The following is a 70,410-nucleotide window of genomic DNA, read 5'->3' as shown; positions in this document are numbered from 1 at the left end:
GGGATGCCTATGTCACTCGTAGATGGCCGCCAGATTGACCTCCGGCTCTAGCTCGCTGGAGGAGGAGGAATGGTGGGAAAGGCCGGAAGCGGCAGAGGAGGAAGAAGCCATGGCTGCAAAGAGGGGTTTCTTGCCGATGGCTGGTGCAGAGCAGAGGATGAAGAAGCGAACTGCTCGATGCGGTTAAATAAAAGGGGACAGAGTGGAGATTTAATGCTACGATGATTTCCGAGGACGTGGTGCCAAAACTGTCAAATCGTGCAGAGAAGTTGAGAAGGCAAGGCATCATGATGAAAGGATACTGCGACGGTTCTGCTCTGCCACGACATGACCCTACGAAGAAAAAACAGAGTGGTTTTGAAATTATCATTGCCAAAACCAGGGGGCATGTGTTATCACAAGATTTTGGCCAAATCAGGAGATGGGCCGCGATGGAGATGGGCTTGAAAGATATACACGTGGAAAGTCTCTGAATCGGCCTTGTACGTGAATTTGGGCTAGATTGCCCGTGTATCTGTATATTAGATCACATCTTAGTTTAGAATTAAAGAGACAGAGTTTAGCCCGTACACGATTGTGTGTACTTCCGAATTAGAAAGTCTCCGGACTATAAATATGTATCTAGGGTTATTGAGAAAGGAGGACGATCACGTTCACAACAAACACAAACCAGGCGCATCGCCACCCCTTGTTTCGAGGGTTTCTTCCGGGTAAGCATGATGCTGCCTAGATCGCATCTTGCGATCTAGGCAGTATACGTTTATTCGTTATTTTGTATTGCTCGTACTGAAGCGTTGTTGATGGCGAGTAGTACTGTTTATCTTAGATGTTTTGGGGCTTGCATCGATGCTTTTATGATCTGCTTGCTTAGCTACGCTACCCCTCGATATCTAGCTGCCCTTACACCTATCTTAGATGTAAGGGCAGCGCCTTGCTTTGTCTTTACTTGGTAGATCTGATCTGTTACGGTTGTTCCTTGTTCTTCAAGGATTAGTTTAATATCTGCATAGTTAGGCCTTGCAAACGGGTTGAACGATCCAGTAGCGCGTAGGGTACGGTTTGCTGCTCCTAGAAGGGACGTTCCGGGAATCGACACCATGTTGGTTTTTAGGCCTCTTCTAGGGTTGGTTTTCTGTTATCTTACGTATCTGCCAGGCTCAATCACGCGTAGGATGTTCCGGTTATGCGGTGAAAACCCTAAACTGTCGTAGATCTAATTAGCTTAGTAGTAATGAAGCAAGAAACCCATGTTATCGCATATCTAACATGAACCATGGGTTGATCGGCTCTTTGAGCCGATCTACAGGGTAACCTGAGAGCCGATCGAGGCTCATTTAATGTTTACGTGTCTACCATGCAGGAAACTAATCGAAGCGATCCAACACCTTCCTGACCAGGTATAGGTCAGGTGGCACGCCCTCGCATCCGCTAGGACGTGTGCCAGAGCACTGCGGGCCGTTGATCGAGGTACCAAGGCCCACCAGTAGTCTTGGGAGCCTCCCGGCTCTTCGTGTTGCTTAACCGCTGCCCGCCGGTGGGTTTTGGCAGGCAACAGACGTCCTTAAAGAAGACCATGCAGTTTGCATGGGCTCTTTCAGGGATGTGGACGAGAACCGTTTCTTGATACAGGCAAACTGCCTGGGCGATTGGAAGAAGATAACTGAACAAGGCCCGTGGATCTTTAGGGAACAGGGTCTGCTAGTGGAGAAATTTGATGGGAGATGCAGCGCGGCGGCGGTTGATTTGCATCGCATACACGCGTGGGTGCGTGTCCATGATGTACCGGAGATGTATAGAAAGAAGCTGTTGATCACCAAGTTGGGTGCAAGCATTGGTGAGGTGCTAACGGTGGATATGAACAGCTCGAGATATGAAGGAGGGGATTATGTCCGCATCAGAGTTTGGCTGGACACACGGAAGAGCCTCACTCGCTTTGTGTCGTTTAAACCGGAGGGAGAAGCGCATGTGATCATGAGAGTTAAGTATGAAAAAATCCCTCGCTTATGCGCTGTCTGTAGACACATGAAGCACGGGAAGGAGGAATGTGGTACATGAGAGCATTCACCAGCAAAGGAGGCCTATGGTACTTGGCTCCTAGCTGATACTCCCTGGAATCATGTTCAGCTCAATGAAAATACGACGTACCGTTCGTCTGGTCGAGGGAGACATGACCCTGGGATGAATGGAGGCAGGGGAGCGGGGCGCATGAGCCAGGGTGGTGGTGCACCCACCCAGGGAGGTAGGGGAAGGGGAGCTGGCGCTTTGGCTCAGGATAACCGGAAGAGGACATCGGCAAATGCAAGCCTGACAGAGGTTAGTCCAGTCAAGGTGAGCGTGGATGTGCAGACTACTGAGGGCCCTCTGTTGCTTCAGTGGAAGGAACCGGGGGTGATTGTATGTGAAAAAGAAGATGGAGCAAAGAAGAAACTGGAATTTGGGATGGGAGTGGCAAGAGCTATGCCCTGTGGGAGGGTACTCCGCCACCAGCTCCGTCTGCAAGGGAACAAAAGCGACCAAAGAAACAAAGGACACCAAAGAACAAGACCATGACTGGTTCGGCGGCCTCCGGCACGGAGGGCCGCCTGTCGCAATGAGTGTGTTGAGCGCGAAATGTCGATGTGCATTCTGGCTGCAAAAACGGCCGAAACCTTCGTCCCCAATAATGTGAGAAAGAAATTTCTACATGGGCCTCTCTGATTGGATCACAAGCATATTCATTTATTCGGACCAGACCATTTCTCTTTCGGCCCATAGTCAAAGAGACGCCATATAAAACCTAAACCGGCCGATTTGCTTCCCCTCTTCTGCTTGCTCTCTCCCTCCTCCCCTTAGGCAGCCGCAGATTGCACAAAATCTATTGTTTCCCTAGGCAATTAGAAGAAGAGACTGGCAAAATCGATCTATCGAGAAGAGAGAAGGAAGTCTTGGAACTATGAGCCGGCAATTTCTATATGTGGTAGCCAGGAACAGCAAGAAGAGTACATACACGCTGCACCGCTTCAACCCGTCGCCATTGTTTTACCCCAAGGGCAGGGGCGGAGGTCGACCTGACCGCGCGGCTGCCGCAGTGGAGGCCTGTTCTTTGTTTCCGCCACCAACGATGAGTTTCCACCCTATCCAGTTCAAGCGTACACGTGCGAAAATGGAGTTCATGCTCTTCGGCAGGGACAGGAACAAGATCGTCTGCACCGACGAGACAGGCCGCGCCGTCCTATACGATGACGGCTTGCAGGCCGTCCGCATGCTGCCCAGCCTGAAGAATGCCAAGTGGGTATCGATGCCCCTTTCTCTCGGTGACACCTTGCTCGTCATGGAGGAGGTGCCCATGAACGACGAGGAGATGAGACACCAATCTATCGAGGCGCTCACGTATGGCGGAAGGCCCGGCCTGTTCGAGGGGGAGGATTACTTCTGGCGCTCCATCCCGCCGCCTCCCTACGTCTACACCCCCGGCTATGGCGGCGACAGAGCCGGCGCGATCACCGCGCGCGCTGCGGCCGTCGGCGGCTCCGGCGTCTGGATATCGACGGAGCTCTTCGGCACCTACCGGTTGGACATGACGGAAGGCGGCCAGTGGAGCAAGGCCGGCGACTGGGCGCTGCCGTTCAGAGGGCCTGCCGAGTACGTTCCAGAGTACGGCCTCTGGTTCGGCATCTCGGCCAGCGAGGAGGACTGCCTCCTCTGCGCTTCGGACCTGGCTGCGGCGTCCGCGACCCGGCCGCCGGCGGTGCAGGAGTGGGAGGGATTCGCTGCTCCCGACCCCGAGGGCAGAGAGATGGAATCCTTCCTTCTGCACCTGGCCGGCGATCGGTTCTGTGTCGCCAAGTTATACGCGACGACGAGGAAAGTGACGTACGGCCTGTCGGGCTACAGCCATGAGATTACCGTCAACATGTTTCTGATGTTTACCGGCGTGGAGATTCAGCGCTGCTCCGGCGGATCAGAGCTCCGGGTTATCAAGCACAAATCCATCAGCTACAGTATGGGGGCAAGCTACATGCCCATAATACTTTGTTAGTTTAATATAAGCTGGCATCGATTTCTGATGTTTGGGGAAATTTCTGGAAACTCTCTTACTCTCTATTCCTTCTCTGTATCTGATAAGTACAAGGCAAGGTTTTCGTTTAGTCCTTACATAGTTCTAGATTTACAAACAAGGACAAACAAGGACTCCAACACTCCCCCTCAAGATGGGGCAAAAATATCTATAAGCCCCATCTTGCTACAAATTCTCATAAAACTAACATTACAAACTCCTTTTGTTAATACATCAGCAACTTGATCTCCAGATTTAACAAAACACACTTGAATTACTCCTTCATCCATTTTTTCCTTAATGAAGTGCCGGTCTATCTCGATGTGCTTAGTTCTATCATGATGAACAGGATTGTTCACAATGTTGATTGTGGCTTGATTGTCACAATATAACCGAAGAGGAGAATTATTAAATAATTTAAGCTCCATCAACAATATCTTCAGCCACATCAACTCACATAAACCGGATGCCATGGACCTAAATTCTGCCTCCGCAGTGGATCTTGACACGACGCTTTGTTTCTTACTCCTCCAGCTAACAAGATTGCCACCCACAAACATGCAGTATCCTGATGTAGATCTTCGGTCGTCTAAACAACCAGCCCAGTCTGCATCAGTATACCCTTCTATATTCAAATGTCCATTTCTAGAGAAAAGAATTCCCTTTCCAGGGCAACTCTTAAGATATCTAAGGATCCGATTCACAGCATCCAGATGGCTGGTACGAGGATCATGCATATATCGGCTCACAACACTTACAGCATATGCAATGTCCGGTCTAGTGTGTGAAAGGTATATCAGACGTCCCACAAGTCTTTGATATTTATATTTGTCGACCGGGTCACCGGATTCCGCTATAGTGCGATGATTTTGTTCTATGGGTGTGGATGCAGGTCTACAATCTAGCATTCCCGTTTCTGCAAGTAAATCAAGCACATACTTTCGTTGCGATAGATAAATACCTTGGGCACCGTAGGCAACTTCAATTCCAAGAAAGTAGTGAAGGTTTCCGAGATCCTTGACCTCAAAAGATCTTGACATCATCTTTTTAAGGCGTAGCATCTCCTCCTCATCATTGCCTGTAATGACTATATCATCAACATAGACAACTAGTAGAGAAATTTTACCATGACAATGTTTAAAGAAAAGAGTATGGTCAGCATTGCTCTGTCGGTAACCCATTGAACAAATCTCCTTTCGGAATCTTCCAAACCAAGCCCTTGGTGACTGCTTGAGTCCATAAAGTGACTTTCTTAGTTTGCATACCTTCCCCTCCGTTTCTTTACAATTAAAACCTGGTGGGATTTCCATATATACCTCCTCCTGAAGGTCTCCAAGAAGAAATGCATTTTTAACATCTAACTGGAACAATTTCCAGTTATAATTAGCAGCTATTGAGATTAGGGTTCTAATTGTATTCATTTTTGCCACGGGTGCGAAAGTCTCATCATAATCCACCCCATAAGTTTGACAGTATCCTTTGGCCACTAACCTGGCCTTGTACCTCTCTATCTTACCGTTTGAACTTTGTTTCACTGTAAATACCCATTTGCACCCTACCACTTTCTTATTCGGGGGAAGAGAAGTAAGTACCCATGTATTGTTTTTATCAAGTGCCTCCATCTCCTCTAGCATAGCTGCTCTCCAGACCGGATGTTGTTTCGCCATTTGCCAGTCATGAGGAACAGGGACCGCAGAATCAAGAGCAGCTATAAAAGATTTATACTCTGAGCCAATTGAAGTATACGAAACATAGTTTGAAACATCATATAGAGAAAGCTTAGATGGCAATTTTCCAGCATTGGACCGGGTAGGTTTCCTCTGAGCAATTGGGAGATCAAGATCATCATAAATTGGTGAATGTAAATTATTACTTGAAGAGGATGGACTTGATGTTTGTTGTTGAGCTGGAGAACCTGAAACTGCATCAGGTGCAACTTCGGCTTCTTGCACATTATCTAATACTTGTCTCTCTTGGGCTTCAGTGACATGCCCATGTGAATTGATTTCCTCCCCCTGCACTTGTTCCTTATGGACTCTATGTCTCCTTGTATATACTTGTAATTGATGTTCCTCATTAGGTCTTGTCCACCGTAATGGTTCATATGGTTCACCATCAGACTCCCTCTGCTCTCGTTCTATTTCTGGCATACCACCATTTCCATGATCATGAGTTCCACTGCTGGAATTGCTCCTACTATCATGTCTGTCGATGCTCCACCATTATCCTCTTGTACTTTATCTCCCCCTGTCTCAAAATCTGTATCCGAAATGTCGCCATTAAACAATTCAGGAAACACATCAGCAAGGTCAGTGGGCTCACCATAAAATGATTCATGTTCCTTGAATACCACATCCATACTCACAAACATCCTCTTTTCAGTAGGGCACCAGCATTTGTATCCCTTTTGCTTCCCTGAGTATCCAACAAATATGCATTTCAAAGCTCTAGGATCTAACTTTCCCACGGATGGCCTGTAGTCTTTCACGAAACACACACACCCAAAAACCTTTGGTGGAACTATATAAGAATTTGTCCCAGTCAAACATTCTATGGGTGTTTTACTATCCAGCATCCTTGATGGCATTCACGTTGATTAGATAAGCAGCTGTCATTACTGCCTCACTCCATAGAAACTTAGGTACATTCATAGCTATCATCAGGCAGCGAGTTACCTCTAAAAGATGCCTATTCTTCCTTTCAGCTAAGCCATTCTGCTCTGAAGTACCTGGGCAAGTTGTCTGATGAATAATCCCAAAACTGGACAGGTACTTGTCAAATTCCTTGTTCACATACTCTGTGCCATTGTCAGTCCGGAATATTTTCATACATGCTTTATATTGCGTCCTGATCATGTTATGAAAATCAACAAAGCATTCAAACACATCATTTTTATTCCTCAACACATAAACCCAAGTGACTCTAGTACAACAGTCAATAAATGTCACAAATGAGCGATAACCATTTAGAGATGAAACTCCGCTAGGACCCCACACATCCGAGTGAATAGTCTCAAGGGGCACACTGCTCCGATTATTGGACAGCACATACGAACTCCGAGTTTGTTTGCCATATTGGCAAGCATCACACACCAACTTCTCCTTATTAATCTTATTAAAGAGGCTAGGATAAAGTTGATCCATAGTACTGAAGGGCATGTGTCCTAGTCGATGATGTAGGAGCATAACTTCTCCTGGTGGAGAATAGGATAGAGCAGCTGCCACCATAGGAGGTATATCATTGTCTAGATAATATAGTCCATCATGCATGCTCCCCCTCCCAAGTTCTCTTCCAGTCCCAATCTCTAGAAATAAGCACCATGTTGGGTAAAAAATAGCAGCACAGTTGAGCTCTTTCGTAATGCAGCTAATAGACAATAGGTTTACCGGGAATGATGGAACATGCAAAACAGATGATAAAGACATATCAGATCCACACACAACCACCCCTGTCCCCGTGACAGCTCGGGTAGAACCATCTGCTAACTTCACACCCTGACCTTTCACATTTGGAGCATATCTTGTGAATTCTTTGCAAGACCCTACCATATGTCTTGACGCACCAGAATCAATTAACCATGGTACAGAACTCTGGTCGTTACTCACAGCTTTAGAAAGATTACTCCAAAAAACAGTAGAGGCCGCACAAGCTGATGTGGTGGGTGCCTCCACTGAAGATTTCTTATTCAAGCTCATCCTCTTGAATTTTTTCCACTTCACAAAGTCTTCTACAGTCATCTCCACATTTACCAGCTGTATGGCTTCCCTAGCAGCTGTGACATTCACCCTTTCATCCATCTGAATGCCTCTGTTGTCTTCTCACCTCTGTCCTATAGCAGGTCTGCAACTAAATTTTCCTAGGCAAATCAGGTCCTCTTTATGCCACACACCCACAACTCTTTTTCTCTGAATCTCTGCTTCAGCACAAGCAGTTACACAACTTTCTTTCCTCTGTACTTGCCAGACTCCTCAATTACTGCCACAACCTACACAATTCGGTGCGCGCTGCCGGCCACTGCCACCGAAATCTCCGAGTTTGCCTCCTCCTGCTGCTTCCAGCCAATACGAAGCCTCACTTCAGATCAGCTACTTGCACAGTTGCTCCGCTAGCTGCTGGTTGACTCCACACACCAATCCTGCCCTTGTGTCCTCCTCCTGGCTGCACACGAGCTGCTCCCGAGCTGCTCCCGAGCAGTACCACCAGGTTGCCTCCTGCTGCCCCTATGCTTCCGCTCAACACCACCAGGACCAAGTTCCTCAGCCAAGAACACGCGCAGCAGTTGGCTCTGTACTCGCGCACGCTGCCGGCACCGGCTCCGCACCACCAAAACACCTCCGCCTGAGCCTGGGCCTTACCTGTAGGTTGTCCCCGCCTTCACTGACTCCCCTGGGCAGCCGGAGCTCCGCCACAGGCAACCGATTCACCTTTGGTGAGGGACGTCCGCCGAACCTGGCTCTGATACCATGATGTTTGGGGAAATTTCTGGAAACTCTCTTACTCTCTATTCCTTCTCTGTATCTGATAAGTACAAGGCAAGGTTTTCGTTTAGTCCTTACATAGTTCTAGATTTACAAACAAGGACAAACAAGGACTCCAACAATTTCTCCAGTTTGATCTGAAATGGTTGATAAGGCAGAGTCTCTCTAGTACTTTCTCTCTCGTTCAACATATACTGGATGAACCTATCGTGCTTTGCCGCGCCAAAACATACTAAATGCAGTTGCAAAGACAATTCAGAACAACGGCTGATGTGATGCGGTGACAATTGTGGTATAGAGAACATAAGTTTAAGCTCCCTTTTTAGGTGGGAAAACTCCTTGTTACCTCTCTTTTCTCACTAGTCGTTGCACTGCAAAAAGATAGACTGTCTATGAGTTGACACTACAAATTCAGTCGGTTCTGTTCTTGTAGGTTAGATGTTGGTAGGTACCTTTTTTTTCATTGCCGTAGTGGTTTACTTCTGGCTTTTCCTTTTTTTTGCCCTCTGTTGTGGAGCCTATGTCCTATCATAAAAAAGTGAGAGGGTTCAGTGTAAGATTGGTTCCACGAATTGAAACAATTTATTCTCTGCTGCATTTACTACCCCTTCTAAGTCAGAATAGGTGGCTTCTATGATGTTCTTGCAGGTGTTGCCTCTGAGTTTTTTTGCTTCCTGTTGATGGGCTTATCATGTTTTCAAACAAATTAAGCTATGCAGATTTTTGAGTAGTTGTTGGCAGTTTGGAGTCACTGCTGGAGGCTGTTTCTGGATTAATAGTGCTGATCAATTCAGAACTCGAAACGTGGAACTTTATGTTGTCAAGATCGAGGGCATCTGGTGATACCTCGGCGACAACTACACATTTTCTACTATACCGCTTATAGCAAGGCGGCACATAATCTGTTCGACCTCTTGTTGTTGCGACGACCAACACTCATCATGGCCTGTAAGTGTGTATTAGCATGGTCGCCGAAAAGCATAAATGGCCCTATCACCTCCTTATTCTTCTTCATTAGGCTGGATATCTGTTGCACTGACAGAGAGCTTGTACCTGTGAACATTGACAGTGTTACTTACAATTTGCATATGAAATTATAGAGCCTGCTCTACCTTTAGAAGCTAGTTCGTGAGACTATACAGTTGTGTGGGTGATCTTGGATATATACTGTAATGAGAGTTAGATTTTGCAGGGAATAACAATTATATACTACCATCACATTAATTACACTATGTTACCTACCCTGTATGTTACATATTTCTGGAATCGGTATATTGACATGACAGCGAGTTATCGGGTATGGTCGATATTTCTGGAATCGGTATATTAACATGACATCGAGTTAGGGATGTGCTCTTAAAGGCCAACATTCCTGTGATAGTATTTGTGCTGTATTAGCTGGTTAAATATGGATTTAGTTGATAAACACATACTCGTACGAAGCAACGTACCTGAATGTTCGGAAACGGCGATACCAACAAACAGTATGATAATACTGTCTTTAAAAGATGCTTCGTAGAGAAAGGCAGTAACAAAAACTTCTGCATATTCTCAGTAATTACATAATGTTAGTCTGGGTAACTTTACAACAGGTTTAACAATTGCTGGCATAGGTACTGAATTTATACCTTGCATCGTTAGGGTAAATATTTCTCTTTGAGTCTTGGTTTGTCTTCAGTAGAATAATATCTGTTAATATTGTCACTAACCCGACAACATCTTATACCACGGGAAAAAGATGTATGTCAGTACAGTATACATAGATATTATGGAAGATGGAAAGTAGGGAAAAGAAAAATACAATGAGGTGTAGCAAATGTAATACCAACAGTAGAGTTTATGCGCAATAAGGTAAGCACCTGATCAGAGTATTGTTCTGTTAGCGTTTGCAAGATCTCAGATAGTTTCGCCTTGTATGCGAATAAAGGGAATTTTTCAGGTTGTGGAATAATCTTCTCTATCTTTGTGAGCTGAGTAATCTTGATTTTGTACGGATGATCAGTTTGTTTTTTTACTTCATCTGTGCGTCAGCAACGATGAATGTTTCGAAGGTGTAAACTGACGCATTCTTCCACTGTGTTTCCTAAGATTAAAGAAAAGCTTCAATATTTCTTGTAATGAAATAGCAACCAGAATCGCAAGCATATATACACAAAGAAAAAAAATGAGTTTGCTCCCGAAGATTAGTATTGGCTTTCTGAATATACGAATATCTGAAAACATAGATACCTTGGTACTAGTAATCAGTGGGAGGTGTAATCAATCTGTTGGCCATAAAAATGGAAACATTGTTAAATTAACATGGATGATTTTCATTTTTTTGGTAGTGCCTGAAGCTAGATTAACTCATACTGAAAGGAGAATAAGAATTCGAACATTGTCGTGTGTATAATAATTATTTTCAATGAGGTTGTAGCCTGAAATAACATAAGTGAAAGGGGAAATAATGTTTCAAGCAATCTGTTTTTTTTTCTGTTGCATAAGGCTTCTAGGAAGTCTTACAGGGGGGTGCAATCTTGGGTCGAGAGATTTCGCTAGATCCTCTGGTTTCTTTTTCTTTGGGCTTATGGCCTCTTAGCTAGCTTTTTGTTGCTTCCCTCAAGCAACTTGTTTTTGCACATAACTTATTTGAAAATTAATAAAAATCATTGTGGGAAAACCCACAGGTCAGCTTCACAAAAAAACAATCTGTTTTTTTAGAAAGCTAGAAACATTACTGGATGGGCACCTGCCACAGCCAACAATGGAAGTTAAAGCAGTTTGCATGTTGCTAAGAACTGAAACATCACCTCACAGTCTATGACAATGAAGCGTGCAAGAGTCTGAAAAGATCATCTCGTAGATGTTTTTTCGAGTCTGTTGGTTTCTCTTCTCCCAGATACGGCCGACGCGTGCAAGAATTTGCCATTTGCAAGATCTGGGTGACACATCCTTCACCAACGAAGCTTTGCATGTTTCTGCCTTCTTGATATGCGCATAAGCAGGACAATGTAGTATAAAGTCATGAGTGCAGTACCAAAGACAAACAATTAGACAGTGGAATCAAAGCAAATATTCGATCTGTTGTGCAAAATGCATGGATAAAAAAGATGAAACTAAGTTTGCCTAATTATGTGGTGATAGACTGTCTTGTTTGTTCTCATCCTAATTTGAGCTAGTCGGTGGGCGGCAAGTCACCTGGACGTTGCGATTGACCCCATATTTTTACAGTATCTCCAGCCGGAATATCGAGTTCAGACAGTGGCCGTGCGATGAAACGAGTCTCCTGCAACCATCCGACGGCAGAGCGAAGGTATTCCCGCATAGGACTTTCTGTTTCCGAGCTACTTAAGGCCTCTCATACTTGACATGCTTTTGCGTGGCCAGTTTCTTGAAGACCGCAGCCTGAAAGTTCATCTAAGATACCAACTGAGTTTTTTTTAGATGATACTTATGTGACAAGGCATTCAAGGAACCTGTAGTTTGTATTGCTAGTTGGATATGTCAAAGTGGACACCGGAAAGATTTATACAAAAAATTGCACTTGATGCATAGGCCAGGCGTAATCAGAAGTTGAAAGGTGTTGTTCTTTTGTTGTGCTGGTGGTCCAAGAGAAACAAAGCAAATCGAGGAGAACGCTGAGTGTCGAAGAATTCCAGTTCCAAACTGGAAGACACACAGCGGAATGGAAAGAACTTCCCAAACACAATCCATGGACATCCTAATGAAGATATAAATTTGCACAAACAAGATATAAGTTTGCACAAAAAATACAGATCTACTGTGCCACACCAAATATGAACTACTCCCTCCAGTCAGAAAAAATCGACCCAATGGGAATGCATAAGTAGCATAATGGCAGGCACACTCCCGCGTCGATTAAAGTCGACCGGAGGTAGTAGAACCTAACAGCAAATGAAATATCTGTAACAAATTAACGATGCCCATAGTGAGGACACTTGCACAAGGAAAATTGTATGTCACGAGTGGTGCAAAGTGCAGACTGCATTCAGTTACAACTTGCAGATCTTCGAATAATGGGCAATGAGACAACCATAATACCATACCATTTCCCAAGCATCGCTACACCTACTAATCACCATTGACACGCAGTAACACGCAGCATGTAAAACAGATCGACACCGCCAGCAATAACTTTACTGATGTTACTATCGTATAAAAGCAAGCAATGCTGCTAACAAGAGAAACATTGCTCCATAGTAATACACAGTCGACTCACATGGACAACTGAATAAAATGCAACAGGAACCCACAGACTCGACTCACTTCCAAGAAATGGCAAACCTCTGCCACTATACGGACTTGACAACTACATATGATCTTATGTAACCTTGTTTCATTCTGCAACACAACAGGACATATATTCATGTGGCGCACTTCTGCAAACAATGCATTTGGCAGGACAAAAATAGTTGCTCCCGGAACCATCAACGGTTGCTGAAATGGGACAGATGACCACAGAGAGGACCATCGGCTTAACTGGAGCAGCTTTCCATCATGATGCCATCACGCGGGAGATCACACCTTGGACCCAAGATGCAGTCTCCCTGAGCTGCTTGTCATCAGACTGGGAACACCAGCCCAGGAGCTCAGAGTGGAAGTCGGAATACTGGAGCATCAGCTTAACAGAAGGTCCTAGCGCATCGATGAGGTCCCCGATCAGGGCGACTCCAGCTTTGGTCAAATCCTCATCCCTGCAAGGAATTTGAACAATATATCACCACATGATACACTCCATTGACAAAGTATCAGACTTCTTTTATACAAGTGCCCGTAAAACAAGTTGAATGCATATATGTTGAAGATGAAAAAATATCTTCATATCCTCAATATGATGTCCATGTTTCCTACTATTTGCTCTAGTTTTCTATTTGAGAATGTGTCAGAATGAAAGATGATTGATAGATTGAACTGCAAACCGTATCAAAGGACAGATCATGAACTCACCTTGATGATTTATCTCGTAAGACCAGTTCAGCAAAATGGAAAATACTGGCACCATAAGGCACCATTAGCTCTGATTTTGAAATTTTGACTCCCTGAAGTATACCTGAATAGGCCTCGAAAATGCTTTGCCTCAGTTCATTTTGATACTCTGAACTGTCATCATCCTGACGGTCCATGCGAGAACAGAGCTCTGCAGCTCCTTGCAACATAGGCATAGTGTACGGAACATATTTCTCAAAATGTTCACCAATCGTAAGAGCAATATCTCCTATGCATGAAAAAATTGGCGGTTTGACAGAACGGTGAAGCTCTGGGCTTGAAAGGTCCTTGAGAAGGGCACCCATGATACCATCACAGTAAGGGAGTACCTTGTCATCCAGTGCACGGCAGATATCAACAACCACGCCCACAGAAACACTACAAACTTGATAAGCACCGAAATTTTGTAAGCCCATTTCCAGGTACTTGTGAAACTCTGGCATGTATTTCAGAAAGTCTGTACCAGTAGCATAGGCAAGAGCACCAATAGCAAGCATTGCTTCTTCATGCACATTAGAACTATCGCATGAGAAAACTCGGAGAAATAACACCATTATTTGGTCAGCAAACTGAAGGATTACAGATTTATCATCACAGTTGTTGAACTTCTGAAGGATTACTTGAACAACACCACAAAGCAAGGCTTGAAGGTCACTTTGCTTTTCCTTGTCTTCAGAGGATGTGATCTGAAACTCAAAGGTCTGATTTAATCTCTTCAAGATCTCTTGCAATAGCAGCACAATCATGTTCAGAGTTTCTGCAATACTGCTGCATCTCACAATCTCATTCAGTGTTTCATACGCAGATGCACAAAGCCTGGAGTTGTTGGAATCAGAACGATCAGCAGTGGCAAGGAGAGCCGATACTAATTGACCAAAATACGGAGATAGCACTGATGACATAGACCCTGCATTGTTGTAGCCCTGGGCAAGAAAAAATAGGGCTCCACAGACCTTCTCAGCAACATTAGGAGAGTCCTTGATACTTGCTAGCAGAATTTCCACAACGCGGGGAAGGTTTCCATCTGTCACTACGGAAACACATTTGTCTGGTGAATGTAGAAACTCAAATGTCCTCGAAAGTGCCCATGCAGTAGTCTCCCTGACATGGTTATTTTGATCCTTGGTTGCATTCAGCAAGAAATCGAAGCCATTATGAACCAGTGGTGCAAGCTTTACGACTGAAGGGCCTTCAAGAATGGAACCAAATGCAAATGTAGCAGCCTCCCTGCTGCGCCAGTCAGGCTTTGTTATATTGCCCTCTATAAATGGCATTACAAGAGGAACAATGGCATCCTTCACAGCCGTTGCAACAAGTCCAAGGCATGTGCCCCCAGCCATCGATAAATTCCAAATTTCATCATCTTCATCTTGATCCTCCTCTTGCTTCAGAAGTGTTTCCAGAAGCATAGGAACAAGCAAAGGAATGGCCTTCTCAATAAAATGGAAATGGCATGTAGAACTGACATCACCAGATTCTTCAGCGCCTTCCTGAAGAGCAACTTCTTCATCACAGATGGTGCTCCAGAACTCAATAGCTTGAAGTGCAACAGGTTCTTCATCTGTCCTGGCAGCATTTGCTGTCAATTCAAATAAAGTCTGCATGTAGGGCTCTAGAAGATCATAATATGTTGATGCTATGGAGACAAAGCACTCAAATGCAGCCTTTCTAACATGAGCCTCTTTACAAATGGCAGTCTCACAAATGACCTTCATTATGTAGTTCCTCTCTGACTCGTTCTCAAAATTTGTCTCAGCGAAATCGAGAGCATTGTACAATGCTTTCACAGCAGCAAGTCGGACCTCTGAACTGTTCTCCACGTGATTCATGCCCTGGACCACAGCAGTAAGAACAGCATTCACTTGATCCTGCTCCAGATCCTTGGGGGATATCTCCTCACAGACATATCCAATGGCGTCCAGTGTAGCCTGCTTCAGAGAAGGGGGTGCATCTGGCTTTGTCATGTTACCTAGCAAGTTGACTATGAGTTCTGGCCATTCTCCACGAGGGATTTCAATAGAAGCAACCTTTGCAATGACTTGAGAAGAGCTGCGATGAGCGTCAGATACTGGTGATCCAAGGGTCATCAGCAAGGAACCTTTAACATGCGACTTGATTGCAGGGTCCACACTTATCCACCGCTGCACACATTTCTCTTTCCGCGTTGAGTCATTTGCATCCAAAGAATTCTTCAGGAGAATACCAGCAAGCCGCCGAGAAACAGGAGGTTTGCTCTCATCAGATAGCTCAGCAGATAGTTCGTGCAGAAACTGTGGAAAACTCTGCTCTTCAAACTGCTTGATACTCCCTTCTGCAACGTTTCTTTTCTGACCATCATGGGACTGCGTAGCTAGCAGGACCCCAGTGATATCCATTGGCTGAACCTGCAGTACGAAGACGGCCCAGGAAAAGCAAATAAGATATTGAGGACTGAAGGGGAAAAAAACAAAATTAACAGGATCCTCCTTTTTTAATTTAATTTACTGCCATAGTCTCCTACAAAGCTGAAAGATGGCCTGGCTAATCCACAGTTTGCATTACGGAAATCTGAGTACTAGTTTGCCCAAACAGCACGTATTATTCACACTGATACAATGCTAAGATACAGCAGAAAGGGTAAAAAGCAGAAGTAGAACTGCAAATTTCTACTACAGTGCGGTCACTTCTGGAAAGTTTAGGGAGGGTACAATTAATAGCTTGCCAGAGATACAGTGTATAAGTTGCTCCGCCTGAACTGTCCTTAAAAAAATATCAGGTGATTTAGTTTCCACATAATTATTATTCTCCGGAATGGAGGTTCCCGAATCATGTACTCCAAGCATGAAAACTGGGAAACGCAACTGTTAGTACTACAGAACATAAATCCCAGTTATTAGCATGCCGGTTCAAAGCCCCATGAGCCATGCATCTCCACGATCTAACGAAACTTTTATTCACCCCAAAATGCTCATCGAAAGCCCCACTTCAGGAGCTAGGATCTAAACTCATCTAGAGCAAATAATCTCCCACTATTTAGCATGGCATCGTGCTGTACGAAGATGGCCCACGAAAAGCAAATACGATGTTGAGATCTGAAGGGAAAAAATAAAAAACAAAATTAACAGGATCCTCCTTTTTAATTTAATTTAATTTACTGCCATAGTCTCCTACAAAGCTGAAAGATGGCCTGGCTAATCCAGCTTGCATTACGGAAATCTGAGTACTAGTTTGCCCAAACAGCACGTATTATTCACACAGATACAATGCTAAGATACAGCAGAAACGGTAAAAAGTAGGAAGTAAAACTGCAAATTTCTACTACAGTGCGGTCACTTCTGGAAAGTTTAGGGAGGGTACAATTAATAGCTTGCCAGAGATTCAGTGTATAAGTTGCTCCGCCTGAACTGTCCTTAAAAAAAAGATCATGTGATTTAGTTTCCACATAATTATTATTCTCCGGAATGGAGGTTCCCGAATCATGTACTCCAAGCATGAAAACTGGGAAACACAGCTGTTACTACAGAACATATATCCCAGTTATTACTAACATGCCGTTTCAAAGCGACCCCATGAGCCATGCATCTCCACGATCTAACGAAACTTTTATTCACCCCAAAATGCTCATCGGAAGTCCCACTTCAGGTGCAAGGGTCTAAAGTCATCTACAGCAAATAATCTCCCACTATTTGGCAGGGCATCGCGCTGTAATTTACACGTATCGCTGGCAGAAAAGTACAAGTTAATTCGCGCACGCGTGTTAAACATCGGGGTCGAACACCAACTGATAGTAGATCGAAGCGGCCCGACACAAACTAATCCACTGGACCCCGAAACAAGCAATCAATCGACAGCTCCGCTACAGAATCGATCAACCGTAACATCAGACGACTCAACGACGTACGTAACGGCGACTGCGCAGCCTACACCGCCGCGGATCTACCCACGACGGGAATCGCGAAGCCCGCCAGCCAAATATCGACTCGGATACAGGGGCATCGTCAGATCGGGCAGGCAGAGTGATACGGGGACGGAAGCGGCAGGTGTACCTGGCTGGGAGCACGAGCGCCGCCCCTCTCCGACGGGATCCTCGGCCGCTGGTCCGCGCGGCCTCGCGGCGGCGATCGGGAGCCGGGGTGAGGAGATCGGTGTGGTGTGAGCTGCGGAGGGGAGCGGGGGAGGGTGGTTGGGCTGGCGGAGGTGGGGGTTTTGAAGGTTGGGAGGAGGAATTTGAATTGCGGAGAGAGAGGGGATGGTGGGGAGAGGGAGAGGGCGATGGGTGTGTGAAGGCGTGCGGGTTTGGGACCCGACGGCTGAGGACGCGCTGAACCAAACCCTAGGGTGCTAAGCCGTTGTGATGGGCCGAGAGAAGAACCTCATTTTAACTTTCAAACTGCTCTCGGCTCAAATTCCTCGATGTTGGGCCGAATGGTAAAAAGGTCCGTGCCAGGAATCCATGTTCGCCACTTCTAACCAAAAAAAAAAAAAGGAACCCATGTTCGCCAAAGTCTTGTATAATTTTTTTAAGGAAGTGTCTATATGTCAATCGACTGATTTTCGAAAGTCATTTTTTCTTATCGTAAGATGACATGTGGCAGGAGGAAACATCCTCCAAACTCTAAGGTAAAATCATTAAAAGAGTTCTATAGAGGGGTTACTAGTATAATTTTCTACCTTTAATTAGCACTAAAAAGAAATTTTAAAAAGACAAATGTTACAGTGTTGTTTGCCCAAAATTACATGTTTCAGATAATGTAAAATACAAGTCTAATGGAGTGTAATTTCGTACGTAGAGAACTTATAGAAAAGGAAAATCTGATGTGCATGATTTCAAAAGCAAAATTTATACTCTTATTAGACCAATATTACATGTTTCAGATCATGTAAATACTAGTGTAATAAATTATAATTTGTTCAACATACAAAAATGACACAAAAGTAGAGCTCCTCAGATTTTTTTATCTAACAGTTTTGGCAAAGTATAGTCAAAATAATAAAAAGATAGCTAGCACGGGGTGAGAAGCTAGCCGGAAGAGCACGCCAAGGATGACTCCAAGCTAGCAATGGATTTGTCCAAGGCAATCGGGCGCAAGGCCGAGCGACCCTGCCGAATCAACACCAAAAAAAAATTGACTGATATTAAAATAGTAATTTGTCAAATGCTTGATAGCAAATCCGTTTTTTCAAGTCATTATTTGGCCGGGCTCATTGAATAAGTGAAGATATACACCGGATCGAAGAAACTCAACAAGAAAAAGGAAAATATTTTCTTTAAAAAAACAGTGCAAAAATTTATGATTTTAGAAGTTTCTTTAAGGGTTTCTTGATCCGCCATCCCTATGCAATATTTGAACAATATGTTGGCTTCAAGATTGCAATAAGAAGAAATTGATGAAGAATATTAAGTGTTAAGTATGTCTTGAAGATGAAGATGAAGTGGGCTCTCAAAGTTAACTTCAAAACATCAACATGATGAAGAATGAACAAATGATGTGCAAGTTCAAGATGAGCCATCTCGAAGAGATCATTTGCTTGAAGCTTGCCATCCATATGGTGATTATGGATATGTAAAGATGAACCCAAGAATAAGCTCTCCCATGGTGGAATATGGGGAAGCGATCCACAAGATTTCGTCAAGCAAGCACAATCAAGAAAGGCGTTTCATCTTGTTGCGGTCAAGATCGTCATCATCGAGCTTAAGATGAACGCACAAGGTTAATGTTTGCTCTTAAAGGGTTCCTTTCTTAGCGGTCTCATGGTGTAGTTGGAGACCGGTTTATACTTTAGTTGTCGTACTATCAAGAGGGCTCTCGAGTGATTAACTCGATTGTATCCTTTGGAGAGCTCAAACATTTGCATCCTTGCATCATCTTTCTTGGTTGTTATTTGGATCTTATCCATGTGATGTTTTAGAGCTTGTGTTTATTCTCATGACAGGCTCTAGTTCATCGAGAATGGTTTTTGCACGTGCAACTTGTTACATTTTCGAGGTTGGAGGTTTTACCGGTATGTTTTTTTTAGATAGGTCAAACCTTTCATCATTTGTTTCTATCCTATCTTGCTGGACTATGATGGTTCCCTGCATGATCTTGTAGAGCTTGTTACTAGTGTAAGTTCAGAGATGGTAAACCTAGAGGGGGGTGAATAGGTTTCTACAAGTTTTAATTCTTTCTTTGCAATATTAGGCTTTGCGGAATATAAAGGTGAGCCTAATGCAAACTAGATGAGGCACCCTAGATGATAATACAAGTACGTAGCTCAAGCACGAAGGCTCTCACAGGATATATAGCACAAATAAAGAGTTTGGTTAGGGATAACCGAAAGCACACGGAGACGGAGATGTATTCCCGTGTTCCCTTCCTTTGCAAGAAGGTACGTCATGTTTGGAGAGGTGGGGATCCCACGAAGGATTTCCCAACGCCACGAAGGCTCACCTTCTTCTTCGAGCCTATCCCACAAAGGAATAGCCCTTCTCACTTGTGGTAGACTTTGAGCCAGCCTCCAAACCTTCACAATCTTGTCAGGAGCAAATCCACGGCCCGGATGCTTCCGGACGCTTTTGCCCACCTAGGGTTTCCAAGGAACCCTATAGAGAAGGTATCTTGATGAAAACAAGGGGGACAAGATTTGGCTTGGTGGGACTATAGATCAAGGCCTCCTCTAGCTTTTCCCTGGAGGGATTTGATTTTGGGTGGAGGAGGAGGGAGATCTGAGGCTTTTGGTGTTTCTATCAATGGAGTATGAGAGAGAGAGCTCAGGAACAGTTGTAGTCTAGTGCGTTACCCGTTCTGAGCTAAGAGAAGGAGTATATATAGCTCCACTTGAAATCCAACCATTGGGGACCGTTCGGGACTTGTCCAGCTCAGCAGAGTGTAGAGGAGGCCGGTCTGCCGGGCCAGGCGCCGGATGGGCTGGTGGCACCCCCGGTGCGCCGGGCCACAGACCGGGCCGGCCGGCAGCCGCCGGGCCTAGCACCGGGCCAGTGCCGAGCGTGCACGTTGAGCCCCTGGAAATGTGATGTCTACGCACACTTCTATTCTTGTAGACAGTGTTGGTCCTCCAAGTGCAGAGGTTTGTTGAACAACAGCAAATTTCCCTTAAGTGGATCACCCAAGGTTTATCGAACTCAGGGAGGTAGAGGTCAAAAATATCCCTCTCAAGCAACCCTGCAATTACGATACAAGAAGTCTCTTGTGTCCCCAACACACCCAATACACTTGTCAGGTGTATAGGTGCACTAGTTCGGCGAAGAGATAGTAAAATGCAAGTAATATGGATGAATATGAGTGGTAATAACAATTTGAAATAAATATGGCAGCAAATAAACATGTAGTAAAACAGTAAATAAACGGTGATTCGATGTTTGGAAACAAGGCCTAGGGATCATACTTTCACTAGTGGTCACTCTCAACAATGATATCATAAAGGAATATAAATATAAGCACTTCACTATGCTATTCTGAAAGACTCTCCGGCTGCATAACGAACATAAATCCACTGCGTAGGTCTGCAAAAGCAAACCTTTAAAATGTATTTCCAAGTACTAATGAACACCCCGCGCTGCACTTTGAGCATTCATGGGCGGTACTAACAAACCATTATTTCATAGAGACATCTAACTCAAATCATAATTCAGTGAACAAGTATTCTGTGAAATATAGCCTAAGAGACCCACATGGTGCACCTTTACACATGTGGGACAAGGAGTCTCCGGAGATCACATAAGTAAAATCCACTTGAATATCATAATGACATCTAGATTACAAAGCTCATGGTCACATAAAGATCACACCATGGAAGAGAGAGAGATAAACCACATAGCTACCGGTAGAGCCCTCGGCCCCGGGGGAGAACTACTCACTCCTCATCATAGGAGTCAGCAACGGTGATGGAGATGGCAGTGGAGTCGATGGAGATGGCTCCATGGGCAATTCCCCGTCCCGGCAGGGTGCCGGAACAGAGACTTCTGTCCCCCGGATCTTGTCTGCAACGGCGGCGGAGCTATGGAACTTTTCGTGGGCGGAGGCTTGTAGCTTAGGGTTTTTGCGTCGGGAGCTTTATATAGGCGGAAGGGCGAGGTCGGTGGAGGCCTGGTGGCCCCAGACCACCCCCTAGGCGCGGGCCAGGGCCAGGCTGCGCCTAGGGTAGGTCTGGCCACCTTGTGGTCCCCCTTCGTCTCTCCTCTGGACTTCGTCTTTGCTCCGGGAAAAATAGGAACTTTGGCTTTTGTTTCGTCCAATTCCGAGAATATTTCCTGTACAATTTTTCTGAAATACAAAACAACAAAAAACATGGAACTAGCATTGTGGCATCTTGTCAATAGGTTAGTGCCGAAAAATGCATAAAAGTGCCACGAAGTATAAACAAAACATATAGCAATTGGTGTAAAACAAGCATAGAGCATCAAAAATTATAGATACGTTTGCAACGTATCAACATCCCCAAGCTTAACTCCTGCTTGTCCTCGAGTAGGTAAGTGATAACAATTTTTTTTGAGATGACATGAAGCCAACACAATCTTGATCAAGTTATTGTAAAGCATTGTGAGCTGGGATCTAAGTACTCTAAACATAGGCATGATAGATATAATTCAATAGAACTTAGCAACTATGTTATAACATGAAGAGTAACTCAAACAAAAGATCATGAATAATAGTGCATTGAAAGCAACCGTTTGTTTATGAGCATATATCTAGTAAACATAACAAAGTGGTACTCAACATGTCCTTTATAGAATAGCAAAACATAAATTCTAGGACACCTTCAAAGTTCAGAGGGTGACTAGATACAAGTAATTTAAGAACAAGCAATAGCACAATCATGAATCAATCAATAATAATTTTGGGACTATGCACATTGCACTAAGAATGACAACTATGCTCTCTTAATCGGTGCATAAAGTAGAAGATGGAGACTCAACATAAAAGTAAAAGAGAGACTCTTTGCAGAGTAAGGAAGATAAACAAGTTTTATAAACCTTCCAAAAAGTATGGTACTTATTAGTTTTGATATCTCATTGCACTATCATAAGCATCTTGAATGGTTAAAGTTAATGTGAGTCAAAATAAGCTATATGCTTGCAAATCACAAGTTGAAAATCACACGCCCCTTGAATGCGAGTACCTAAACCTCACGCTACTCAAATTAGGTCCCAAATAAGTTCTTGTCATTGTAAGTATACATGTATCATTGAGAATCGCCAATGGGGTACCTCTTGCCCGATGATATGGAGGTACTCTTGTGGAGCAATCACATGCCAAAATGACAAGACAAATAGACAGTGAGCACCTCAGCAATTTTCTATTTAATATGGGTATAGCTTTTTATTGCAAATGCTTCGTAGAGTGCTCACTATGGCTTAGCTGTAAATTTCCACCATGAATGATGCATGACTTAGATTAGTGGCACATGCGTTTCCCTAACTCATATACAAACTTCATGGATTTACAAGTTTCCATTTAATTCACACCGCTAGGCATCCATAAATAAAAGAACATGACATCAACTAAATATAAGTGCAATGTCGAAAGTGGTCCCCATGAAAGCATGGTTCTACTAACTCCCAACTCGCAATTTGCAAACATATAAACTTCATAAGATAGGCACAATGATCAAGTTTATTAAGTATAAAAAATTAAATGTGCCATCAAGTTCGTGAGAGCTTTACTGACTAATTTTATCATGCCAAAATTTAATTTGGAAGATAAATAAAAACATGATGAATTACTTGGAATAACAATAATGCTACTAAGTAGATATGGTGGACACAATTGGCAATCTTTATTTCATGGTGGTTGGATGCACGAGTAGAGTTCATACTCAGCACAGGCGAAGGCTAGTAAAAGACTAGGAGCGACCAACTAAGAGAGCAGTAGTAGCCATAATCATGCATAGCGGCAAAACATTATCAATCAAAGCATAAAGTGATATTACAAGTCAAAAACTAAATGAGCATAGAGGTTTAAGTTGACTGGTTATAGTCATAACATGGTATAAGCATGCGCCAAGTCAACCTAATAAAACATCAAAAGAGAATACCACAATATTATGCTTTTATGACGGAAACACCACATGATTCTTTCAATGACACATTATGCACTCTCAGCCATTTGAAACAAGTCATGCTACAAAAATAAATACTAAGCATATGACAAAAATAACATCCAACATGACATGCCAAAGTCTATGCCACAGTCTAGCCAAGCTTCCTTTTGTAGCACTATAGTCATGAAACATTTTACTCGTCTCCAACACCAATCAACTTATTTGAAATATCTCTCAGAGATGAAAAACAATATGGACTAGAGAGCTAATCATACATAAATAAAGAATACTAACAAGCTCTAAACATAATTCAAGTGAAAGAACTAGAGCTAAACGCAGTACTAGAAAACTAGAACACTCGCACACTAATAACAACGAAAACTAGAGCGTTCTATGCAATGAAAATGGAGTGTGTCTCTCTCCCACACAAAAATGCTAGGATACAACCATATGCTACAGGAAACAAAAACAAAACTAAACTAAAAGAAAAAATAAAGACGCTCTAAGAACAACACATAGCGTATGAAGCAATAAAAATATAGCACACAGAAAGATGACATGTTGCTTTGTTGATGAAGAGGGGATGCCTTGGGCATGCCCAATCTTTGACGCTTGTACCCCTTGGATATTTCTTGGGGTGCAGGGGCATCCCCAAGCTTGAGTTTTTGTCCATTCTTCATTTCATTACATCATTCTTCTCTCCCTATATTTGAAAAAAAATTTCATACAAAACTTCACACAATTTTTTATTAGCAGCATTAGTACAATCAAAATAATAAATCCACTTGGGTTTAGTTCTAACATGTATAAAACATCTATTAAAGCATTAGATACTGTAGCAACTCTTCAAAAAGCTCTTTGATCAAAAGAACTTAAAAAGAAAGAGATTTAAGAGGCAAATGCAAATAGTGCAGACATCTGTTAAAACAGAACAGCAGGTAAAGATCGATATTTTTGAAATCCTCTGTTGCTCATATCGAAAAGTGGTCAACTAACTAAAGTTAGATAATAACCTGGGGCATATGCATAAAAAATGGCAGCTCAAAATTCCGCTCTGGCTATTTTTACAAATTTATATGGTAACAACACAGAATCTGTTTTCAGGACAACAACTTCCCCAAATCTTACTTTCTTTCTATTAGAGGCTATTCTTGGCACGAAAACGAAATAAAAATGATAAGAAGAGGTTATTACAGAGGTAATAACTTCCAATACTAAACAAAAGAAAAATTATAGAAAATAAAACAACGGATGAAGCCTGGTGATCAGGGGGGTACGTGAGCACCCCTTCTCTGCTTGACACGTGTCAAACGGTGTTAGTTGGCTGTGAGAAGATAACAACCTGCTCTCTTCGTTGACCGGTCCTCCTCGCTGATGTGAAAAAGACTAAAAGAGAACAAAAAGTACATCTCAGCTCTAGAAATTACGTTTTCTAGCCCTCGAGCAGCTGTCCAAAGCGCAACACGACAAACAGCAATTAACAAACAAATAAGCGACAAAGATACATCTAGACTCTTTTTGCATTGCATGGCTGGTTTGTAGCCTCTATTATGTGTATTTTTTTCCCTTGCATGTTGCATGGCTCCATGTCAGAGACTATTTTTCAAGACAAGGCAAGGTGATGAAGGGGGCCTCGCTAGCTGCCTCGGCGGCGCCTAGCCACGCCTGCCACCCGCGCTCACACACGCGCATGCTGCCGCCCGCGCCCGCACGCGCATCCAGCGTGGATCTCCATAGCGGCACCGACACCGCAGCAGCGTGCTCTAGCATTTGCTGGCTCCGTGGGCGAGGGCGAGGGCGAGGTTGAGGAAGTAGCCGAGCACGGCGCGGCTGTCGAGGACGACCAGCTCGCCGTCGCCCATGTTCACGCCCCCTGTCGCCGCCACTCTACTCGCGCGCATGCGTGCTACCCCACGCCGTCCAGCTGTGGCCGTGCCGCCTCTCCTCCCGCGCGCGCCACACCTCCGCCTGCAAACCGCGCCTCCGTCCGCAGCGCGCGGCCGCCTCCATCGCTTGTGTAGCTCTGGCCGCCGCCGTACGCTGACCACGGCCCCGCGCTCAGGGCAGCAAGACGACTGCAGCACCGCACCAATCGATATGCCCTCCAGATTGTGATTGTGCGTGCAGAGCGCTTTATTTCTTGGTCCATCTGTACTGTATTTGCATGCGTATTACCTGTTATTTAGAAAATGGCAGCTGTGTTGTGGGGAAAATTAGCATCAACGGTAATCACGTCGGCCGCTGGGTTTGTCCGACCTCAGGTCTGAGATGGTGAACGACGGCGGCGCGGTACAGTGGCCAGGTAAAGGGACTCTGGGGCTAGGGGAGGCTCAGGGTTGCGCGCGTGGGTCGAGTCCGTGCTCAGCCACACGGCCATGGCGGGGCTCGGGCGGACGCTGCCGGCGCCGTCCACGACTCCCGGTCTCCGCAAGACAACCTCTGAACAGGACCGTGTGTGTGCAGCTCCAGGAGCCTTTAGCAGCGCTGCGGTCCACGAGGACGGCGCCCCTGACCGTTGCTCCCGCGCCGGCGCCGGGGGAAGCCGCGGACAGGCAACCCCTTCAAACCACGGCACGCGCGCGGAGGGCTCGAGGCGGGGCCCTGTTCGGGGGTCTTCGACGGCCACGGCGGGAAGAGCGCGGCGGAGTTCGCCAGTGCGGCCTCCTCGACGGCGGCGGCCTCCCCCAGCACTTTCCCGGTGGAGGCGGTCGGCGAGAGTCCCCGCCTGCTGTAGTCACGACTCACCACCGCCGCTGCAGTCCCGGCCGGAGACCACCGGCGAGAGCCCCCGACGCCGCCCGCCTGCTGTATTAGCGACCGCTTCTTCTTCAAGCTGTTTGATAGGTGGCCGCAGCGAGCGATTCCAGCGCATCTTAATCCAACTCAGTCTACTTTTTTTTATGCAATATACTACAGTGAATGCACATGCAGCTCAGAATAGTTTAGCACCAATGTACTACCGTACACGCGGCTCAGAACAACTAGCACAAAGGCATGGAGGCAGAAAAGTAGATTTGACGCCGTTTGATCGCCGTGAGCATCTACTCGTGGAGAGCGAATCTAAAAGCAAATCCAACGGTATCTAGGGGGTGCTCACGTACCCCCCTGAACACCAAATCCACTCTCAATAAAACAATGGGTTGTCTCCCGTAAGCGCTTTTCTTTTACGCCTTTCAGCTAGGCGCAATAGTTTGAGAAGATGTTGAAAACTATGAATTAAAGTAAAAGAGAGCATCAAGAAGCAAATATAAAACAAATTTAAGTCTAATCCACTTCCTATGAAAAATAATCTTGTAAAGGAACAAGTCATGGAAGGCCAAAGCAACAAGCATAGGAAAGCAAAACAAGTGTAGGTTCAAAATTTTCAACATAAAGAGGTGAAACTTAATATTATTGAGATACATAGAGCCATGTTTCCCTCTCTCATAATGAATTTCAGTAGCATTGTGAATAAAATTAAGAATATAACTATCACCCAAAACATTCTTATCGTGAGCCGCATGCATAAAATTATTACTCCCCACGTAAGCATAGTCATTCTTATTAATTGTAGTGGGAGAAGATTCAGCAAAATAGCTATCATTATTATTCTCATCACCATAACCATCAAATATAGGAGGTATATTGAAAACAATATTAATTTTCTCCTCAATAGTAGGTGAACTGAAAATATCATATTCATCATTGTAATCATCATATATCGGAGGTATAGTATTATTATAAGCAATAGAGTAGTTATCTTACAAAGTGTTCTCATTTGTAAATATATCATTATTGGAAGAAATATGGATAGTACTAATAGTACAACAATTAGTAACGTAATCATTTTTAGAATTGGCACCAAAGAGATTTTCAATATCAAAAGTAGTATGCTTTTTCCAATCATGATCACTACTATAGGTAACATGTAGAGGAACATCATCGAGTTCAGACTCATCAAAAACTATAACAGGAGCAACATGTTTAGGGGAAAAATACCGTTTCCTCTCTCCTTTTACTTCTCCACCTCTTCTTTTTCTTTTTCTTCTTCTTCTTCTTCTTCTTCTTCTTCTTCTTCTTCTTCTTCTTCTTCTTCCTCTTCTTCTTCTTCTTTAGGAGGGAGAGGCTTGAAAGGGAGCTTCTCCACATACCCTGGTTTATTGTGAGAAACAATAGAAGAAACTATGGAGGATTCCTCCTTTTCATTAATAAGAGTGAAACACATATTAGTCCTGTCATATTTTGGTAAACTTTCATCTCTTACAATTTTTTGTATGTAAGTATTTGCATGACAATTATCAACACAATAAAGATGACATCCATGTAGGACGCTATTCATATCAAGAGCACTCATATCTAACAAAGAAGTTTTCCTTGATAACTCTTCACACCCCAAAAATAATGTAAGTTCATCATGCTGATTAGGAGTGATCATGTTATCACAATACAAAGTTGCAGTACTCATTGGATTCGAAAGGCTACTATCATGGCCTGAGGCTTTTGGTGTTTCTATCAATGGAGTATGAGAGAGAGAGAGCTCAAGAACAGTTTGTCGTGTAGTGCCTTAACCGTTCTGAGCTAGGAGAAGGGGTATATATAGCTCCACTTGAAATCCAACCGTTGGGGACTTTTCCAACTCAGCAGAGTGTAGAGGAGGCCGGTCTGCCGGGCCAGGCGTCGTACGGGCCGGTGGCACGCCTGGTGCGCCGGGCCACAGACCGGGCCGGCACCGGGCCAGTGCCGAGCGTGTGCGTCGAGCCCCTGGAAGTGCTCCGGTGTGCATTGGCGCAAGGGCCGGCCGGTGCAGGAGCCGGTGCCACCGGGCTGGGCGCCGGGCCACCCGACATAAAACCGGGCATGAGGTGCTGAGTCCCTGAATAGTCTGATTACTCTAGCTACGGTGTAATTGTTACCAAAATAATGGATAAGGGTAAATTACACTTACAACTAGCATCGAAACGAGCCCAAGATCATCAAAATCGGAGTCCGGATGCTCAACTTATGATCATTCTCGTTTTGATGTTTCTGTTGTTTTCGGGGGGGGGTGGCGGATAATCTGGCCCGGATTCAAAATATCCGGCCCCCTTACTGCGAGCAGTTCCCTTAAGTCCTTAGCTGTTTTTCGAAGCCCGGGGGCGGATAATCCGGCCCGGGAGGTCCCAAATGGTCATATTTCATTGGGAGGCCAGCAAGGGAGCCTCCTCTCCCCGCACGAGCTCGAGCTCCAGCGCGGGTGGCTGCTCCGCCGTCGGGGAGCGCATCACAGCGCGGAGGCAGTCGACCTGCAGCATGCCGGCAGCGATCGTGAGGGTCTCCGCTTCGTAGGCGTTGGCGGCGCAACTGTGATTGGCTGGGCCGGCGGCACCACGCGGAGCCAGCGGAAGACGTAGAGCGATGTGGTCCTGACCTCGTCTCGTCCTCAAGTGCAGCAACCTCGCCACGAGCTTCTCCATCTCGCGCTCCTCTGCTTCGTTAGGAGTTTTACCGCCTTAGACATGCGGCGTTGCTACCTGCGGAGGCCAGTTTTGCTATTTAAGGTGTCCGGCATTGCTACCGGTGGAAGGTGGATTTTTGCTACGGGCGGAGGCCTACTTTTGCTACCCTAGGCATAGGGCGTTGCTACTAGTGGCTTCTGGCGTCGTTGTCCTGGACGGACGGAGTTGCTGCAACCTCGGGCGGCGCTGTTGTCGGCTACAGGCGGCGCTGCTGTCTTAGATGATTTGCAACATATAAAAAAAATGCTACAGTTTATTTGCGGTTTTGCTACATCTGCGTAATATGTTTGCTACGGGGTCTCAAACGAGGTCTCCGGCGAGGCTCCGACGAGCTCAGACTTTTTCTTTTGTTTCATGGCGAACCGTTTTTTGCTACATATAGTTGCTGCTGGGGTGTTTATTTTGCTGCCGGAGATATTCTTTTGCTACATGCAAATCTAACCGTACATGATTTCGATCCGACGACTGGGGACCCGGGGCTGGGAATCAGATCCCCGGGATGCCCAGCACTTTCCTTTTCAAATTATTTGAATCCATCCCAACACAATGGAGCCATCCGCTGCCATGGTTTATGACCACAAAGACCTTGGATGTACTGCTTCTCAAACAAAACAAAAAAGAAGAAGATAGCACTTCAAGCCAGAAGCATGGCCAATGAGGGCGGCAGGAGAAAAATTAAACGCTAAACCAAGGTCCAATTCCGTTCGTGCAGCGAGCGGACGGTGACAGCGGGGAAACCCACCCCGACTCTCGCGCCCCTCCGCTTCATCCCTCTCCCCTCCACCGATCGCCGCCCCCACCAAATCAACGGCATTAACCTACCCCGCCCAACGCCGGGAAGCCGCGGCCGCGCGGAAGGGCCGAGGCTCCAGCCGTTCCGCCGACAACATCCCCTTCCGATCATGATCGCCGCCGTCTCTCACTAGGCGAATTGACGGAGGAGGAGAGGTACGCGCGGCCCGCATTATGACGAACAACTTCCTGACCACCATACGGAGCCTCAAGCTGATCGAGGGCTACAAGGCCGCGCAAATCTACCCATTCAGTTCCGGGGCCTCCACCTCCGGCTCCTCCGGGGATGCCGGAGGCGGCGGCGGGTCCAAGCCGCCCCCGCCGCCGCCGCCGCGCAGCGTCTCCCTGATGTCCGCGTCCATGTGCTACCCGCACGCGCCCTCCACGTCGGGCTCCGACTCCACCCTGCCCTGCGGCCTCCCGTCGGCCGCGGCGCTCGACCCGGCGCTCGACGCGTGCCTCCGCCCCGTCGACCACGTCTCCGCGCTCGCCGCCTCCTACCGCCGGATGTCGTCGGCCGAGGCGGCGGGCGACGACCTCTGCGACGTGTACCTGGAGCAGCACGCGCTCTTCCGCGCGATCGGGGACGCGCGCCTGCTGCGGCGGGCGCTCCGCGCCGCGCGCGTCCAGGCCTGCGACCCGCACCGCCGCGTCGTGCTCGCCGCCTGGCTCCGCTACGAGCGCCGCGAGGACGAGTTCGACCCCATGCCGCCGCCGCTCGACCCCTGCACCCCGACCACCCCGCTCCTCGAGTGCCCGCGCTCCGCGGTCTTCGCCAGGGAGTCCTCCGGCGTGGACCCCGTCTGCCCCTGCCGCCGCCCGCCGCCTCCTCCCCCTACCCCTCGCCCTCCGCGCCTCAGCCGCAACCCGTCGAACGCCTTCGCTCCCGCCGACGAGGACGACGAGGAAGAGGCGGAGACCAACGACCTGTGGTTCATCATCGGGCAGGAGGAGGTGGCGTGCGAGCGCTCCTGCATCGCCGCGCTAGCCAAGCCGCTCAACACGCTCCTCTACGGCGGGTTCGCCGAGGCGCGCCGCGACCACATCGACTTCAGCCGCGACGGGATCTCGCCGCGCGGCATGCGCGCCGTCGCCGCATACAGCAGGAACGGCCGCCTCGACGACTTCCCGCCGGACACCATGCTCGAGCTCCTCGCCTTCGCCAACAAGTTCTGCTGCGAGGGCCTGAAAGTCGCCTGCGACAACAAGCTCGCCTCCATGGTGCGCGGCGTCGACGAGGCCCTCTCCCTCATCGACCTCGGCCTCGAGGAGGCCGCGCACCTTCTCGTCGCCACCTGCCTCCAGGCGTTCCTGCGGGAGCTCCCAAAGTCGCTCGCCAACCCCGAGGTCGCGCGCCTGCTCTGCAGCCCGGAGGGCAGGGAGCTCCTCGACGCCGCCGGGAACGCGTCCTTCGCGCTCTACTACTTCCTCTCGTACGTGGCCATGGAGGAGGACATGAGGTCCAACACCACGGTCATGCTCCTGGAGCGGCTCTGGGAATGCGCCGAGCAGCCATGGCACAAGCAGCTGGCGCTGCACCAGCTCGGCTGCGTCATGCTGGAGCGCGGCGAGTTCAAGGACGCGCAGGGGTGGTTCGAGGACGCCGTCGCCGAGGGCCACGTCTACTCGCTCGCCGGAGTGGCGCGCGCCAAGTACAAGTGCGGGCACAAGTACATGGCCTACAAGCTCATGAACAGGGTCGTCGGGGACTACGACCCCGCCGGCTGGATGTACCAGGAACGCTCCGTCTACTGCGTCGGCAAGGAGAAGATGGCCGATCTCCGGACGGCGACGGAGCTCGACCCGACGCTGACATACCCGTACAAGTACCGTGCCGCCGCGTTGCTGGAGGAGGACAAGTACGAGGCTGCGCTGGAAGAGATCGACAAGGTGCTCAGCTTCAGGATGGTGCCCGACTGCCTCGAGCTCCGTGCCTGGTTCTACCTTGCCGCTGGGGACTTTGAGGCCGCCCTGCAGGACGTGAGAGCGATACTGACGTTGGACCCGACGTACATGATGTTCCATGGGAAAATGCACGGGGAGCAGCTGATCGAGCTCCTCCGAGGGCATGTGCAGCACTGGGACATGGCTGATTGTTGGATGCAGCTCTACGACCGGTGGTCGGGGGTCGACGACATCGGCTCTCTGGCTGTTGTGCAGCAGATGCTCGCCAGGGAACCCGGGAACAGCAGCTTGCGGTTCAGACAGTCGCTGCTCCTGTTAAGGTATGGCATGCATCCTACATTCCTAATTGCGAGTTCTGCTTATACATAGGGAGAAACCACCAGTCCTTTCATCCCATAATTATTTGTATCAAGTTTATACTGTCTAGAGTGTTCATAGTCCAGTACTTTCTAATTGTACATAAGAGCAAGAACTTTATTCAAATCAGAAACAAATTCACGAAAATGAAAACAATTTCTGATACTGTCTGAAGGCGCAATGGAACTCAAGTATGATTATACAATTTTGGTTTCATGAAAAATGGGGGAGTTGGGGAGTATAACTTGCAGAACAATTGTGATACGGAGTAGATGTTTTCAAATCCATAAGGTTAACATTCTCCTTGTTTTTTCACATGCATTGTAGGCTAAATTGTCAGAAGGCTGCTATGCGTAGTTTGAGATTAGCACGGAATAGTTCCATTCATGAGCACGAGAGACTTGTTTACGAAGGATGGATTTTATACGACACCGGACATCGCGAGGAAGCACTCGAGAAGGCTGAGCAATCAATCAGACTCCAAAGATCATTTGAAGCCTTTTTCCTGAAGGCTTACGCTCTAGGAGATTCTAGCCTCGACGTCGAATCCGCGCTTTCTGTTGTTCAACTTCTAGAGCAGGCCAACAGTTGTGCATCAGACAACCTTCGGAAGGGGCAAGTAAGAGAATCACCCTTCACTTATTATGTTTTTTCATGAAATCTATTGATCATTTGTGCTAATGGATACCTGATTAACATTCTCCAGGCATACAACAATATGGGGAGCATATACGTGGATTGTGATCTGCTGGATGAGGCAACCGAGTGTTACAGCATAGCACTGAGCATTAAGCACACACGGGCACACCAGGGTCTGGCACGGGTCCATTACCTGAAGAACAGAAAAAAGGCTGCGTTTGATGAGATGTCATCGCTTCTAAAGATCGCTAAAAACAGCGCATCGGCATACGAGAAACGGTCGGAATATGCTGAGCGGGATGTCGCAAAAAGTGATCTCAACATGGCGACATTGTTGGATCCGACCAGGACCTACCCTTACAGATACAGAGCAGCTGGTGAGTCCGCTGAGCATATGATTGTCTGCACTATTCTATATATTGTGCATACGAACTTTACAGCAGTGCCAACTTTCGACACCAAATGCTAAACATCTAAAAGGCTTTGCATTCTGTTAAGTTTAGAAAGAAATTAACTATATGCTATACTCATTTTTGGTTCACCAAATATCTGGAGACAGCAATGGATAATCACAATATTTCAATAGCTTCATTGGCTGGAGTAACATGTTGTCTTTGCAGTTCTGATGGACGAGAACAAGGAGGACGAGGCGATCGGGGAGCTGTCACAGGCCCTGGCTTTCAAGCCGGACCTCCAGCTGCTCCACCTCCGCGCAGCCTTCTTCGACTCCATGGGCGACAACACGAGCACGCTCCGCGACTGCGAGGCCGCCCTGTGCATGGACCCGACGCACGGTGACACGCTAGATCTGTACAGCAGGGCTTCCACCAAGGCTGATCAGTCACAAAGCTAGTGAAACCTACCTCGCGCCTGCGATCATCATCGTCGTCGTGTTCGATTCAGCTTAGGGGTGAACCTGTGTTTGCCCGGCAGAGTGATGAAACGATTTTGTCCTTCCAAAGCCAGGAGAAGCCCAGCGGAGGCGGGCAGGAGCACGGGACTGCGGCACATGTACACACACATATGTCAACTGAGTGTAAATATACCGGCAAAGGTCGATCGAGCTCTGACTGCACATACGTTCAGGAGATGGTGATGAGCTTGCTGTAAACAAATGTAAGAACAGCGCGTGTAAATGGTAAAGGGCATTTTCATATGTATACATCAACTGACCAACATGACAAGAGCTCCAAGAAAGGCAAATGGGAGCTAAAGAAGACAGGCTGTCCATGAATTAATCAGACAGGCTCATACTTTCGCATCTTCTTTTTTCTTCCTCCCATTTCTTAATGCCTCTGGGTGTCATGGTGTGTATTCGGATGCACGATCTGTGCATAAAAGAGTTGTGCTTTTCCACGATGCAGCGAGGACAAATATTGTGTATTTCTTTCCTCTTGCCGCGTCGTGATCATTGATCAGGTTGTCGCCGGCCTCTGCGTGCTCTCCACCAGCGAAGGCCTAACACACCTCTGTCCCACTCCCATTCCAAAATTTTGGCGTTACAATTTGTTGAAAACAGTCTTTACGAGTGAGAAAATACTACAGTTGGGTAGAGAGATAACCGGCAGGTGATTAATTAGGTCCTTCCCTGCCCAGGCAGATCTCAGCAATTGCATTTCAGATTCGATCAGTTTGTTTAGTCCCACGCCGCTAAACGGTAGAGTCATCTCACTTGGACCTGTTTAAAACAGCTTCCAGGGCCAGCATTAGAGAGCACGCAGCTGCGTGGTGAGCACATAGCGAACTATTCTTTCACACCGAGCAGCATACGCTAATTTTTTTAGGGTTTCTTCTCCATGAGAGAAGGTCCTACAATAATATGTTTGCGAAATTTTCGTCTAGTTGTGTAACTCCTTGCGACAAGGTACTAGCCTGCAACTCCTTGCGAGAAAGGTACTAAGCCTGTGGATCTCAAATGTTACAATTTATTTCATTGCATGCTTCAACTGTTTATAACCGTTGTTTCCTTTTCATGCTTGAAATTGGTACATGATCTTTGGGTCAAATTACAGGAACTATAGTGCAACTCACTAGTATGAATCTTTTGCCACTCAGTTAGCACAGTCACCCTTTTACATGTACAGAGAGCAGAGCACACCACTCACTCTGTGCAATCCTGCACAGGAAACAAATTCTCAAACATCTTCTACCTGACTACCAACTCCACAAACAAGATTAGCAGCAGCAACCAACAGACAAAAGAATTTCTAGTGACACTCAGGAGACTACGTGGTATGCCATTTCGCAACTTAGGCAGGCAGCACTAGCTCTCGGAAGACATGATCTCAAGCTCAGCCCACCACAGGGGTGACACCTTCGGAGTTGCTCCGTCAGGACCCAGCGCCGTGATCTCCCTCAACCGAGCTGCAACCTCCGCCATCGTCGGCCTCCTCTTCGGGTCTGGATTGATGCAGGACCTCACTATCTCACACAGTGCACGTGCAGCCTCCTCGGAGAAGGAACCGGTGCTCGGGTCAATTAGGTCCGCAACACTCATCTCGCCGTCGAAGTAGCGAGACGCCCACTGCTCCAGTCGACCGTCCTCCTCGGAGCAGGGGACCCTTCCTGTCAGTATTTCCAGCAACACCATACCGTATTTATGCACGGCGTCTTCCAGCTCCGATGAGGGATTCGAGACACCATGGGTTGAATTCGGTCCCCTCGTGTTGTTTGAAAAATCAAGATCCGAGACCTTCGCGGCAAAATCATCGGTGAGGTATATGGTCGTCGAGTCAAAACTACTTGGAATAACAGGTGGTTTCAGCTGATGCATGTGCTCCAGACAGTAAGCAATCCCCATGGATATCCTGAGCCGCGTCACCCAATCCAGCTTCTCGGATTCTCTAACTGCAGATGACATTGTCAAAATGTTGAAGACTTACTGAAAATTAAGAAGTAATACAGGAACAGACGATCCCTGTGTAATAAATACGCGTAAGCAGTTGATGCACAAATTATCATATCTTAAGAACTAACACGACGGGACCAGTTTTTGAGAAATCAAATTCAGTTAAGGTAGGGGAAATGAAGATAGCAAATTCTCAAGTACGGTTCTAGGGGAAGGAAGTCTACTGGGTGATTTCACAGATTGCGGAAGCTTGTTACAATCAAGATGTTATGTAGTGGAAGCACGCCATAGGACTCATTACTGGAAATTATATTGAAACACATAAATGGTTAAAGATCGCCAAGCACTTTGACTTTGAATAAGACCACGTTCATCGTTTTATAAAAATTGTTGGTTTGGTCATTGTCCCATTAATCAAAAAATTAGGTTAAGTTTTAATATTGGGTCCAGAATTTCACGATATCTTTGTCTATCTCATTTTTAAGAAAGTGATATATCTTTACTCTACCTTCTATTTTATTTTATATGATATTTCATAAGAATAAAGCATATGGATATTTTTCTGTTGGAATCTTGTTGCTCAACTGATATGCATAGTTTATAAATTGGGAAACTTTTATGTATTGTTAATTTGTTATGCTGGATGATGACTTGCAACAATGTTGGCAAATATTCACATAAAATGTACAGATGACTTCTGTAGTTCAGCGTGAAGAGAACACATTTCTGACTAGGAAAAATTATAAAATCATGAATATACTTACCATGTAGATACTCAAAAAGTGTTCCATTCGGAGCATATTCAAACACCATTGCTCTTGTAAAAGGATGCCCTTCCTCACAGTAGCCAAGTAAGTTCATAAAATTCCTGTGGTTTACTTTGGACAAACTTGTGATCTGAAAGCATAACCATTGGAATCCAATATTATTAAATAAACAATGCACATTCAAATGCTGCAGGTAGATGAGCAGTACCTTTTTCCTGTACTGTGATTCCCATTCTTTGGACCAATCCTTTGCAGATGTTATCAAACTTGACGCAACTGCAATTTCAACTCCACTTGATAAAGTTCCCTTGTACATCATGCAGCTAGATGTAGAACCAATTATATTGCTGAAATCCTCGCTAGCTGATTCCAGCTCTGACCGTTTTAGTGCAGGCACACCTATAATTATGATTGAGTTGTGATGTCAAATCAGGGCAATCTCCTAGGTACATATATGCCAAAGCAGAAACAAAACGTACCTGTTACAAAAGCTTTTTGCAATTGCCCGCTAAGTCCTGTCACCCAAGGTTTCACAGTCCCCACCTTTTTAGCTCGGCAGTACAAAGCACCAACTGCTGATATGATAAGGAAAGCAGAAATCCCTGCCGCAACTAAACCGTATGTTGTCAAGGAATGTTTATGCGCGGAGCGCGATGGAGTCTGAGCCGAATGATCATGCTCAGCTCCCTGAGTTGCCGGCCTAGCCGTAAGTGGATGCGGACGGACTATCGATGGATGATGGTGTGAAGGGGGTTGCTGTCGTATGGATTGTGAAAATGGTGACGGTGAGCCTTCTGATAGGGATATGAATGGTGAGGGTGAAGGAGCAGACACTGGTCCTGATGTAGGAGCTCTCGCATTGGACCTACTATTACTTGAGGGAGCTTGCCCAGGTGAGAATAGAAACTGAGCACCTTGGTTTTCACCACCAATCTGCAGCAATCTTCTATAATTCCTAGAGAAGCAATAGTTAAGACTTGAGATATATTGACAATATAAATGATTGATATTTCTGCCGATTCAATTATAAAAAACAATTACCATTGATTCATTTACTGCCAATATTCACATAATCGTTTCTAGGTTAAGAGATATAGTGCAATACAGTATTATTTTCTTTCCAGTACTTATATATTTGAAGTTGACAAATTAGTTAGATATAGCGTACTGACGAATTTCTTATCTCTCCGTGACTACAGTACCATGGATTTCTAAAATCTACACGGGCACTAGAGAAATTACTACAATTGCAGAATTCACCCATTTAATTGTCTCTGTCTGGATAAAAATGCAAAGAGAAGTGTGGCAACAAATTATATTTCAATTCACGGAAATAAATAGTATAAATGGAAACACAATAAGCTAATTCCAGTTCTTACCAGAAACAAAATATCAATAGGGGACCAGACCGTTACTACCTGCTTTTATGCATAACTGACACAGTAACAGCTTTTTAGGGATGATACAGTAACAGTTTAGTTCAGATACATGATACTAGTGTTTAGTGCCTACCGAAGTGAAAACTTTGGGGCATCTTCTAACAATTAAGGCTAATAGTCCAACACCAAAAAGAAACTATTTTGCAACTCCAATATCTAAAGAAAAATCTGGACAGTAAAATCCTAGTGGCCCCATTCCCTGCAAGTAAGAAACTACTAGAGTTACAGAACAAAAGTAGAACCGATTCTCAGAACCTGAGCGCTTACCTACGGCTAAAAGAAGCTCCATTGCTGATCAGGGCCTCAGCTCCAACTGCAAAGCCTCCAATCCCTGCAGCATACCAAAAGAGCCGACCAAAATGGCAAACGCCATGAGCCCATGTCCAACTGCACACCCAGCAACTTCGAGAAATCCAAAGCCCAGGCAAAGAGAACCAAACCTGCGCCACCGAGCGCCCAAGAAACAGCAACCAGGAACAAAAGAAGAAGCCTGGGGCTGGCGGGCGGGGGCCGCTCCATCGGTTAGCCGAGAAGATAATAGCAGAGAACCAGTGCCGTGCGCCGGAGAGGGGGAAACCCGGTCCGGCAGGTGGATGGGGGTTGAGGCGCCGGTCACGGGAGGCGGGATGCTACAGGAGAGATGGCCCGTGGTTTGGTTGGGAGGAGGGCGGTGGAGACGGCGAAAGTGGCAGCCGAAGGTGGTGGAGAGGAGAGGGAAAGGGAGGCGGCACGAAGGCGACTACACAACAAGAAGCTTTTATTTGATCTTTTTTCTCTTGTTTTAAAATTGTCTGGGTTGTTGAATATCTAATCATTCCCCACGGATATGCAATTTGTTCATCAATGTGGGCTACTTATTAGCTTCAAAGTGAACTTATGTATCTAGATCGTCGCTCTCTTTAGCGCGACACAAGCTAGTCGCGAAAACCCTAGTCGTCGGGGGTCACCTTAGTTCGCCCTCGCCCGCGGAGGCTAGCGGGTAACATGGTCTCTTTGCACTTCTTTTTCATGGTGGTTGCGGTGCACATAGTGGCTTAGTGGCGTGGCCTGCTAGGTGTTGCTATGCCCAGGTGGCACTACAATAATGTTTGTCGAGGCAGAAATAGTGACACATCCAAGAACAATCATCAACGCGGGATCCTGGCTAGTTGACGGGGTTGCAAGGAGGCGGGCAGTTGCAATTGTTCGGATCTCTCTCAGTGTGCCACTGGATCTAGGAGGGGGAGGGCCCCCAACAATGGTCGTTTCTTGATATTTGCGGTGGGGGTATGTGGTGGATTTGTGTGAAACCCCATCTCTAAGCCTGCGACAACGCGAACATTGTCCTCTTCTTGAAGGCATTGTTGTGCAACACCACTCCCTCTACAAGGCTTATGGTTGAGGTTCTCCGGGTGAAAATCTTAGATATGGTTTAGCTAGTGGTTGTAACTTCGGGAAAGTGGGAACTCGTCATGGATTGGACGAAATTGGTCAAGACGATTGTCGTTGTTCTCTTAGAATTGGTCAATACCCAGATATGCCTGCCTTCCTTATCATAAGGAATCTAGCTTCTCTCTCTGACACTAGAGCTCTGTGGCGGAGGTTTGCTCAGCCGATGCAACCTTTTGGTCCAGGGATGCTAGCTACGAGCCTAGGTTTCTACGTGTGGCTTGCTTGTGGTTAGGTTTCTATGCATTTATTTAAAGAATCATGCTTTGTATGGTTTTGGCTTAGTTTTTCTCATAAACAATATCAATTATCTCTTCTCAAATGAATTTCAGGTGCATATACCCCTCTTTTTTTTAACAGGGGAGGCCTCAAAGGGCCTAGAGCTTCATTGCAGTCAAAGCGGTGGCAGTACAAATTACAGAAAGGGTCAAAGGAAAACTAGAAATTACAAACCGACCCTCACAATTTGCACAGAGGACCCTAAGAACGAAACAGGAAAAGCAATCCGGTCCAGCTCCTTCTCCACCACTGCAGAGCTCGCCGTAGTCAACCTACATGCCGCCGGGGACAAGACCACTTGGGGCATGGAGGTGGGAGCTAACCACGACAAAGCTAGATAACCTCCGCCGGAGGTTGATTGAGTCCTGGAGGTGACGGGCGTGCGCCATCACTCGAGGATGGAGGGGCCACCTTTCGGCCAGGATGAACGGCGACAGAGGCACCGTATGAGACCTCCAGAAGAAGACCCCGAAGTGACGGCCGAGAGCCATCACTTGAGGTTGGAGGGGCCGCCCTTTGGCCATGTAGAATGGCGACAGTGGCGCCGTAGAGAACCTCCGGTGAGAAGCATCGCCACTCCCCTGATGCAGATCCAGTGGGCAGCCGACCAAGAGCTGCGCCCCCTCCCCAATCACGCCACCATGACAGATCGGGGGGAGAAGCTTGCAGCTCCGGCCTTGACCACCAGATCCCGCCGAATCAGCCTTATTTATGGAGATCTCCTCTCCCTTCCACCTCCTCAACACCGGGTCCGACCACCGGAGCACCTTGAAGCAGGGGAAGAAGTTGGTGCGGCGCCAGATCTGACTGAGAAGATCCGTGACCTCCCTCCCGGCATAGACACCAAACGCCATAAAGGACCAAAACCTAGACCTACCACTACAGCTATGTACTCCGGCGCCTGCTCCTTCCCTACTCCGGCCGGCTATTTCGGCGGAGAGGACATCGGAGCGGCCCGGCGGTGAAGAAGAGCATCTCAACTACTGTAGCATGACGAGAGAGGGGAGGGGGGAAATGAGAGCGCTCACCCATATACCCCTCTTTGAGGCGTTCATAAAAAATCTAATATCTCTTCCTCTTGATTTTGGGTATAATGTTGATCCTATAAGCACACATCAAGGACTATCTATATTTTTCTAAGATCTATCATGTTTGTAGAGATGATGTTTTGGATTTGGAATAGTGACCAATATAAATGTTTACCTTTTTTCAACACCATGTGCTAATAAAAATTTGCATATTTGTTAAGATATTTTTGTAAAATTCTGATGTTATGAAAATATTTACAAACAACGGTAGTAAATAGTTGGATATGTCTAGCCAGCATGTAACACTGCTGGATTCTCCCTTAATGGGCTGCTCTGAGATTTGTGACAATGGTTCTTATTTCATCTACTTTGCCACTTTCAAGAAATGCAAATATTGTGCAAGACCGGAATTCCGGAAAAAAGATCAAATGACCCCACAAAACTGAACTATACAAATTCAGAAGCAATACCCCCATATCTATGTGGAATATTTTACAGTTGTACCAATAAAGTATTCCACATAGATGTTGATTTAAAACTTATCCATGCAATAATAATACGTCGTTTGATGCAATTTTAAAATGAGGAAGTAGCTTTTAGATTCTAAATCTTTTGTTTTTTTTTCTTAGCTCTTACGAAATTTTAGAACTTAGACCTGATGTGATGTAAGTCGTAATTCGTAAAACATGTTCTTTTTCGAAATAACTGAAAATAGTGACAACATTTGCCCATCCCCAACACCCAAAAGTTTTCCTCGACACCACCTTTATATGTCTCCCATCCTACATGACCACCCTACTACTACTCCTCGATCTCACGTCTGGTCATTCTTGCTTTCCACGCTGAGATGCACATGCACGGTGCCATGAAACCCATGTAGTAGCCCATCACGTGAAAGGAGAATCGTCACGCCCCTATCGCCATAAATCCCCGAAATAAACAAAAGCTCGAGACACCCCACCGGCTAGACTACGATCAGTAACCACTAACCACACTACCGGTTCTACTTAAAGATCTGGGTAGAAACAAAATTCACGGTCAACCATCGGTTCGTGATAAACAAACGAGCCCGGGCAAATCACTGGATGTTGCCATGCATCGCCGGTCCGATCCAACACCTACAAATGCTAGCTAAGAGCATCTCCAGTCGCGTCCCCCAAATGACGTTTGGGGGACGGCAGACAAGAAATGGAGAAAAACGCATTCCAGCTGGAAAGGGTCTCTTTTTTGTACAGATTTTTAGTCTCTTTTTGTCCGGCGCGGTCCTAAACGTCCCCCAAATCATTTGTGCCGGACGCTTTTTGAGGGACGCGACTGGAGATGCTCTAACAATATACGGAGTATTATTGAAGCGTATAAATGGATTCCGCTAGCTATTTCTATTACTTCGGATTTTTGGCTGCGTTAGCCTGTTGCTTAAAGCCTTAAACGTGGTATCAAAATCAAAAGTTTCAAGTTCAAGTTCTGGTTTTCACAGTTTATCCTAAAATTGTTACCTCTGAGTATCTACATGTGTTGACTTGTCTTCCCGTCTCACACATGAGTGAGGATGTTAAAGTGTACGTCTGAATTGCACTACTCCTATCCATCAGTTCGAACTTCTGTTTGTATTGTCAAAATAGTGCATAAAGCTTGACATATACTATGTAGGTATAAAGTGGAACTTTATAAAGATTAACCAAAATATATAAAAATTCAATTCGCCTCACGGGTGCATATGCTCCCTCTACCAAAAAAGTACATATTTTGAATTTTCAAAAAAAATGACAATAAATTCTACATGTATATCTCCACAATATATGTGCGTTCGTCAAGTTTCGCGAAAAAATTGATATTTTTGTGGTCTATGTAAAAAAGAGAAAAATATATGTGAAAAACCTTATTTTTAGCACCGAATTTTATCTTATTTTTTTACACACGCCACATGACAAGTCAATTTTCCATGAATCTATTTTGTGGATGCGTGGCAGGTGAACATGTATGTGTGAATTTTTTGTTTTTAATTTTTTTAAAATTTCAACATATGTCTAAAATGCATTTCAAAATAAAAGACGGTTACCATGAGCTGAAACACTACTTCCACATACAGAAATATAGAGCGAAAAAGTTATGGGCAAGTTGTTTTTGCTGCACCGCACCGCAAAGTAGTGTTTGGCCACAATACCCGAGTGCACACACAAGAGATCTAGGGTGTTATCCAACAGCTAGCTTAATTTAGTGCTTTTGCACTGCACCACAAGCTAAATTATCCAACAGCTTTCAGTCGTCGTCGTCTATGCCGTTGGCGGTCGTGTTATGTTTTTGGGAGGTGCAGCGACAACAAAAGCGACGGTGATAGGGACGCACGGGCACGGCCGTACGTTCACAGCGTTTCCAGCCATTCAGGAGCCCTCTGCCTCGTTGAGCTTCTTGATTGTGCCCTGCACGTACCGCCTCAAAGTAAAAGATCTGCTTGATTGTGGCCACTGGCCACCGCCCATGAGCTGATTTTAGAAGAAGAAAATGGGTAACAATCTCAGATTCTTAACACCTGGATATTATTATAATTGTAGATCTTGTAAGGGACAGGGAACTGTATCATATGCTCCCCCTTTATTATTGCAGCTAGTTATATAAGCACGACCCGATCACGATCACCCGCTGCTTCCCACTACCGCAAACTAGTAGTAGCTACTCTCCCTCTGTTCCATAATTTTTGTCGTGGTTTTAAACTAAAATCATGACAAGAATTATGAAACGGAAGGAGTAGTAATCCGGTCTGTGCATATATGACTTCTTCATCTTAGGGCATCTCCAACCGCGCGACCCAAACGGACGCGCTGGGCCGTCCGTTTTGGACCGTTTGCGTGGCCGAACGGACACCCGGACAGCGGCCCGCGTCCGCGTGTCCGTTTGGGTCGCACGCTGCGCCCAACGCGCGGACGCAGCGCATTGGTAATAAAATAAAACAGAAATGAAAATAAAAAAGGAAAAGAACAAAACATAAATTTAAACTAGTTGGTCATTAAACTTAGCCCTATTTTGGGCAAATTTTACACAAAAGAAAGCCATATATGGCTTTAAACTAAAAAAGCAAACCCTAGCCGGGGTTTGCGAGCACGCGATGGCCGCGGCGGCACTACCCCGGTAGTACTCGTCATCGTCCGGCGTCGATGACGCACGACGCCGCCCGACGGCGACAGCTGCCGTTCGGCTCGACACGCCGGAGGGCACCGGGGACTCCGGCCGGGGGTCCCATCTGCGCCCTTCCCCGGGCGGAGTGCGCGTTCGGCGGGCTCGCCGGCCTGCGCAGCCGTGCCCTCCGCGCGGACTCCCGCGTCGGGCCGCTCCTCCGCCCTGCGTGACGGGCGCGCGGCCCGGCGCTCCTCCTCCCGGAGCGCCGCCCGACGCGTAGCCTCCTCCCGACGGCGCGCCGGCTCGAGGAAGGCCCACGCGTCCGCCCGGGCGTCCTCCTGGGCCTTCTCGGCCGCCTCCTCCGAGCGCGGAGGTGCGCGGCGTCTCGGCGAGGAGCGGCCATTTGGCCGGCTCGTCGAGGTCCTCGCTGCTCGCGGGACCGCCGCGAGCGCCGCCCGCGGCTCCGGGTCGTTCTCCTCCTCCCGGGGCTGCGGCTGCGGCTGCGGCGGGGCCGGGGCCGGGGCGCGGGCTCGTTGATGTAGAGGCCGCCGGGGCGGCGGCCGGCCCGCCCAGCGGCCGTGCACGGCGCGGCGCGCGAGGCCGCGCCGTCGCGGATGTGAAGCACGTGCGCCGCCGCGCAGCCGTGCTCCACCTCGAACCACAAGTCCCGGTTGGGACTTGCGTCGCCGTCGCGGGGTCCTGCCGGAGGTCCGCCGGCGCTCGAGCGCGGCGCCTCCGGATCTCGGCGTAGCGGGCGCGGCCGACGCCGGGATGGGCGGCACCGGAACCCGATCCGGGCTCGGGTGCCGGCCGTGGGGAGGTGCACGTCCCCCACGGCATTGGGACGCCGGCGTCCCGAACATCCGCGCCACCGCTACGGTGACGTAGATCCGGTCGCGTCCCGGCGTCGCCGGCGGCCCCATGGCGAACGGCGCGCCGGCGCGGCCGGCCGGCCGCTGCCGGCCTCGTGGTCGTTGGCGGATGGCGAGAACTCGCGCTTCGGGGCCATGGCGGCGCGGAAGCTTCGAGCTCGCGCGTGCGGCCGGAGTGGAAAGTGGGGACCTGGATAGGGACAGTCCCCTTCCCCAGCCCACATTTAATAGGACCGGGGCACCGACAGGTGGGCCAGCCACGCGGACAGGGCGGACACGCGAGGACGCCGCGTGCCATCCGCGGCCACGCAAACCCGGCCCAGATTTGGGCCGGGTTTGCGTCGTTCCGGACGCCGCGGCCGTCCGCTTTTGCGGTGCGTCCCCGCGTTGGGCCGGGTTTTTGTCCGGCTGGACCCATCCGGACGCGCGGGCGCGGGATGGGTCGCCCCGTTGGAGATGCCCTTATTGACCAATGAGTCTCAAGTACAGTCCTTGAGTATCATCTTAGCTTAGTTTAATTACGCCGCCGGAGAAAAATTCGCCCATCTGTTTGTTTAGCTGGGGAGGCTTGCTGTATTGTACCTGTACGAACGATCGTGCACAGATACTGGAGGCAATGATCAGTTGTGCATAAACTAGGTGCTGCTTCGCGTTAAGCAAAATTTATCATGAGCAACAACCTCTTGCTGACTTGGAGTCCAAGACACGGGCCATGTATATCATGTAATATGTGCCTGCGTGCGTATGATGATTGCTCTTGCATCGAGTGAGACGCAAGCAAACCGTAGGTTGCACTCATTTCCTCGGCTACCACAATGCATGTGTGATGTGCCGGACGTGATCAGGATGGTGGTGGTGTCTGGTGTGTTGGGTTTAGCCGCTCCATGCCTGCTGCCGGTCACATACATCTCCATGTCGACAGAATAAGTGCAGGATTTTAGCACTCATGCTAGCTGAACAATGTAACATAACCTATGCACAACGACAAGAAATGGCACCTGAACTCCAGGGTTAATGAGTGTTGCCAAGAATGATGCATAACGGAATAACTAGCAAGCTGAACCATGTGAAACGAAATTGAAGATTGCAGTGGGGTGAGGAAGTAAACAATGGTTACAACTTACAATGACATGGTAAACGACCATGGACGTAAGCTGAAACCAACCTTCAAGCAATCCCAAATCCAATGCTACCATGTGGATAACAAAGGTATGATACGTTCCTCAATACATCAATTCGTACAGCATCGCACACCTGCAAATACTTGGCATGCAACAACAGAGTGGAAACACCCACACGAAACCTCTGTACACCAAGTAACCAACACCAGCTGAGATCACTAGTCTACTGGTGTATATAGAAAGAGCGAACCGACTAAGCAGATTTTAGGAATGTTTCGAACATCTTTCCACAGGAACTCTTTGTGCACTCATTGTATATTTTTCACAGCAGAATGTCTGCACCTATCGGAAGTAAATGGAGATAAGAGGAATGTCAACGTCGTTCCCGTTCTTATCCTCGCAAGCCACGACAACATCAAGGTGCTTCCTGTATGCTGGAACATCTACCTTACCCACCTCCTGGGCGAGATCCACCAACTTCCTGTTTAGTCGATCCTGGTGCCTAGGGAACATGGTGTTGTACAGCAAGGATGTGCCACAGGAGACGCTGTAAGCATTCAGGCCCTTGTCACTTAACCATTTTAGGAGCTCTGCCACAGTGATGTTGCCTTTGATAGACCATCTGTCCCACACTGTCCATCTCATGTCTTGATGCTTCATCACCTTGGCCTCACCAGGTTCACACATTAAGAACATTGGTATTGCCAGGTTGGCGTACGTATTGCGGTAGTCTTCAAGTCGGTGGCCACCTGCCAGAACCTTGTAAAGCTCAAGGCACACAAAGCCTGTGGCCATAGCTGTCGTAGTTGCGATAGCTGGAATGATTCTTCCTGCAATGAACTTTGCCTTCAGCTTGTCTACCTCTGGAATACCGTAGTTCCTCGCACGCATATTTGCAAGACCAGCAATCAAGTCCACATGGAAATTTGTATCATCGTCCTGCGAAAGAATGTATGATGAGTAATCAGAACTAATCTAAGAAAGAATGTCAGCCATAAATACTCAATTATTCCAGTTCTTCTAAGTGGTATGGCAGAGGATTTCTTGAGAAATGGAAATTTTAGCAAATTCCTATATAAGCTATAATTGCATGCCTCATGCAGATGTGGAACCGTTCCTCATACCAGGAACAACGAAGAAAGTTGTTAAGAATACATAGCAAAGAAAAGTTACTCTGTACCTAGAAAAAGTTGAGCAGCTTATTTTAGGACAGAGGGAGTACTTATTCTTAATGTGTCTGGGCATAAATGGAGAGTAGATTACTACTCTACATGTTCTATAGCTCAATCCATAGCAGAACAAAATGGGGCTGAGTGACAGTCCCTGTTGATACTTTTGCTTACAAAATCTGGAACTGTGCATTAGTGATGTATGCAGGTTTGCTTTCTAGTGTGAACAAATAAGGATGTTTTCAAAAAGCCAGGGTGGAGAATAAAAGAGTGTCTTATCCTTAGCACATCAGAACTATGTAGTTAAGAAGAGGCTTACCTTCTCAAACTGAATAGGTTTCATTTGGAATCCTGAAGGCAGTTTCTTGGCACATGCTTCCAGCTTAGTTAGAAGATCTTCGATATTAGCACCATCATCAACGGAGGCACTGGAGAGGTTAGTTGCCTTCTCATCTGTTTCAATCTTAACCCCACTCTTTGGCTCAAATTCAGGCACTGCAACCTTACTTACTGCATCAGCCAGACTATCCCTGTTCTTCGCCCAGTCAGGTACAGCTATCCCAAAAGATACCGCTCTCAGGCCTTGTTTACTTGTCTGGTATTTTTGGCTTTGGGAGGGTAAAATACCGGCCCACGACCGAATCCCGAAAGTTACCCGATGGGCCGTTTACTTCTCTGGTTTTTTTGTGTAACATCCCGGCCCATCCCAGATCTTCCCGATCCGGTAAGCTGCACACTCCGGTATTCTCATCCACGAGGTCGACCCCGTGTATTCGGTCGTGAAGAAAAGGGGAACGAGAGACGGCGGCGACGCAACGGCGGCGACGGCAGCGAGGAAGGCGACGGCGGCGGCGGCGGCGGGGAAAGAACTAGCAGAACAAGACGGCGCCGACGAGATCCTCCTCCGGCGACTGGTCCCCGGTGAGTCCTCGCGCCTCCTCCCCTTTTCCCCTCCTCCCTAGGGTTCTTGGTGTCGCCGCCGTCCGCGACGGACCTCCGGGAGCTCGCGGCTCCGACGGCCATGGGGTGCGGGCGCAGGTAGGTACAACATCTGCGATGGACGCGCCTGGTACTGATTGTGCGGTGGCTGCTCCTGCGTCGGTGCTGCCTGTGCTAGAGGAGCAGGGGTTTGGCTTCATGCTTGCGGTGGTTTCTTGCTTGATTTGGGCCAGGGGGTTCTGTTCTTACTGGTGTTGCTCTCTGAGTTGATTCTTCCGTAAAAACTTGGATATGTGTTGTTCCCTTTTCAATACACCATTTGAAAAATAATCGAGAGGAGTGTGTTTTGTGAATAAATTCGCTGCTCAAATATTGAGACCGGTGTGTGTGTGTGTGTGTGTGTGTGTGTGTGTTCAACTTTATCCATAGCCATATTTTCTTAATCCTTTCTGTTTTCGATCATACTATGATTCACCTTTTGATATGCTGATGCATACATAGTGAAGCTGTTAATTACTTTGTACTAAGCTGATATGCTGATGCATACATGGTGAAGCTGTTAATTACTTTGTACTAAGCTGATATGCTGATGCATACAAAGTTATGATGCCTAGCTCTGTTAATGCTTGACCATTTTTGTATGATGCCTAGCCTCTGTTAAGCAATTTCTGAATGGAGTTTTTGATTTGTGAATGCTTCGAGCTGCTGCGGCTATAGTTTTGCAAGAGGGCAATGCACAAACTGATAGACTTTTGTTACCATTAAGCATGCACAATGTTTTCTTGAACCAGTAGCCCCTGGCTTCTTTCAGTTAGGCTCACACTTCAAGCTCCAAAAACTTAAAAAAAAACCGTTATCCTATTAAGACATGATTTTGATGAACATACTGCTCATGCTTCAAGAAAAGGTTCAGACTTATGTTATATGTCCATTAGTTGCACAGGACCAATTAGAAAGAAAAATGCAGAGGATAAATTTGGATGCATACATTGTTCATCCGATGTGCCATCCAAGTAGTGCACGGTTCTGTCTCCCCAACTATTGCAGTCATCTAGTTCCATTACCAGCACGCCAGTCCTTTCATCCATGTCATATCTGTTTGGATTATCCACCTTTAAATTAATCATAAATGTTGGTTCATCTTGTTTCAGTTCTTGGCAGCTATCTTTAGTTTCATTGGTCAAACTGAAGCATCCCTGCCAATAAAAATACTAAATTGCATGAGGTATTGATCAATGTTCTTCTTACAATTCCAATATGGGTTCTTGTGACACGTATGCAGGTATTATCTGTTAAATGATCTCCCTTTGATAATATCACGATTGAGAAACATCAGCATGGGAATATTGCAATTTCATTGAAGAAAAAAGTTACAGAAAGAGCACTAGGTTAGAAACAGGATTAGTGAGACTTTATAGAGAGCTAGCATTAGTTCCCGTTACATTCTAGTGAAGTCAGGCAGTGTTGTGGTTGCCTTTGCTCTCAGTATGTCTACAGCGTACTGCCTCTGTCTTTTTAAAACTGAATTTCCTATATGCATTCTGCTACCAAAAAAAGTATCTGTCAGTCATTCTCTTTCAGATATACTTTAGAACACGGTAACTAGGCATAATGCTCAAAGTTTTTGCTGTATAAATAAGATTTTGAAAGCATGGTTGATGTTATTAAGATTTTGAAAGTTTTTGCTAGCATGCTATCTCGGTGTTCTTGTCCTTGAACTGTTAGTAATTATCATAGTGAATAACTATAGTTACATCTAAGGTGAAGAATACAAATTATCATGATACTCTGAAAAAACAACTTTGGTAGTGTTGTTGGCACCCATTTCCATGCTTTGTTCTTGCTCCTATTGTTGTGAATTGAGCGGATACCGTTTTGTGCTAGCTTAGTGCTTGTCCGCCCTGCTTTCTGTTAGGTGACGCAATGCTTGCTTGATTATCTTAGTACTGAAGTACTGAATGTGAGAACTCCTACCTGATAACGCTTTTTTCACTATTTGCTGGAATGCATAGCAAAACCTTGTTTCTGCATAAGGACCATGCATGCTTCCGTAGGATCTGCATCGGGAGTGCATCAGGATTAAGATCGGTTGCTTCCTGTATAGTGTCCTGGTGGGCTTTGTGTTTTACTTTATTTATTTTCAAACAATAATATCTTGGTATTTCTCTTGTGAGCCGAGCTTGCATTGCATGATTACCAACTGTAGTACTCCTTTAATTTCCAGCTGAAGTATAGAATGAAGGAGCTCCTAACTTTTATGTATTGTCTCTTATATAACAGGTTGATCTTGATGAAAACATTTGGAAGGATATGAACAACGAATGATCCCACCAACTGCTTTTAGAACTGGCATTTGAGAGCAGCATAAATTTTTTTTTGCCACCGAATAGAATATTCCATGAGATCGAACTGATGATCCGTTGTTTTGTTTTTTTATTACCATGTAACGTTTCATAAACATTCTTGTATATTTATTGCAAAGATATGATTTTTATTTGAGTGACTTTGTCCAGAATCATCTTGCGGGTGTAAAGTTTCTATTTTTTTATCACTAGATCTCAATCCTCTTCCATCCCCTCCCATCCCCAAAATCAAAGTAACTAGAGGCTGTGGGGGAGGGTGTGGGGAAATGAGGGGAAATTAGGGGAAAAATGGGGATTGGGTGAAAGGAGGGTTTTCACCAAATCCCCTCTTATCCCCAAACCCCTAGGGGATGGAAATACACTAGAAGTAAACAAGGCCTCAATATGGAAGCAGCCAGTATGAATTGAATGTGAGATGAATCAACAGTTGAAAATTGCACCGGGCGAGGGAAACGCTTAGGGGCAGACCAGAAAGGAGCACCAGTACTAATGACAGTATCTTCAGGAAATGTGAATGTTAGCTGTTTCACACGATTAGAGAAGTAATCTTCAAACCTGGCAAACGAAGAAGAGATGTTATTACATGGTATCTGGAGCACACAAAATACTGTCCAATTTGTTGGACAATATAATCCAAGTGGAACCATTTAACTAGAAATAGCTAACATGAAAATAAAGTTATAGAAAATCAACAAGAAATTGTTAAATTCAATCAAAAGGGATATGTGGAAGAGATAAATCATACTTCAGTCTTGCCCAAGCTACACAATCTTCAAATTTATCACATCGCTCCTTATCAAGGCATTCACGCACACGCTCGAGCAATTCCCTGGCTTGAGCATCACCTGCCTTCCTCATAGCAGCAGCATATTCAGCAGGATTGGAAATAAATGAGTTCACTTCATTTGGAGTTTTTTCTAGCAGACCCTCAAACTCTGAGCGAGCCCATGTTAGACAATGGTCAATATTGTGTGGAAAAGAATGGACTGTGCACATTGGTGCCTGTTTCTCAGGAGGATCCCGTGAAGCTCCATAGTTTTCACTAAGGTGAGGAATCACCATCTGTGTATTACATTTCGGACCCAAGGTTCCAGATTCCAAGAGTGGTTTCTGGAAGTATAGGCATCGCATGTCCATGTACAACCTAGCATTAACATTATCAAGTGCATTTATGACAACATCAAGGCCCTCCCAGAACGCATCATGGAACACATGTTCAGTCTCTGGACATGCACGATTCTGAAGAGCATCAATATGCAGGCTGGAGTTGATAGCACTAGCAGCCGTAGCAGCTACTGTAGATTTTCCCTGTCCAATGTTCCAATCACGAAACAGAAATTGCTGGCTCAAGTTGCTTTTCTCAATGACATCATCATCTGTTATAGTTAGCTTTCCTTTACGGCCACAAGATACCCCCATTAAAGCAAGGTTCTTCAAGAACTCACATCCAAGAGCACCAGATCCGACAACAAAAACATTAGTGTCTCGCATCTTCTTCTGAAGCTTAGAACCAAAAACAGATATCTGAGCATCGTAACGGCTATTCAATTGCTTCAAGTCTTTATGGTCCAATGCATAGGTTGGCAGAGATTCTAGCGAGTCAAAATAGAAGAACTAGCAAAAAAAAAAAAATAGAAGAAAAATCAGACAGAAACCAGCAGATTATCATAACCATACATATTTTTTTACAGTTCATGACACGCACCTGGTACTGAGGGCGAAATTTCCCAGAACAAGCCTTCACAACTTCTTGACCAACAATACCACCAAATATTGCAGCCATTGGATTCAGGACAGCTCTAGAACCACTTGCAAAATTTCGCAGCAACTTCTCATCAAGTCTATCCATCTTATAATCAATTGTGGCCTCATTAACAGAAGCAGTGAACTCCACAAATCTTCGAGCATCCTGGTCAGAACCAGCAACAGGGAAGCGCCCAAACTTCTCCCTGAACTTATCCAAGGCTAGAAATGCGAAGTGAAGCAGCGGAGGATGCTGGTATTTTGTGAAATCACCAAAAAGGAAATTGCCTGGTTCTTTTATACATTCTCTCAGACTCCTGAACTCTAAGATTGTTGATTCTTTCACCTGGGTAGCAATCCCACCTTTTGCATAAATGCCAAAGTTACGTGTATCCTCCTCAATGTGAAAATAAGATAGCCCTGCATCTAGTATCTTTCTGGGCTTGCCATCATTCAGTTCTGTCATCCCATTGACCTCCTTGAAAACAACAAGATCACCTTCTTTGAATTCAAGGCGCTCATCATCAATACAGAAAACCGTTGCAGGATTGCCATTGCTGATGGATGCAATTATACCAGTCCGGGGTTCTTCACCATCAACATCAAGCACAGTGAACTCAGGCCCGAAGTCACAAAATACGCTACCAAAAAGACCACAGACTTCTGCTTTGATGAAGGCGATTGGAGGCTGCTGGCTACGACAATAATCATCAAATTCAACTGACTTGTCTAGAGTTAAGTTGGTGAAAACAACAGCCTGTAAGATATATGATCAGCATATACACAGGGAGAAGATGTTTATCAAAAGACACAAGAACACTACAACAACACATTCAGCACTGTTATCAACTAAATAGTGTGTGATGGTGACCAACTATGTAGCTTCAGTTATTCACATTAGTTTCAGGTATAAAAGCTCACTAGCTGGACAACTCACATTCAGGTCACTTGACGAGATCAGGCAACTACACTACATCTATAGATTATTCATATATCAGCCATGGCACATATAGTGAAAAAAGGGAATTCTACTGGGTAATATATGAAAGAAATGGAATTTTCACTATAAGAGTAAGCACACTTGAATTAGGAGGAATAATTACTTGTTAGCATATTGACGTCAATAAAGATAATGCCAAACATCAGCGTGAATATACATATTACCACCCAAACCAGAAATTAACTCCGACGACCGACTTATAATATCATTCCACTTATCTCACACACGGATAAAAAAAATGAAGTTATTTTATCAACCTTGATGTTTACTACTACTATTAAGAATGGTGGTAACTAGCAAGTAACAGAATTTAACACAAAATACAGTTAACAAACCTGGAACTTCGAAAGGTGTTCATTACTCAGTTCTTCTGTTAGAGCAGATATAAGAACAGCGTTGTTAAGTTCTTGCATTTTTGCAACGCAAGCAACAGCCCTGTTCTTCCCAATATCATCCTCAGATAGGAAGAAATTGCCTGATAGGTCCCACATTTCCACATTTTCTACATCATGTAGGGTGACAGATTTAACACCCGCCAGAGCAAGATTCTTTGCTGCATAGAAGAAATATATTAGTTTCAAAAATCATGTAATACAAATACACACATAGGATGATTGGAGAATGATAATACCATACAAATAGCAATAAGTGAATGATGCAATAGGATATATGCACAGTTACAATCCACTTATTTCACTGATTCGGTATAATAACTACACACTTCTTTTCCCAGGGGCTTATTTTTTAGGATAAAGCGCTTGCTGCGCCTTTAAATACTTCTGTTGGGGGAGAGACAGAAGCATCTGCCGGCTATTCATATCAATAGATTCTTTTTGCAAAAGATGAAGATCCTGGAGTGCCTATATGATTGTGGAGTAACTGTTGTCTAGCTGAACTTGTACCAAATTTACAACCCACAAATTCGGTACTAAGTTCTGCCGCAACTTTTAATTTTGTAGGCCTGTGATAAATTTCAGTTTCATCGATGTATAGCCAGTGGGAAACAAAAATCTCCAATAGAACCAACAGATATAGCAAAAAAAAACAGAGGAAGCAATTACTGCCTATCAAACCAAACCTAACCAGGCTACCTAGATTGCTTTATCTTGCTGCTAGTGCTACATAGCATAGCTAGGTTGTTTGATACAGGGGGTGCCCCTCGGACAGCTCAGGTTTGATTCCTAGGAATGGATGGGTACTCAACCCCCTCTAAAAGGACTTGCAACGTTGCCTAAATATTTCAGACAAGAACATGTCGGGGTAGAACATTTTAACACATAAAATCTGATTTCCATAATGTCAATCAAAGGATAAGTCAGAGCTAGTGACTGAAGCTCCATAGGCTAGTACATTGAACAGTTTCACTAAAGCAGCCAGCAGTCCGACTTTTACCTGGGTTTGCAAAACGTGTAGAGCAATCATCTATCTGTTCTATTTTCTCAAAAACATTCTAGTAATTACAAACAGCTATGGATGTAAACATGAAGCGAGATCCCAAAACAATCAACAAGTAGTGACTAAATCTGCATACAAAAGCAGAAAATGTCCACATGATTTACATTTCTCTATGTTCCGCTACAAACTCAGAATGCAGCAAACAATCTGATGATGGTAGCAGCACTGGGAAACAAAAATCTCCAATAGAATCAACAGATATTAGAGAAAAAAACGGAGGGAGCAATTACTGCCTATTAAACCAAACCTAACCAGGCTACTCAGATTGGTTTATCTTGTTGCTAGTGCTGCATATCATAGCTAGGTTGTTTGATGCAGGGCATGCCCCACGGGCAGCTCAGGTTTGATTCCCCGGAATGGATAGGTACTCACTCCCCTCTAAAAGGACTTGCAACTTTGCCTAAAAATTTCAGACAAGAACATGTCAGGGTATACCATTTGAACACATCAACCTGATTTCCATAATGTCAATCAAAGGATAAGTCAGAACTAGTGACTGAAGCTCCATAGGCTAGTACATTGAACAGTTTAACTCTGCACTATTTTCTCAAAAAAAAAAAAAAAATCTAGTGGCAATTACAAACAGCTACCGATGTAAACATGAAGCAGGATCGCAAAACAATCAACAAGTAGTGAATAAATGTAGCCAGCCTTGTGTAGTAATCTCAATAAACACAAGCCATCAGAAGTGTACACAGAAAAGTAGTATGACTAAATCTGCATAACAAAGGCAGAAAAGGTCCACATGATTTACATTTCTCTATGTTCCTCTACAAACTCAGGATGCTTATCTGATTGTGGAGTAACTGTTGTCTAGCTGAACTTATACCAAATTTACAACCCACAAATTCAGTACTAAGTTCTGCCACAGGTTTTAATTTTGTAGGCCTGTGATAAATTTCAGTTTCATCGATGTATAGCCAGTGGGAAACAAAAATCTCCAATAGAATCAACAGATATAGCAAAAAAAAACAGGGGGAGCAATTACTGCCTATCAAACCAAACCTAACCAGGCTACCTAGATTGGTTTATCTTGCTGCTAGTGCTGCATAGCATAGCTAGGTTGTTTGATGCAGGGCGTGCCCCTCGGACAGCTCAGGTTTGATTCCTCGGAATGGATGGGTACTCACTCCCCTCTAAAAGGACTTGCAACGTTGGGGTAGAACATTTTAACACATAAATCTGATTTCCATAATGTCAATCAAAGGATAAGTCAGAACTAGTGACTGAAGCTCCATAGGCTAGTACATTGATTGAACAGTTTCACTAAAGCAACCAGCAGTCCGAGTGTTACCTGGGTTTGCAAAACGTGTAGCGCAATCATCTATCTGTACTATTTTCTCAAAAAAAAAAAAAAAATTCTAGTGGCAATTACAAACAGCTACCGATGTAAACAATGAAGCAGGATCGCAAAACAATCGACAAGTAGTGAATAAATGTAGCCAGCCTTGTGTAGTACTCTCAATAAACACAAGCATTCAGAAGTGTACACAGAAAAGTAGTATGACTAAATCTCACGATGCAGTAAACAATCTGATGATGGTAGCAGCACAAGTCAGCAATTTAAGGCTTTCACTCTGTTGCCTTGTTTGAACAAATTAGACATAGCCTAACTATATAAAACTTATTTACGAATCCAGTAACTCAGCTCGTCTGCACAACCGAATTGCACAATAGATGGGGTAAAGCGAAGTAATCACAGATTCAAAATTACTAGCAACAAATATTTGATAGCAGCAAAACGGAATGCAGCAGTAACCTAACGACAGTACCAACATTGCAACAGCAAATGCTGTAGATCAAGCAACAGGCACTAAAAATCAGAAACGGAAGAGGGGGCACGCACCGGTCTCAGCCCCAAGCCCGTTGAGGCCGGAGACGAGCACGTTGGAGGCGAAGAGCAGCCGCATGGCCTCCCTGCCGTACACGGCGAGCTGCCTGCTGTGGAGGTCCTCATCGATCTCCGCCACCCCGTTCCCGTTGCTGGCGCCGCCCCCGGCAACCATCGCCGCCGGCTCTGCCTCCGCCCGCCGCCGATTCCTCAACCCGCGCCTTCTTCGCCGCCGCGTCCTCAGCGCCCTCCGCCCTCTTGGTCGGAAGCGTACAGCGCAGCGCCCCCCTGCACCGCGGAAGCAACAGCCAAATCAGGGGCACCCTAAAACCCCAGGAGTTAATGGCGATCGGAGCAGCGCGAGTCGGAGCACCGGAGCCGGCCCGAATCTGCGGCGGCGGGGCGGGGCCTTACCGGAGTGGCGGCTAGGGTTCGCGCAGCGGTCGCGGACGGGGCGGCGCTCGTGAGGTTTGGCTTCGGCTTGGATGCCAAGCCGGTGGAATGGAGTATTTGTAGGCAGTGGCGGGCGCAGCGGGGTTTTGCTGCAAGGCAAAGACGGTGGCGTGGTGGTGCCGTGGTGATTTGGGTTCAGTCGCCGTTGCGGTGGAGAGGCATTTGGGGGTGGAGGGATTCGACGAATCCTGGCCGTTGGTTTTTGGATGGGAAAGCCCGATTGGGCAGGCCGCGCTAGGACATGCGTTCGACTCCACGGCTTGTGACTGGCAGAGTGTGCTGGTGTTGTGCGGGCTGATTTATTATATGGGGATTGTCTGCATTTTTTTGGAAAATTTGTTAAATTTAGAGTGCGATTCAAATGCTGGAAATCATACTCTCCAAAGACAGTCGTCAGGGCTTCTCAGAGCCGCCCTCGAATAAAAATTTAAAAAATAAACATAGAGAGTGAGAGTGAGCACACACACTTTCGAGCCGAAGTGTTAGGTTTTCTTTCCTACCACCAATCCATGTACACAACACACTCTATGCTGTCAAGAAAATGTAGTGACTCTTTTATCCATGGGTTCTCAAGACCCAAGAATAAGAGTAATATAAGAGTTTTAGATGCCATGTTTTTTTAATTACTACAAACAACGAAGTGGAATTTCTTTTCTTATATGATGTCTACTTATTTTATGAACTAATCTCAAGTTTTTATGGAAGCTCATGTGTTATGAGATGGAGTCTGTTTAGCGTTGGATGGAAGCTATCAACAAGTAGAAAATAAAACTGATGCACACAAAGAACTCAATGTGATGGAAGAACCTTGTGGTGGCAGATGTAAAATTGCCCGCATATGCCATGACATAAAGGACCTTAGTTACGTTTTTTTTCTAGTTTTTAAATTATGTATGTTGGGAGGCTTGTTAATGAAGCTGCCCATATTTGTGCTAAAAAGGTCAATTTCACACCGCCGCTCTTAGTAGGCATCCCTGATAAGGATTGTAATCCCACTATTCGATCAATGAAGCTCCTTACATCAAAAAATAAAGACTTTTTTGTGGGTACTGGCCCATACAATAAAAAATCATATATATGTATATAGCTACAATAATTGAAACATAACAAAAGAATAATATAATTTCCTTAGAAGAAAGTCCACCTTTGATCCTCAAATTTTAGTGAAAGTTCACTTTTGGTCCTACAACTTCCATTTACTTCAAAATGAATCTTAAACTCTCAGAATCATTCACTTTTGGTCCTAGAACTTTCATTTACTTCAAAATGAACCTTAAACTCTCAGAATCATTCACTTTTAGTCCTTATCCCGATTGAGCCAGGCAAATATCTGCCATGAGTGGCAAAATCTCAAGGATATGGTGCAAGGGCAAAGAGGCAGGATGATGCTTATAGGAAAAAGCAAGCAGGCCTTCATGACACGATGCTTCAACTCATTTGGGAGAGAAAGAAATCAAACAAAAAATTGTTTAGGGACATGAGGGCTTCAACTTTTTCCACTAAGATGTTGGGTTCGACATCTCAGCTAGCTTCGGATTGGTCTCGTTCAAAACCAATTCGGTTGGTTGACTGTTTCTTCTTTTCACGTTAGAGATTTTCTCAACTCAACCGACAAGGGGTAAAAAGTGAACCATTCTAGGATTTCAAGCTCCATTCTAAACTAGAAATACTTTTTAGGACAAAGAGTGAACTTCCACGATAATTCAAGGACTAGAAGTGGACTTTCTTCTTTTCCTTATTATACTACGCGACGAAACACCAACAAAATTAGATAACGTAGTATAATGACTGAACTCTTGATGGGAATTTCTTTGGGTCAAATACAAAGCAACCCATTGAAAACGGTTTCTCAAAATTCTAATCTTACGAATATGAAAAAAATCAAATAATGGAAAATCCTACAAAGTTCTTTGATTGTGTTTGAGTAAAATGGCCTAAGTTTATTGAAGAGTACCATGTTGTAGACTTATTTTTCCAAAGAGGCCAAATGCAATATATTGAAGTTAAACTAGAAATATTTTTTTAGGACAAAGAGTGAACTTCCACTATAATTCAAGGACTAGAAGTGGACTTTCTTCTTTTCCTTATTATACTACGCGAGACTGAACTCTTGATGAGAATTTCTTTGGGTCAAATACAAAGCAACCCATTGAAAACGGTTTCTCAAAATTCTAATCTTACGAATATGAAAAATATCAAATAATGGAAAATCCTACAAAGTTCTTTGATTGTGTTTGAGTAAAATGACCTAAGTTTATTGAAGAGTACCATGTTGTAGACTTATTTTTCCAAAGAGGCAAAATGCAATATATTGAAGTTAACCAAAGATGGTTCCTAGAGGGTGTGAATATGGGGGACTGCAAATTTTACTATTTTTTTATTTTAGGAAAAATTGCTGGATAAATAGATTTCTCCTAGAATGTAATTAGGTGAACAAGCTTGTATGATGCAATACATAAGAACGAGTAGAGAAGGAGCAAAAAAAACCAAAGTAGACGAAGAAGATTGGCTCCATATGTATCCAGAAGTTCAAGTCTTTGGGAGAACTCTAATATCCATTGAAGAGGTTGTAGCAAGCCAAGCCCATATGCTCCCTCATAGATCTAACCTTCTTCTCCCTTGAGCTCTTCAAACCAAGAGCCCTTGTACTATGGAGATCTTGAGGTGATCCTTGAACCTTTACAAATTCGCTAATGGAAATCCATGCGCTGGATGCCCACATGGCAACTCCAACGTCTAGGGTACCCACAAACCCAAGAGTAGTAACAATACTAAAGGATCAAAGATGGTTCCTAGACCAGTTTGGTCGCGCTCGCGCACGTGGTGACCCTCTGGGGATGGTGGGGTCATCGGGTTGCCGCCGATCTAGCGTCGTCGACGTCTAGATCTGGGTCTGGCCAGGCATTGCCAGCCAGTCTGCGTTCACCTTGCGCTCGAGTCTAGTTGGGGCTAGTGCTTAGTGCGGCTTCGGTTGGGGGCGCGGCAGTAATTTCTGCTTTGTCTGCTCTACGCCCTCGCGATGGCGTCTAGAACTTTGATCGGGTTTTTGGACCTCAGCGAAAGCTGCACATGGCAGTGGCCTGTGTCGGTGACGGCGGCACCTGCGGGTGTCGCCCCCTTGTTGAAGGCGTCCCGATGATGTCTCTCCTGTTCGAAGTGATGGGTTCCGTCCCTCCGCCTCAATCTGCTCTCCTTGGGGGCCTCGCTTTGGGCATGCCTCTCTGGTAGTGTCTTGTGGATCACCCTGTGACCTCTTGGTGGTGTTGCAGCCCTCTCGCAACGTCGGCTTGGCTGTTTTTACACGACTTGCTGCGGTAGCTGATGTCCTCCCTAGCGCCTTGGGGGGCTTTGCTAGGTCGGCGCCTGGTCGTAGCCCTTGCCGGTGTACTTATCCCAATGCCAGGGGATGATTTGTGTTCCAGGTCTGGACCTAGCTCGAGCTCCAGGGGTGGTGGCTCTAGGGTCTGGGTGAAAACTTTGCAGGACCTTCTGTCTTTGCCGGTGACGATGGCGCACTCTAGCGCCATACACCTTCTTGGAGGCGTCGCCGCAAGACCCCCCCCCCTCCTTTGGCTCCTCAAGCTCTGCTAGGTGGTCGGCCCGTCGTTGAGTTCGCCGTGGATTGTAGTCTTGGTGCGGTGGAGGTTTGTTGGTGCGGACATGGCCGTGATTGCTCCGGTGCTGCAGAAGACAAAGCTCCCTGTTCATGGTTCAAGTTGGCGTTCCGGCGGGCTTGACGTTACTTATGTTGTCTTCTGTTTTGTGTTTCGGTTTGCGCTTTGCGCGTGTGTGTTGTAACTTATGGTGTAACTCCTAGCCGGTTGATGGCTTTGTTAATTCAAAGCCGGGCTCACTTCCAGCCTTCCGTCTAAAAAAAAAGATGGTTCCTAGAGGGGATACTACTACTAAGTTTACTCAATTTCACATGCTTTAGGGATAGGTGTGAATAAAACAGGTGATCCTAAAATTCCTATATGATGCCATACACAAAACCACAAATAATGAAGAGGAATGAAATAACCAAAATGGACCGAGAAGATGACTCGGTGATGTATCCTCAAGTGCAGGTTCTTGGGGGACTCATATCCGTTGGAGAGAATCTAGCAAACCAAACCCACAAGATCCCTCATGGATGTAGCCTTTCTTCTCCCTTGAGCCTCTAAACCAAGTGATACTTTTTTCCATTATGGGGATCTTACATGATCCTCGAACCTTTACAAACTCCTTGATGGAAATGCACACACCGAGTGCTCATGAGGCAACTCCAACTGCCTATGGTTCCCCATAAATCCAAGAGTAATAAGACCAAGCATAATCAAGATTGGAATTTTACTTTTGTTCATATGGAAATGTAAATCGAGGTCTCCTATATATTTAACGTCACAGAAATACAAGAATGGACACCATTCGTACGTCCATGGTCAACTCCGACTCCTATATGGTTAGGGCTAGGTTTAGTTTAAGTTTCCATTGTTTAGTTTAAATTTCCATTTTGGTTTAAAGTTTGTTGAATTAAACCAAGTTTGTATCAAATTTTGTGGTATGTCTTGAATTTAAGTTTTGCTAAAGAAAGGATTGGGGGTGTTGTTGTGGACAGCCGCCCCCGGCGGTCCAACTCCCCCCAAACATGGCATAGTTTGGGACATTCCGAACAAAATCTAGGGGATGCCGTGGGATATGCTCTCAGCCCCTATATTTGAGAGCTTAGACTAGAGTTTTGGTGGAACGTTGGACGATGCAAGCCTCACGTAGTTGGGTACATGCGGTAGATAATGTGAGCGTGCAACAAATAGACGACCTTTTATGGCAGAAAAGGCACATGTAAAAGGATAATACATGGAACACTATTTTAGCCACCATACATTCGCACAAAACAGGCACGCAGATACATCGTGGTGGATCAGTTTGATGAGTATCTCCGTGCCAAGGCCTCATAGTGTTTCCTTTGCTGTAGCCAATATCAAGAAAAGGTGAGGTAGATGCACTATAGTACTATAAGAGGGTGAAGCAAAACGAATGATTATCAGAATGTCATGTACCTGTTCCGACACCGACGGCTTTATTTTGGATAGAGCTTGCTCAAAGTGCGATAATTCAATCGAAGGATCTGGACATGACGAGCTTAATGATAATGCCCCATTCTCCAGGAGTTCCAAACTATCTTCCAGAGCTTCCATGGCTGCTCCGTTCACCTGAAGAAGGAAGCATGTAAGTTAATTCCCTTCATGTTCCAAAGGGGAAATGCACGCATGCTCCTGAAGTACATGCTTCATCACAAAGAACAAATAGGACAATCAATGAAACGGCACAAAAATTACCAGCGATGCTAGGTCAGCACCAGAGAGATTTCTGCACTCCTCACGACGTGCAAGTGCATCCAAATCAACAGTGGATGATACAGGTTTTTTCTGAGAATGTGATAGGGCTTTTATTATCGAAGCTCGCTCTTCAGCACCAGGCAAAGGTACAAAATACTTCTGCCCAAATCTACCAGGCCGTAGAACAGCGTCATCTATCACATCAATTCTGCACCATACATGGAGCTGCATGTTAATTGACGCCTTCCTTTCAGGGATAATTACATAAAGAGTCTTAAGTGGCTGACAGTACCTATTTGTAGCTCCAATAACATAAACACCTTCACGCTGACCAGCACCATCAAGCTCAATAAGTAACTGCGAGCACAACAAGTAGAATGACACTGAGCCAAAGGAACACACAGTTTAAAAGAATCTTTATTGCAAGATGATCCATAAGATGTCCAAAGTCCAAACCTGATTTAGGAGGCGTTCAACAACCCATCCTCCGTCCTTCCCTCTTTTTGTTGTCAAAGCATCTACCTGGCACATCAGTCAATAAATAAATAATTGAGAACCATATGATGAGAAAAACACCTTTACAACCAAGACCCACAAGTTGCAATAGCACAAATGTACCGAACATGAAAATGTGTTTTAAGAGATTGAACCAAGTATCCATCAACAGAATAAATAACGTATACAAATAGCTTAACAGAAACATTACCTCGTCAAAAAAAAGAATGCACGGGGAGTTGATTCGGGCACGGGTGAATATCTTTCTTACACCTGATTCACTCTCCCCAACATACTTGCTCAATAATTCAGGACCCTAAAGTTCAAGAGAAAGAAATATCTAAGCACTCTGTATAGAACCGAAGAGGAAATTTTCTTATTTACCACTGAATAACTCCTTAACAGCTCACTTGCAACCGAAAAAACAAAATGTTGCAAAACGGTATCGCATATATGAAAATGCTACATACCGAGAAAAAATGTTACATTCAGTTTTTTTTTGCAGCATTGACGGGATTTTTCACGACTTTTTACAGACTATTGGAAAAATGTTGCAGACAGATGCTGCATGCATACTCTGAAAAATATTGCTACACGTGAAGCTTTTCACTACATTGACTGGACACACGAGATTAACTTACTTAAGTGCATTGAATGGCTCCAAAGGCGGCTGATACTTTGCAAGTATTAGCTGGCTGAGTCCTAGCGGTTGCCATGGCAAAACCACCTTTGTACCATGTAACAAATGAAGTTTAACAGTTACTTTGCAGTCGATGGCATGTTGGCAACCAATTCAGTTTTTCAGTGGTAAATAAGCAGCACCATTTTGAACGAGCACTAAGGAATTATTCAGCAGTAAATAAGCAATTTGCACACACAAACAAAAATGGAAGGAGTGTACTGAGAATATATAAGAATCAATTTACCTTAATGTGAATAAAATTAGCCCCTGCGTCGTGTGCAACTGCTTTTGCTATTAGTGTTTTACCACAGCCCGGGGGTCCGAACAGCAAGACACCAGCTTGCATGTTAACTCCAAATTTCTTGAGATGAACGAAGAGGACATTAAAACATAATTAAAGGATAAAGAGAATATGAAAGAATTTTTATGATTCAAATAATCGCTACAGATGTCTTATGATTCCATTAGCTGTCCATATTCTGAATTACAACTTTTATGCCGGTGGGCAATCAGTAGTGAAACCATATAATGGAATATAGAGGGAAAAAACAAAGTTAAGATGACGCACCTTGTAATATTCGGGATACTTGATACATCGAACGATGCAGCGGTCCAATTCCTTCTTTAACGAATCAAGACCTCCAACAGAAGCCCATGTGACATGAGGCACAGAAGATAATCCTTCTCTTCTCAATGATGGCTGAACCACTTTGATTGCTTCCTTTAGCGATAGAAGTAATTATCACAGTATGTTAGACACTAGTGAAAGCTAGTAACAGAAGAAAACGGGATGGAAATTAAGGCAGGGCACACATCACTAAAAGAAAAACAATGTAGCATGAACATACTTGTGATAAGAGAAGGACAAAAATGACCATGTTATAATCCATGTCAACTTAGGCACCATGAAATTAACACACACCACATACTCATAAACAATAAGACAGTCAGATAATAGAGATCAGAAGATTCATTCTGGAATGCAAATCTTAAACTAGATGAAATAAACGTAAGAATTCTAGTGATGCAGATGTAAAATAAGGTGGAATGCTTACCTCAAAGTCATCCATAGTAATACTTAGGCTCTGTATCTCGTGTTTATCCCAAGGAGTCCTCCACCAGTCCTGCGTGTTGTTTCTTTCCTTCAAACACTTGTCTTTTCTTACACTAACTATTCTATTTATAGCTAGATTTCCTGCTGTATCAACCAACAACTTCAAGTCGGCACCCACAAATCCTGGCGTAGCCTTTGCAATCTTCAACAGGTCAAACTGGCCTTCTGGTGGCAGTCGAAGTTTGTGGGCAAGCCTCTCCAGTATCTGCTTCCGTGCATTCTCATCCGGAACATCAAGATATATTTCCCGATCAAATCTTCCTGGTCTTCGAAGCGCTTGGTCAACAGCATCAGGTCTATTGGTAGCTCCTATAACAATGACATGGCGAGGCTTCTTTTGGTATGATTCTGAATCCATGTCATCAGCACCCGGCTGAATATTGGTCTGGTGGAATTCATCCATGCATGTCATTAACTGTGTGACTATCCGCCGTTCCATTTCTCGCTGCATATTCTCCCGCTTAGATGCAATTGCATCTATCTCATCTATAAATACAATTGAGGGAGCAGTCCTGTATGCCTTCTCAAACAAGATTCTGATGTTTTCCTCGGAACCTCCTGCAAGAACAAAAAAAACATTAGTGACTGTGTTACAATGTTTTACTTGTTCCATGAATGAAACAAAATAACTAAGTTCAAACTCAAACTAATTAAGTTCATAACTTCTGGTGCAAATTAAGAATCAGATAGCATATATACCGGAGACCCCGGACACGACATCGGGCGCCGAGATTTTGTAGAACGGGACGCCAGTCTCGTTGGCAATTGCGTGGGCAAGCGTGGTCTTCCCACATCCGGGCGGTCCGTGCAGCAGAATCCCAGCCACAGGCCGCACCCCAAGCCACAGTGGCAGCTCCGGATGGCACAGAGGGACCACCACCTCCATCATCAGCTGCTCTATCACCGACTCCATGCCCCCAAGGTCAGCAAACCTTACCCCTTCCACCCTGCCATGGCCTCCTTCAGCATCAGGCATGATAACATCCTCCGCGGTGGCCTGCATCTCGGGCTGCTGATTAGCGTCGGGGACCCGTTTGGATTTTTGGGACGAGTAGCTGGAGCGCAGCAGTGATTTCGTGACGTCATAGGCGGGGGGAGGAGGCGAGTGGATGGTGGAGGACGATGAGGCGTCATGGCTGCTGCTGCGGCGGCGGCGGGAGGTGCTGTCGGATCCTGCATCGCCTGAAGGAGGCAGGGAGGAGAGGACCCGGCGGACCACCGAGGCGAATAGCTCGAACTTGTAGCGCTGGTACTCGCGGTGCCGCAAGCGGAGGGCGTGGGCGACGTCGTCGGCGGAGGAGCCGGGGACGGCGAGGCCGGCATCTGATAGGATCACCCGGCGTATGCGGGACTCGGAGCAAGACGGGTGCCGCCGTGGGCGTGGGCGCGGGCGCGTTACCATTGGCGGCGACTTGGTAGGGTTTGTGGACGAGAAGTGTCAGACCAACTCCAAAGGCACCCCTTTATGTAAAAAAAAAACTCTAAAGACACCCCAAAATAGTCCTGTTGGTAATTTTTCGTTTTTATTTTCTAATAACTCCTTTTTTCTTAAAATCCGCTCGCTTGGCTTGTCTCGACGTTCTGGCCGAATCGATCGGCTCCGCGCTCGCTCGCCTCTACGTCCTGATCGCATCTGCTCCATGTTCTAGCCAAATCAGCTTGTCTCCGGTCCAACTCGTCTCAGCGCTCGCTCGGGATTTGGCTTACTGTGGAGAGGCGAGTGAGCTCGACGCGGACGGGATCGAAGCCTCCATCTCAAGCGCTGGCTTTTAGGTGTGTTTGGTAGTCCGGGTGAAGGCAGATATTCTCATCTCAACTTATCCCAGCTAATTATCCTTTGTTTGTTAGACTGAGTCGGTCCATCTCAGTTTAGCCCACCTCATACGAAAAAGCCTCCTCAGCCAGGCCGGGTTGTGAAGCTCAAATCGAGCTTCACAACTCAGCCTGGGCGAACTCATCCCGCAAAAAATCCCCGCGTATCCCATCCGCGTCCCCCGCCCCCCCCAGACCCCCACTCACGTTTTCTTTTTCTCCTCATTTCCCCCCGTTCTACCTCTCCTCTTGCTCCCGCACTCCCCTGCCCTCCTTCTCTCCGACCGGCCAGGAGCTCGGCCCGGCGCCCTCCGGCCCGCCACCGTCGAAGATAAAGGATCCCAGGCCGGTGCTCGTCCCGCTCCAGCCCTTCTCCCGCCCTCCGCATCTACCACACGAGGTCACGCCGACAGGAGATCGCGCCGGCAGGAGCCCGGGCCGACGCCATCCAGCCCGACACCGCTGGCGAGAAGTCATCTAGCACGGCGCCACGTCGCTCAACGACCACCGCTGCCGCCCCACGGCCCGACACCGCCGGCGAGTTGTCCTCCTCCCGCCCTCCGCATCTCCCGCACGGCCAAGCAGAGGCAGGAGCTCGCGCCGGCGACCTCCGACTCGCCACCGCCGCGGGAAGGCTCCCAGCACGCCGCCGCGTCACTCAACTGCCACCGCCGCCGCCCCACGGCCGGTCACCGCCGACGAGAGACTCCCAGGCTCCCAGTACAGTGTGGTGCATTTGGACCCGATTGCTTTTTTATTTTATTTTTAGGGGTCTTTGTGTAAAAGTTGGACCTCTCTGTTATTTTATAGTTTTGGGCCAATCTCTACCCATACGGGGCTACCAAACAAAGTATCAGTTCAACTTGTTCCAACACATACGGACTAACAAACACATCACAAAATCTGAGACCAACTTGTATGAGGTGAGATATCTCAAATGGGATAGTGAATTCCAAATGACTCGGCCTACCAAACACACCCTTAGTTGCTGCTTTGGTTCCCTGCCGGCGCCGTATGGGTCCGCCATGGTGAGGAAGGCGGAGCCGCGGGAGGCCGAGGCCTAGACGCCGGTCCAGCAGGTATGGCTTCATGGAGGAGCGGGGATGCGGCCTCCCGGCCACCAGATTCGGCGTGTCTAGCCTCGCAGCAACCGGATCCGACCTCGCCAACGCCGGATCTGGCGATTTGTCACCAGCTTGGACCAAGGACGTGTTTGGTAGGCTGCATGCTCCTTGGCTCGCATCGGGTTAACTTTTTTTTGGTCGTTTGGTTTCCTGTTCGATGCCGCGTTCTTGCAGGAACCGGTTCTCAAAGCACCCTCGGGCTAGGTCCTGGAGGAACGCCCGGTTCGGCCGTTTCTAGCGAGCCACCCCCGTTTCCGCAGAAGTGGAGAACGCGGCGTCCTCGCAGAGCCACGGGAGCTCGCGCGAGACGGCGAAATCTCGGCGCCATGAATTCGGTCACCGCGCTTGAATGTTCGCCACCGTATATAGGGGCGGGTCTCTCACCGGCAAATTCAAATCCCCCATTTCGAGCTCATCCACCATCCCCGATCTAGCGACATGGCCAGCTCTACCTCATCCGCACGGTCGGTGAGGCTTGCGGCGGCGACGATGGCTGTGGCGGCGGCTACTGGCCGCGGAGGATGGTCTTCTTCTTCTGGTGAGTCGATGACTTCGGTTGTGGTAAGCTTCTACAAACCCTAGCCTTAGATCTAGATCTTATGGGTATACAACCGGGGTCTGAACGAATCCATTCTAGGACATTCCTTCGTCGCCGGTGGAGGTTGTGGAGGTTTTCCAGGTTCCATCTGACTCTACGAAGGGGACGGTGGTGCTGCATGCATCTTCCACCAGGACGGTGGTGCTGCCTGCATCTCCGTCAGGGTCCCATGCTTCCCCTACCTCGGTGCTGCGTGTGTCTCCTTTGACTGTAAGGCCGATCTTACATACCTCGCTGATCTTTGATGTGGTACTGGTAGTTCATAGATCTGCTAGTGCTTAAGGATTTCCATGTGGTAGTTCATTGATCTGCTAGTGCTTAAGGATTTCCATGTGGTAGTTCATTGATCTGCTAGTGTTTGTCATGTAGGCTATCATACCTTTGGGCTCCCCTGATCTGTCTGCGGCAAGTGTGAATGCTCAGCCATCTCTGATAGCAAGCAAACTAGCCATGGTTTGGAAACCTGAGCTATCAGAGTTTGTGCTGAACCGGTTGGTTCAACTCATCCGTAGCGGCGTCTGCTTCAACATGGGATTCAAGGAGCAGCAGATGAAGAAGGTAGCCGCGGATGTTCTTGCATTCGCCGGCGTACATGTCACCACTCTTCAGCTGTACAACCACATCAGAAACTTGAGGACGAAGTGGAGCGTCATCACGAAGATAAAATCCAATCGCATTCTAGACTGGAGTGAAGATGGTTGCTGCTTCTACGGCGGTGACGAAGGGGCGGCGGACGAGTACGTCCTGGTACAAATCCTCATCGATCTGAAAGTATATACATGTCAAAGTCGTCCACACTAACATGTGTTCCTTGTCGATTGCAGCGGTACCCGAAGCACCGTCAGTACGTCGGCACCCCGATCACCAACTACGCTCAGATGAAGAACATCTTCACTCCCCGGTTCGTCTGCAAGGCGCAGCTGTTCCAGCCTAACTTGCTGGTCAGGGCTATCGACTTCATTGCAGACAATGAAGCTGAGTATGCCGCCTACCGTAAGCTGCAGCCACCGGAGAGGAGGAGCTGGCTTAGGACCTGGCTCCGCAACCAGTTTCCTGCTTCCTCGAGACGAACCTGTGATGCATCACAAAGTAGTTGCTTCGTTCGTGATGCATCCCCCACTAAGTACTAGTTGTTGTGTATTACCAAGCATCTTTTCTGATGAACCGAATTTGATGTGTGCTGTTATTCAGTACTGGGTAACCTCACCACTCAAAGTGAAGGGGTTACCACATCACTGAGCTATGTGCAACCAAACAGGCTGTGGGCTACACGACCTGGGAAGAATGGGCTGGAAACGGGCAACCAAACGATGGGGCCTGGGTTCCTTCTCCGGCGCGCAAAAGTCCGCACAGGCTACCAAATGACCCGGCAAAAGTGGCCCATAGCCCGTTCGCAACGTGCAATGCTCCCATCTCGCTGGCGCAGACATGCAGGTTTTCGGTCCAGGCAACCAAACGCGCCCCAAAAATCAGCCTTTTGCGGCGGAGGGGATCTCGACGAGCTGGAAGGTGGAGGAGAGCAGAGAGAGCGGACAAGAGCGGCGAAGGATTGGGCATGTGATACGTCTCCAACGTACCTATAATTTCTGATGTTCCATGCTTGTTTTATGACAATACTTACATGTTTTGCTCGCACTTTATGATGTTTTTATGCATTTTCCGGAACTAACCTATTAACGAGATGCCGAAGGGCCGCTTGTTGTTTTCTCGTTGTTTTTGGTTCCGTAAAGGCTGTTCGGGAAATATTCTCGGAATTCGACGAAACGAAGACCCAACATCTTATTTTTCCCGGAACCTTCCAGAAAGTCAGAGGGGGACCAGAGGGGTGCCCTGGGGGCCCCACACATGTGGGCGGCGCGGCCCAAGGGGGGGCGCGCCCCCCTAGTGTGAGGAGGCCCCGTGGCCCCTCCGACTCCGACTCTTCGCCTATTAAAGCCGTCCCGACCTAAAACATCGATACCAATTGACGAAACTCCGTAAAGACTCCGTGGCGCCGCCACCATCGCGAAACTCCGTTTCGGGGACAGAGTCTCTGTTCCGCACCTCGCCGGGACGGGGAAGTGCCCCCGGAAGCCATCTCCATCAACGCCATCGCCTCCATCATGCTCCGTGAGTAGTTCCCCCATGGACTACGGGTTCTAGCTGTAGCTAGTTGGTATTCTCTCCCCCATGTACTTCAATACAATGATCTCATGAGCTGCCTTACATGATTGAGATTCATCCGATGTAATCGGTGTTGTGTTTGTCGGGATCCGATGGATTGTTACATTATGATTAGTCTATCTATAAAGTTTGTGAAGTTATTGTTGCTGCAATCTTGTTGTGTTTAATGCTTGTCACTAGGGCCCGAGTGGCATGATCTTAGATTTAAGCTCTATACTTATTGCTTAGATTGTATCTACAAGTTGTATGCACATGTCGATGTCCGGAACCAAAGGCCCCAAAGTGACAGAAATTGGGACAACTGGAGGGGAAGGCTTAGGTACGAAGATCACATGTTTTCACCAAGTGTTAATGCTTTGCTCCGGTGCTCTATTAAAAGGAGTACCTTAATATCCAGAGAGATTCCCTAGAGGCCCTGGCTGCCACCGGCCGGTAGGACAAAAGATGTTGTACAAGTTCTCATTGCGAGCACGTATGACTATATATGGAAAACATGCCTACATGATTAATAATCTTGATGTTCCGTCTTAATGCTATTTCAATCCTATCAATTGCCCAACTCGTAATT

The 70,410-nt window shown here is 46.2% G+C and overlaps 5 protein-coding genes and 1 long non-coding RNA gene across 7 annotated transcripts; 2 read left to right on the top strand and 4 right to left on the bottom strand.

Moving 5' to 3' along the window:
* Positions 1-12,644: 12,644 nt before the first annotated feature.
* Positions 12,645-17,578, bottom strand: LOC124702259 (importin subunit beta-1-like). Its single transcript, XM_047234385.1, has 4 exons — positions 17,526-17,578; positions 13,462-15,884; positions 12,982-13,208; positions 12,645-12,937 (listed from the first exon to the last, which is right to left on the bottom strand). The coding sequence occupies exons 2-3, from the start codon at positions 15,873-15,875 to the stop codon at positions 13,010-13,012; spliced, it is 2,613 nt and encodes an 870-aa protein (XP_047090341.1). The 5' UTR covers positions 15,876-15,884; positions 17,526-17,578; the 3' UTR covers positions 12,645-12,937; positions 12,982-13,009.
* A 12,382-nt stretch (positions 17,579-29,960) lies between these two features.
* LOC124698148 (ethylene-overproduction protein 1-like) lies at positions 29,961-33,903 on the top strand. The gene is made up of 4 exons (XM_047230666.1): positions 29,961-32,011; positions 32,376-32,667; positions 32,755-33,064; positions 33,308-33,903. The coding sequence occupies exons 1-4, from the start codon at positions 29,961-29,963 to the stop codon at positions 33,538-33,540; spliced, it is 2,886 nt and encodes a 961-aa protein (XP_047086622.1). The 3' UTR covers positions 33,541-33,903.
* Positions 33,904-34,917: 1,014 nt separating this feature from the next.
* Positions 34,918-38,447, bottom strand: LOC124698147 (protein MALE DISCOVERER 2-like). Of its 2 annotated transcripts, none has more exons than XM_047230664.1 (6): positions 38,182-38,447; positions 38,009-38,072; positions 36,782-37,257; positions 36,511-36,701; positions 36,300-36,432; positions 34,918-35,534 (listed from the first exon to the last, which is right to left on the bottom strand). In XM_047230664.1, the coding sequence occupies exons 1-6, from the start codon at positions 38,258-38,260 to the stop codon at positions 34,951-34,953; spliced, it is 1,527 nt and encodes a 508-aa protein (XP_047086620.1). In that variant the 5' UTR covers positions 38,261-38,447; the 3' UTR covers positions 34,918-34,950. The 2 variants fall into 2 exon arrangements, with proteins under 2 accessions (XP_047086620.1, XP_047086621.1); XM_047230665.1 differs by having other exon boundaries at positions 36,782-37,248.
* A 7,178-nt stretch (positions 38,448-45,625) lies between these two features.
* LOC124702257 (ubiquitin-activating enzyme E1 3-like) lies at positions 45,626-56,258 on the bottom strand. The gene is made up of 7 exons (XM_047234384.1): positions 56,099-56,258; positions 53,133-53,350; positions 51,760-52,554; positions 50,800-51,668; positions 50,433-50,609; positions 47,072-47,327; positions 45,626-46,522 (listed from the first exon to the last, which is right to left on the bottom strand). Exons 1-7 carry the CDS (start codon positions 56,256-56,258, stop codon positions 45,926-45,928), a joined length of 3,072 nt encoding a protein of 1,023 aa, XP_047090340.1. The 3' UTR covers positions 45,626-45,925.
* On the top strand, positions 48,920-50,190 carry LOC124702258. The gene is made up of 2 exons (XR_007002400.1): positions 48,920-48,973; positions 49,972-50,190. It is a non-coding gene; the product is annotated as an uncharacterized LOC124702258 (long non-coding RNA).
* A 5,178-nt stretch (positions 56,259-61,436) lies between the features above and the next one.
* LOC124698146 (cell division control protein 48 homolog C-like) lies at positions 61,437-65,163 on the bottom strand. The gene is made up of 10 exons (XM_047230663.1): positions 64,845-65,163; positions 64,087-64,703; positions 63,600-63,752; positions 63,276-63,392; positions 62,561-62,665; positions 62,311-62,376; positions 62,147-62,211; positions 61,855-62,062; positions 61,576-61,728; positions 61,437-61,484 (listed from the first exon to the last, which is right to left on the bottom strand). Exons 1-10 carry the CDS (start codon positions 65,146-65,148, stop codon positions 61,437-61,439), a joined length of 1,836 nt encoding a protein of 611 aa, XP_047086619.1. The 5' UTR covers positions 65,149-65,163.
* Positions 65,164-70,410: the final 5,247 nt, after the last annotated feature.

This window comes from Lolium rigidum, chromosome 3, assembly GCF_022539505.1.
Source record: "Lolium rigidum isolate FL_2022 chromosome 3, APGP_CSIRO_Lrig_0.1, whole genome shotgun sequence".
Lineage (NCBI taxonomy): Eukaryota > Viridiplantae > Streptophyta > Magnoliopsida > Poales > Poaceae > Lolium > Lolium rigidum.
The sequence above is the reverse complement of the archived record's forward strand: the minus strand, read 5'-3'. Positions and strand labels throughout refer to the sequence as shown.

Coding starts and splice junctions, on each gene's coding strand:
- LOC124702257 (XM_047234384.1), bottom strand. CDS start 56,258: ATGGTTGCCGGGGGCGGCGCCAGCAACGGGAACGGGGTGGCGGAGATC. Junction 51,669..51,759: donor AATTTCGCCCTCAGTACCAG/GTGCGTGTCATG, acceptor TTTTTTTGCTAG/TTCTTCTATTTTGACTCGCT. Junction 47,328..50,432: donor CTGGCTGCTTCCATATTGAG/GCCTTGTTTACT, acceptor ACAAGGCCTGAG/AGCGGTATCTTTTGGGATAG.
- LOC124698146 (XM_047230663.1), bottom strand. CDS start 65,148: ATGCAGGCCACCGCGGAGGATGTTATCATGCCTGATGCTGAAGGAGGC. Junction 62,212..62,310: donor TTGAACGCCTCCTAAATCAG/GTTTGGACTTTG, acceptor TTGTGCTCGCAG/TTACTTATTGAGCTTGATGG. Junction 61,485..61,575: donor AGCCGTCGGTGTCGGAACAG/GTACATGACATT, acceptor TATTGGCTACAG/CAAAGGAAACACTATGAGGC.
- LOC124698148 (XM_047230666.1), top strand. CDS start 29,961: ATGACGAACAACTTCCTGACCACCATACGGAGCCTCAAGCTGATCGAG. Junction 32,012..32,375: donor CAGTCGCTGCTCCTGTTAAG/GTATGGCATGCA, acceptor CATGCATTGTAG/GCTAAATTGTCAGAAGGCTG. Junction 33,065..33,307: donor TTACAGATACAGAGCAGCTG/GTGAGTCCGCTG, acceptor TTGTCTTTGCAG/TTCTGATGGACGAGAACAAG.
- LOC124702259 (XM_047234385.1), bottom strand. CDS start 15,875: ATGGATATCACTGGGGTCCTGCTAGCTACGCAGTCCCATGATGGTCAG. Junction 13,209..13,461: donor TTACGAGATAAATCATCAAG/GTGAGTTCATGA, acceptor AATTCCTTGCAG/GGATGAGGATTTGACCAAAG.
- LOC124698147 (XM_047230664.1), bottom strand. CDS start 38,260: ATGGAGCGGCCCCCGCCCGCCAGCCCCAGGCTTCTTCTTTTGTTCCTG. Junction 36,702..36,781: donor GCAAAAAGCTTTTGTAACAG/GTACGTTTTGTT, acceptor TCATAATTATAG/GTGTGCCTGCACTAAAACGG. Junction 35,535..36,299: donor ACTTTTTGAGTATCTACATG/GTAAGTATATTC, acceptor TGTCATCTGCAG/TTAGAGAATCCGAGAAGCTG.